Source organism: Bidens hawaiensis, unplaced genomic scaffold, assembly GCF_021521415.1.
Source record: "Bidens hawaiensis isolate Kalapana, Puna unplaced genomic scaffold, B.hawaiensis_p1.1 tig00014716_1, whole genome shotgun sequence".
NCBI lineage: Eukaryota > Viridiplantae > Streptophyta > Magnoliopsida > Asterales > Asteraceae > Bidens > Bidens hawaiensis.
In genome coordinates this window covers 585,665-657,753 of record NW_027492290.1, presented here as the reverse complement: position 1 = coordinate 657,753, position 72,089 = coordinate 585,665, and the positions used below count along the sequence as shown (strand labels likewise).

Sequence of the window (72,089 nt, the reverse complement as noted above, 5' to 3'; positions counted from 1 at the left end):
GCCTGCCATTTATATATATATTTTTAAATATATATCTAATAATTATTAATTAATATATATAATGTTAAGAAAAAATAAATAAAAATAACTAAATAATATATATTATTTTATAGATAATTATAATAGAAAAAAATATATAAAATTAATAATAATTATATAAAATAATAAATGATCAATAGTACTAATGAGCCGAGCTCGAGCTTTGAAAATAGAGCTCGAAACGAGCCGAGCTCGAGCTCGAGCTCTGTGTATGTTAAACGAGCCGAGCTCGAGCCTAGTCCAGCTCGAGCTCGGCTCGGCTCGTTTGCACCCCTATTTCTATTACGTTTATTATGGTAACTGAATTAAAAGAGAAAAACAAAATTCGTTAACCAATACGGTGCTGCCAAGTGACTCAATAGGCCACTTACGGCACCAAAGTTGTTCTTTATATATATAGTAATAGTAATATAGTATTACTTACAAGTATATATATACTAGGGGTGTGCATGGGTCGGTTTGGGGCGGTTTTGAGCAAAACTCATAACCATAACCGATATGTCGGTTAATGGATAACCATAACCATAACCGACCCATTACGGCGGTTTTGGTTAATCGGTTTTATAGGTTATAGTGAGGCGGTTATCGGTCGGTTAAGGAACCAATTACCGTCGTTGGTCTCAAAAAATATTAATCTTTTTTGAGCATTTGAATATAGATTATGTTTTGCTTGAAGATCCATCCAAAGAAAACAATCGCCCCAACCCCACATGTGCCATCTTGGAGGGTCTTGTCCTGTATAAACACAAAAGAAAATAAACTACTATAAATATAATTTAGCACACACACACGTACAGGGCATTTATAATTTCAAAGCCCAGTGTAACAAACAATAGGGTTTGAGATATGAGAGGATACTAGAGTGGTTGTAGATATGAGCCTTTGGTTGTCGGAAACGTAAGGTTTGAGGGCGGTGACAACGAACGGGCTTGGAGGCAGGGGAGAATTTTTCAGCCATACAATAGTGTTTGAGATATGAGAGGACACGGGAGTGGTTGTAGATACAAGCCTTGGTTGCTGGAAACGTAGGGTTTGAAGGCGGCGGCGGCGGTGGGCGGGCTTGGCGGCAGGGGAGAATTTTTCAGCCATTGAAGGATTTTGTGATGGGAGCGATAGATTGATGTGTATGTGCGTTTAATAGGTGTTTGTGGGAAAATGGTTTACTGATGTGTTTTTTTGTTAATGAAAGTGTGTTTATGTTCTTGGTGTTTTTGGTGTTCTTGGTAGTCTTGATGTTGTGTTTTAAATTAGGATTAAAATAGGGTGTTTTTTTAAATTTTGATTTAAAACACACTGTTATATATCTTGGTATGTTCTAAGTGATGTGTTTTAAATTTGGATTAAAAAATGATAATTATAGACTGATAATGTTTCCATATATAATATAACACACTGGACGATTATACCCATAGAGTGTTATAAAACAATTATTAAAATAAAACATACAGCCTACAAAACACTTTCTATCTAGACCACCAGATCACTAAATCCAACGCATCAGATTACTTATTACACTTTTTACACATTTCACTTCTTATTATAACTTCACCCAGTATATATATAATATTCTGTACGTTTAGTTTTAAACCTTACCAAACATTCTTTTACGAAATTAAAAGAAAATGCTGATGCCAAATCACGAGCATTTAGGTACCGAGTAATGATGATTCTGCAATTTAGGCAGATAGTTTGGGTAATGTTTCTTGAGTTTTTTTAATAGTATACAGTTAATGAGTTTGACATTCTTCTTTTTAGTTGATCAACCACCTCTTGTGTGCTGTGTTACATTTATTTATATATATTTCCAAGACATCAATGATTTGTTAGGTACGTACATCACACATCTATGTAAACCATCCAATGAATTCATTAGCATATACTTATAATTACTCTTCTCCAAATCCTAAAGAAAACAAAATCATTATTTCAATCTCGTATCATAAAGTTCTTATCCCATATATATGGCTACCAAAAATCTTGAGGCATTTAACAAGATCGAGGATCACAGAGGACTTGTTTCACGCTCCATGGAGAAGGGAGTGGTGAGAATGAAGATCTTAGTGAAGAGGGAAGAGCTTCCGCAAATTCTTTAACAAGTTGCGAACAAAATAGGTGAAAATAAACTGAGTCATGTTAGTATCCGGCCTATGTCGAGACATTCAGGATCAAAGTCGCTAGAACAGCGGTTGAAGGATATGAAGAGGATGCGGATTCTAAGTCGAAGACAAATGAAGGGAGATTGTCGGAGGCATTGGAGGCCTGCCCTTGAGAGCATTCCGGAGGCTGGAGTTTTGACTATTTGAAAAAAAGATTATTTACATGTGTTTAGTGAATATTATTTATTTTTTAATGGAAGAGATGTATCTTGTTAATTAAAACCATGCGTATGCACGTATTATAACATATGTTTTATAAACACCTAGTGGAGATTAGTTATTGTATTTTCCTTTATAATGTTCATAGTTCTGGATTTGATATTCAAATAGGACTATTGCGTCGATTTTTCTTAGTACAATCAGTGTGGAACAATGCAAGCCAACGTGGATTAAGCATGCCAGGATCGACGTCTTTAAGGGTCGTGTTGAGTTGTTGAAACAGAGGCTCGGGGAGGAGTGATCCCCAAATTAGTGTATGAAGAACAAAATCATTAACTTAACTTCGTATTTAATGGAAGTTAGTAAAATCAATGCGACATAATATAGTTATTTATCTAACTTATGGTTAATCAAAGAAAATGAGTTTAAAAGTATGGAGGTAATGTAACGTGGGGGGTTAAAGACTAAGGGTTAGACACCATCAATGCATGAAGTTAATCTGGGGAGACCTTTTTCCTTTTCTTTCGGAGGTCTCGGCCAAGTAGGTAAAGAGAAGGATGGTTGCATTGAGACACTGAGTTGGTGAGTGACCCGAAAAGAACAAGAGACGCGGGGAGAGGGTGAGATCAGGAAGCCGGCGAAGAGAGAGGCTGTGATCGATCGTGTGGCCAAAGAATAGCAGTGAGGACAAGTTGTGGCGACATATAGGGCTGTCCAAGGCTGATCGATGGGCCAACTCTAACCTTTTTAAGGATGCTACGTTATACGTAGTGGCAGAGCTTAGACGAAAACGCGTGGTGCTCAAATTTTCAGCCTAAAATGGGTTAATTTACACTAAATATAAAAATTTTCAAACGAAAACATGTAAATTACGGTTACAGTTAAAGATTTTACTTTAGAATCTAGTTTGAAGTCTGTTTGACATCTATTCTCCATTTTCACTTATAAATATGCATTTGATATTTATTATTGTCTGTTTGTAACTAAATGGCATCATTTAAAGATTTAAGATGTAAAATATTTGAAAAATAAACATCCATTGGTTATTTTTTATATTTATTATCATTCCATTATTTTGTGTACCAGGGCCGTCTCCGAGAATTTGAATACCTCGGCCGAGCCGAAATAAAAAGGCCCATAGCCTTAACGAGTAAAGAAATATACAAACTAATTTTTTTAAATGAGGCTTAATGTTATAACAATAAACATTGAAAAATATATTATTAAAAAAATACCATAATAACTAACGATTAACCAATAATTTTTGAAACTCTCCTAACATTGGAAAAAAAAATAGCTTGGTCCTTGGTGGCAAGCTTGGTCAACCGTGGAGAAGCCTGGTTGTTAACAACGAACCAACAGTGGAGGTCGGCTAGGTTGGTCGTTGTTCAACATTCGTAAAGAAGGAAGGAACCAAAAAGAAATTTCAATCGACCGCTTTTTCTTTTATTTTGCATTGGGTTTTTATATAATTTTTGTAGTTTTTAGTTTTAGTTTGGGCCCAAAAATTTTAACTTGATTAAATGGATTATGGATAAAAAGAATTTAAACTTAGTTTTTAGTTTTAGTTTGGGTCTAATAATTATAAAATGGTAAAGAACAATTCATATTTTCTAAGTTTTATATTTTTAAATGTATATATAAAAAATATAGATACAAAAAGTTTTGACCCCTAAAAATTGCGTGCCCCGGCCGGCGGTCGACCGGCACCACCCTTCAGCCTGCCATGTTGTGTACAATACAATATAGGTCGATTGGTATAATTAAGTCTTATTTTTATACATTTTCTACCTTTTGTTCTAAACTAATAATGTAACTTCGTCTTCAAATTGGAACAGATGTCATTGCCATATCATGGACATCTCTGGAATTTAGGCAGCTATTTGTGTAACGTTTTTCCGTTTTTTAATAGTTATACAGTTAATGCGTTTGACATTCTTCTTTTCAGTTGATCAACCACGTGCTGTGTTTCATTTATTTATATATTTTTGAAACATTAATAATCTGTTAGGTGCATCCCACACCTATATAAACCATGCAACTCATCAGCATATACATGCAATTACTGCTGTTCGCAATATTCAAAAGAAATCAAAATCAATATTTCAATCTCATATCATAAGGTTCTTAGTTATCCAATATGGCTACCAAAAATCTCAAGGCATTTAACAAGATCGCGGGTCGCAGAGGAGTAGTTTCGCACTCGGTGGAGAACGGAGTGGTGAGGATGAAGATCTTGGTGAAGAGGGAAGAGCTGCAGAAAGTTCTTCAACAAGTTACGAACAAAAAAGGTGAAAACAGCAGAGGGAAAAATATTATTAGCCTCAGACCTACGTCGAGACCATCAGGATCAAAGTCGTTAGAACAGCGGTTGAAGGATATGAAGAGGATGCGGATTCTAAGACAAAGACAAACGAAGGGAGATTGCCGGAGATATTGGAGGCCTGCCCTTGAGAGCATCCCAGAGGCTGGAGTTTTGAATATTTAAGGCTAAGTTTGTTTCTAGGGATTGTTATATTTGAAGAGATTATTTACAAGTGTTTAGTGGAATTCATATAATTTTTTTTCTATGAAACACTAAGTTATTGACCTGCGTACGGCACATGCGTAAACATAGAAATCGTCAAGTATATACATATACAACTTTAAACAATAAGATATTTTTGAATGTGTTTTTTGAGACGGCAACATAATTAAGAGAAGATGAGAGACCTCTTTTATAATATGCATCTTGAAACGTGATACAAACATCACCATCAACCGTATGAATATTTTCAAAGCATAAAGTGCCTTTCACCTTGTATAAAAGAAATTTTAAACAATAGGCTTCATTGAAAGAATGAGGAATAACATGAACTCTTCCAATAATTATAGAAATCAAAGGTACATTTAAGATATATATGTTGTATGTTTGATGAAATCGAAATTATGTGTCGATGTTAATGGATGAACGGAAAAGTTACATATTAAGAATTTTAATAAGTTACAGAAACTTAGAAGAAGAATAATAATACTAATGATTTAACATTTATATTTTACCTTTTTAATATAATTGAGGAGCTGTATAAATTTATAATCTATACTATTAAAGCAACACAACTCTTCCACATAGACTGCCAAGTGTATAAATTTTTATTTTTACAATTTCCACTTTATGAATAATAAAATGAAGAATATGTTGTTGGTGGGAATCAAACTCATTACGTTGCTTTTAAAATGTTTGTGGCTTACCAACTCAACTAAAATGAATTGATGGTAACCTTCTTTATTTTCTTAATTGGTAAAAATTCACAACCTTTCATTTTTATTTTCTAATACAAATACAAATTATTCTTACTAATCTATGTATTTTAGAAAATTATTTATATCTTATGAATTCATAAGGTATGTTATTATATATATTATTAAGTTTAACTTATTTGTTGTATTTTTTTAACCACCCGAGTATCACACGGGCTCTATCCTAGTATGTAATATGGTTGAAAGTTCAAAATTTTCTCTAATTAACTTGTATTATTAAATGCACACAATGAAACTATTAAAGGTTAAAAGAATCATATAGAAAGGGTCATAAATATTTATTTTATTTTATATTTATTGAATTAGAAGGAAATTATGAGAATGATTGTTATATATGGAGATGAGTATTTGAACCAATAGAAGTAGGAGAAACCATATTTCTTTAATATATATATATATATATATAGATACTAGGTTAGTAACCCATGCATACACGGGCTGACTAAAGAATATAACATCAATAATAAATATGTTTATATACAATTCAATGGTACAATATGATAACTTTAGTTTTAAAATGGTAAAGTAAATCAAGAATCAAGCTAAGTTTAACTAAATTTTTACATAAGGCAAATTTTGGGTATTTAGATGTACACACGTTCGAAAAAGAGATCTTTAATAGTTTATGCATATGCTAGTTGTTTTATACAAATCAAATGGATCTTTATAATAATAATATTTTGAAATAAATTATTTAAAAATTAGTTTTAAATACGTAATATATAAATAAACATTAAACAATTTTTTTTATTCTGGAAATCACCATTAAATGAGAGTTAATGAAAATTTAATTTGAAAATTTGAAAATAACAATAAATGTAGCATACTAAATTTAATAGATTTAAATATGGTTTAGTTTTGAAAATTACTTATGTGTCATCCTATGTGGACACTTTAAAAAAATGGCATGTGTCGACATAGTCTTGCTTTAATATATTAGTAAGATGTATATTATTAAAAGCATGTATTGTTTCATTACTATTTTTTTGGTATATAAATCGTTCATAGCTCTAGCTTTGATATATATAGATTATTAAAACTTGTAACACGAACAGTAAATGGTATATAGATTATTTGAAACTTGCAAGTGGAGAAGATCCATATTACTTCCAAAAAGAGATAATTTGCTGAGCTGACCGCTGCATTCGACAAACAAGTATGAATAAATAAACATTTAATACTTGTTTATCCTATTTTCTTATATCTATATATAGCAATGCCAAGAACCGTGAGCTTAATAATCATTGTTTTGTACTAGCAAATAATCTTTTTTCAATCATTTGTAAAATTTTGCAGTATATAAACTCAAAATTCTGTAATTTTGTTAAAGCCATCTTAGACCAACAATATGATACTAAGACGATTTGTACCCAAGCATAAACCAATGTCCAACAACTAAAAGTTCAAGCAAAAGCAGCAATTACTCATCAAATTAATGATGTAGAAGTGCGTTAATATCTCAATCAGATTTAGCATTATATTTTCAAGTTACAAATGTAACTTTTAGTTGTATTTTTAATGTACTTTTTTTATATTAATAAAAGTTGTCTTTTAAAAGAAACAAAACTATTATTTTTATTTAAAAAATAAAATTTTAACTTTATTTAAAGAAAATGGAAGGGGAGAGTGCTAGGGTGGGAGTGGGAATGACGTATCATCTGGTCAAGTGAAGAGACTAGGGCGTAGGAATGAGCAAAGTTGGTATCAAAGTTTGAGCTCCGGTATTGGTATGGTATCGGTAGTTTCCGAATTTTACCTTAAATACTGGTATCGTTTCGGTACCGAATCGATACCGAACCGAAAATTTTGGTACCGGTACCAAGAATTTGCCTTTTTCATGATCAAAATTTTCAGTACTGGTATCGGTCTCATCCCTGCTAGGGCGGGCGTATAAAAGGCATTGAAGTGTGATGTGACGTTAATGTGTCATAAAATTAATATTAGTATTAGCTAGGACTGTATACACCCTATGGTTTGGCCAGCTAGCCCCTTCTAATTTCTAAGTGCCCTTCTTAATTTCTCAAGTCTTAAAAAATATATATCCCTTGCACCGGCACGACCCCAGATCCGGTGTCAGTTGTTGTTTAAATCTTTTCACGCATTGTGACAGTTAAAACAACTTATTAGAGCATTCTCATCCAACCTCTCATTTGATGTGAGGGGTGTTTTTATAATTTAGAGAGTAATTTAGGGTATTGTGAGTGAAGAGTTTTTATATTTTAGAGAAAGTAAGCTACTGTTCACCCCCTATAATTTTTTAATATATTTTGAAAGTGGTGATGAGTGAAGGAAAGAGAACAGATAATGATAAAAGATATAAAAAGTATTATTTAATTAAAATAGAGAAAGAAAATATAACGAGTTTTAGTATAATTTTTGGTTTATGGATAGAGGGTGGAATGAGAATGCTCTTATTAGAGGTGTTCAAAAAAACCGGTTACGGAACCGGTTTGGGCGGTTAACCGGAAAACCGGTTTTTTAAAAACCGGTTTTTTTAAAAACCGGTTTGACCGGTTTACGTAACCGGTTTACGTATCGGTTATACTTTTTGGAGCCAAAACCGGTTTTATAACCGGTTATAAAAAAAACCGGTTTTTTGTAATAACCGGTTAATAAAAAACCGGTTAACCGGTTTTTAAAATAACCGGTTTATAGCCGTTATAAAAAAAACCGGTTAACCGGTTTTTTAATAACCGGTTAACCGGTTAAACCGGTTTTCGAACGTTACCAAACGGCTTTATAGCCGTTTTTTTTTTTGCCCGTTTTTTTAGCCGTTTTTTTGGTTTTTTTACCCCCACAAACATCTATATATAGTTTAGGTTGGGTATTGGTTAGATCACACTTGATTATACAACTCCAAAAGCTCTAAACGTTTATTTCATACGCGATTATAACTCCAAACGCTCTTCTTTCGTAGTCGTTTATTTCATACTCGAGTATACCACTCTTAATTCGTAGTCGATTATCATGGCCTCCCAAAGTGCTGCTTCATCGGTCAACATGGGTGCCTCGAACACGGGAGAAACCGTCGTTCGGGTCATCCCCACGAAACGAAACCAAGATATTTGGCAACATTTCGACCTATGCGAAATGTCTAACGGAACCCAAAAAGCTAGATGCAAACATTGTTTGAAGTTTTATAACAAAGAAGCAAACTCCAGTTTAAGAGCTCATGTAGAAAGGCCCTCTTGCAAGGTCTTGAAGGACGAATCCGGAAGTAGTTCGCAGCCGGAGATGACGAATCAAGGAACGGTGTTTACGTACGACCTTGAAGCGGTACGTCAACAGTTTGGCAACTTTGTGATTCAACAATCACTTCCTTTCAACCACTTCGACAACCCTCAATTCACGGAGATGATGCAAAAGTATGTTCAACCACGCTACCAACACGTAAGTCGTTCGACCCTTAGAAGAGATATGCTTAAAGCATGGAAAAACGCTAAATCCGAACTAATTTCATACTTTTCAAACTTACAAACTGGTGTGAACTTAACAACGGATGTGTGGTCGGTACCTAATGGTTCGCCCGACTCATACATTTGTGTGACGGCTCATTGGGTTGACCCCCGGTCGTGGCAAATGATGAAACGAACCGTTGCGTTTCAATTGTTTGATTACCCGCACACGGGTAGAAATATTTTTAAACTCTTGGATAAAGTCATTCGACAATACAAGATTGAAGATAAAATCTTTTCAATATCGTTTGATAACGCGTCCAACAATACGGCCGCGGTTGGCCATTTAAAATTAAAGTATAAACCTATTTGTGATGGAGCGTTTTTTCATAGCCGATGCATTGCACATATTATCAACTTGGCCGTGCAAGATGGGTTAAACGTGATCGAAACGCAAAGAAACAATTTTAAAAGAATGTTACGAGATGTTTTTAGCAACAATAAAACATTTTCAAGATACAAAAAATTTTGTGATGAAGCTAATTGTCAATGGTTGGGGCCCAATTGGGATTGTCCAACAAGATGGAACTCGACTTGTGATATGTTTGAGAAAGCCATCCAACAAAAAGAATCACTAGTTGCGTTTCATCAAATAATGTCAAGTAGGGGTAAATGTGCACCGTACGATCCTAGAAACTGGTTATTGATTGAGATCGTTACGGAGGTTCTTCAAATTTTTAAATCTTGCACAACTAGTTTATCCGGGGTTTACTATCCAACAAGCCCCATTGCTTTACCAAAAATTGCTGTCATGTGCACAAAGTTGACTGAAATTCATTGTAGGGGTGCACCTTATTTTGATATGGGTGCAAAAATGAAAGAAAAATTTATAAAATATTTTCAACAACTACCCGCTGTTTTGACCTGTGCGGCTGCGTTAAACCCTTGCATCAATGTTGGTGGTGTTGAAGCTTTAATAGAAAAAATTTGTGATGAGCTAGGGTTAAACGACGATCAAAACCCCTATTATAGCCAAACTTTAAAGAATGATTTCAACACCACATTGGCAAACATGTATGATGTTTACCTTACAAAACACGGGTCGTCTTCCCAAATTCATGACTCGTTAAGAGCTGTTGCCCAATCCCAATCCCAAACCGACCTTGAAATGGGGATGTACTACATGATTTGGGAAGACGCCGGTAAACGTCAAAGGGTAAACACCCCAAGCAGTGAACTTGGAAGGTATGGTGGTACCAACTTTGTGAAACACATGACTCCGGATGAATTTAGAAGTCTTGATTTGCTGGCTTGGTGGAGAGGTAAGGAGGATGAGTTTCCGATCCTCGCCGCCATGGCCAAAGATTTACTAACGGTCCAAGCTTCCACGGTAGCTTCGGAGTCTGCTTTTTCTGTTTCTGGCAGGGTTATATCGATTAGGAGGACTCGACTCACTCCAGCAGCTGTAGAGATGTCGATTTGCTACAAGGATTACTTGGACTCTTTAGACAGGGCACAACATCAACGCTCACTCGAGGGGGAAATGGACTATGAGGCGGCCTTGTATGAAGACGAGGTCAATCAAGGACACATTCAACCAATGACCGATGAAGAAGCCGCGTACGACGATTACCTAAGGAATAGCTCGGGATCGGGTAGCGAAGAAAATGAGTAACAAACATCAACTTGTTAATGTAATCGTGTCTAAGCATTCTTTAATGTTTGTATTTTTGAGTTACGAATATGCGATAACGATTTAATGTTTGTATTTTTAATGTAAAAGCTATAAATGAAAGTTATGTGTTTTTAATCTTCCAAGCAAAGAATGCTAACAACGAAACCCTAAACCCTAAAGCAAAAAAAAAAAAAAAAAAAAAAAAAAAAAAAAAAAAAACCGGTTAACCGGTTAGACCGGTTATTAAAAACCGGTTATAAAAAACCGGTTTAATAACCGGTTCTAACCGGTTTTTAAACCGGTCCAAACCGGTTTGGCCGGTTTGAGTTTTCAGCAATAAAAACCGGTTAATAACCGGTCCGGTTATTAACCGAACCGGTTTTTTTCTGGATAAAAAAAACCGGTCCGGTTAATAACCGAACCGGTTTTTTCAAAAAAACCGATTTGTGCACCTCTAGCTCTTATATAGCAATTACGTGTAGAAACATCATCACCTTCCACAGTTCCACTGACAAACAAATTAAACATAATCGAGATGATAAAAAGGCATGAAGAGGTACTTATTTGAAAGATATAGTTGTTAGGATATTAATCTACCTTTGGTAGAGTTTAGGTATTATTTAAGTATTCAAATCCTACCTTATGAGATCCTTTATGGGATGAAATCTCATCGATTATCCTATTTGATAATTATCTTATAATCGGGCCAATAATAAAACTGATTAGCAAAATTATATCTTAAACTTAATTTCATTTATTATATAAAGAATGGAACTAAATTTCATTCTTATATGATGTTGAAAAATAGCTTCAAAATTCTTTTCTTTTGTTTATAATTGTTTTGATATTCTTCTAAACACCCTTGCATGTGCTGGGCTTTTGTTGTTTCGAATTTAGTTGGTACAATACCTAAAACCCATTTTAATATTTGCCTCCAATAATTGTTCTTTCTACAAAACATGAGTAGTTCCACTTGAATCTAAAAATTGTTATCTTCCATCACTACAAGAAAAATGTTCTGACCGGACAGCCCTATACCGGCCACAATTGCGGTCGTTGTACTGCAGAACACCTGTACCGATCACATGTGGTTGGGATAGATTTAGCGGGAATTCTGGCACTTAGTGAAAATTTATTCCGACCACAATTGGCTATAAACTTTCTTTCACAATCAGGCCATATTTGGCTGGAAAGTTTTGAAGGAAAAAAGACCCAACTTTTTTCTCCATTCTCTTTCTTTTTTTTAAAAAAAGAACTCTAAAAATGAAAAGGAAAAAACTTTGTATCTTTTTTTTTCTAAATCCTTAAATAAAAAACTCAAGAATACGTTACAAATTACAATTACATGTTTTCCTTTCAAATAACTTAGACATCTCTCTTATAATAAATTACAATTACATGTTTTTCTTTCAATTAACTTGACATCTCTCTTATAATGACATGTAAAGTTATCTCTCTTATAATGACATGTGTCAACTACGAATAAACAAACTAAAAGGTTTGTCATCTACCAAAGGCTTTAGAGGTGCCTAGTAGGCTAAATATTTTACTTGCCTGGGTTAAAGAAGATGTCTGGTAGGGCCTGTTGGGCACATTTGGAGCCTTGACAAACGAGTCAATATTCTAGCATGTTTATTCACCTTAGGCCACCGATACAAAAAATGTCATCATATGTAGGTGCCAAGTCATTTTGAATTGAAGACCCGAGTGCTCCCTTAGTGCCTAGTGGAGCCCATAGAGATTATGTGTTGGATATACCTGAATTTATTGAAAATTTTTCTCTGTCTATTCTAAGACATTTTAAGTCAAACATACCTAATTTGATAGTTTTCTCTGCTGTTAGCCTGTTAATATGTATCTCATGTTGACTAACTTTTCATGCGGGTTGTCTATCCTTATGCTTAGCATTCAATGGCATGTTTGCCTAATGGAATGTAGGTCTTATGTCCATCCATGTTTGTCGTATCCTTGTTAACAAACATCCATTACGTAAAAGCATCAACGTGTAACGTTTTAAAAAGTACATAAAAAATTCAATTAGTTTAAACAGGCCAATTTTAAGCATAACTGGATTTGCAGTTTTCATATATTGGTTGAATCTGAGCCAGGAAACCACACAAAAGTAGCTTGAGATTATAGTTTCATTGTTCAACTTTAAACCAGCATTAAACCATCCAACTTTGGCCTTGGTTTAGGAATTTTTAAACTACACATACTCGGGTTCGGTGAAACTGATCAGGAAAAAAAACCAACAAATCGGACATAAGATTTTGGGTTATGTAACAATTTTTGTAAGTGGACTCCTAATTATTTTAAGTTATACTATGCAAATAATTGAGCTTTGCTTAATAATACATCATAGGAAGCCTTAAGTTTTAATTGCCGAAACTTTTTCGCTTTTTATTTTGATCATATTTTATCAGAAGGTCCAAAAAGCACAAATCAAGAAACTAACCCAAAGACAAATCATTAGTAACAGTTTGGTTTGACGCAATTTCAATTCAGTGCTTTTGCTTTGGTTTATAATAGTAAAAACTCATTAAAATCAGACCTACGAAAGCAATATAAGATTAACATTGAGGACTGATTTTATAATAGAGGTAAACCTAAGGGGGTAGTATGAAATGTTTAAATATAGTTTATCTAAACTAATTAACTGTTTCTTCTTCGTTCCCGCCACACTTAATGAATCTTGAAATCAATAATATTTAATTTCTAAGCTTCAAAAATGGCAGCCATATTATCACTGACTTCATCTTTCAACTTCATTAATAATAATACTCCAAGAACACGACCCAAAAGAGCTGCAGAATTTATCAATCAATACGACCCAATCAAGCAGAAACCTTTCAATTCTGTAAAAACTACTAAACTCCAATCGAACTCATCGATGCCGAAAACAAGCTTACTTCGTCGGATGGAAACTTTAATTTCGTATGTTGAAAGTGGGTCTGTTGATGATGCACTCCAACTGTTCGACGAAATGCGTAAAAGAAGCACCTTTGTTTGGAATCTTGTTATTAGGGTTTTAACAAATAATGGGTTTTTTAAACAAGCTCTCGAATTGTATTATCAAATGTCGGTTAAGGGTATTCGAGCCAATAAATTTACATTTCCGTTTGTGATCAAGGCGTGTGGCGGGTGTTTGGATTACATCGAGGGGCGAAAAGTTCATTCGAAGGTGTTTAAAGTTGGGTTCGATTTGGATTTACATGTATCTAATTCTCTTATTTTAATGTATGCAAAATTTGGACGTATTGGGTATGCAGAGAAGGTGTTTGATGAAATGCCTGTGAGAGATTTGGTTTCTTGGAACTCGATGATCAACGGGTATATTTTGGTTAAAGACGGATTAAGCTCACTGGAATGCGTTTGTACAATGCAAAAACACAAAATCAAACCCGATAGATTCACAATTGTAAGTGCTCTTCACGCCACTTCTCTCATTTGTTCTTTAACCAAAGGGAAAGAAATACACGCATTAATAATAAAAGAAAAACTAGAATCCGGTGAAATGGTACAAACGTCACTAATCGACATGTACACGAAATGTGGTGGAATTTGTTATGCCGAGAGGGTTTTAAACACGAATTCTTGCATGCATGTTGCTGCTTGGAATGCAACGATTCGCGGGTATGGTCTAAACGGTCAACCCGTTGACTCATTTTCTTGCTTGAGAAAGATGCAAGAAAACGGTCTCAAACCCGATAATGTAACACTGATAAACTTGCTTCCTTCATGTTCACAACCAGGATCCTTGTTGAGGGGTAAAACCGCCCACGCTTACGCAATCAGACTTGGGTTCCTTCCTCATATTGTACTGGACACTGCTTTAATAGATATGTATGGAAAATGTGGTGAACCCAAATTAGCAAAACTAATATTTAACCAAATGCATCAAAGAAATTTAATATCATACAATACTCTAATTTCCGCCCTTGGTCAAAACGGTCACTATAAAGATGCGTTAAATATCTTTTGTAATATATGGAAAGATGGTTATAGACCGGATGCTGTTACAGTTACCGCCATATTGTCCGTGTATTCCGAGATAGCCCACGTGCGAGAAGGAAAACAAATTCATGGGTATGTTGTTAAATCAGGTTTCTGTTCAAATACATTTGTTCTCAATTCGTTAACGTATATGTATGCAAAGTGTGGGGATCTTGTTTCAGCTAGGGTTGTTTTTGATGGGATTGTTTTGAAGGATGTTATTTCATGGAATGTGATTATTATGGCGTATGCGATTCATGGGTATGGTGAAACATCGGTTAATATGTTTTTAGAGATGAAGAAAACGGGTATAGAACTGAATTCGAGTACTTTCGTGTCGGTTTTAATGGCTTGTAGTGTCTCAGGTATGGTGGAAGAAGGTTGGAAGTATTTCACTGAAATGAAAAGTCAATACGGGATTGACCCGAGTATAGAGCATTATGGTTGTATGCTTGATATTGTTGCACGCGTTGGTGACCTTAATAGAGCAAAAGAGCTAATTACTGAAATGCCCCTGGAACCGACTTCTCGGATATGGGGATCTTTGCTTGCTGCAAGTCGACAACACAAAGATGTTGAGCTTGCTGAGTTTGCTGCTAACAAGATACTATCACTTGGAGGTGATAACACGGGACTGTACGTTTTGCTGTCGAACTTGTACGCTGAAATGGGGAGGTGGGAAGACGTTAGACGAGTCAAAGCTATTATGGAAAGTCAACACTTGACTAAAACTGTTGGGTTGACCATGCTTGATGTTAAAGGTCAAACCTTTAAGTTTAAAGATCAAGACAAATCACATGAAAACAGTTATATGATATATGATGTTTTGGATTTGATATTAAAGAACCCTTGTGGTAATTTGCTTAAATTCAAGCTGGTTGATGTTTTGAGGAGAAAGTCAAAGTCAGCAGATTGGCATAGTGTGAGACTTGCTGTTTGCTTCGGGTTGATCTCTACATCGATTGGAAAACCTGTTCTTGTTAGAAAAAACGTTAGAATATGTGAAGATTGTCATGATGCTATGAAAAAGATTTCGCTGGCGTGTTACCGAGAAATTGTTGTGGGAAATTCTAAGATTTATCACCATTTTGACCATGGTCAATGCTCGTGTCGTGATTACTGGTAAGAAAAGAAAGTTTGTATTATCATGTTACCAGTTTGTAAAGTGTAAATTGTACGTTTGTAAAGTCTTTAGGCGAGACTATGAAACTAATGAAACATGTATATAGAGTTGTTCTGTTGTATTTCTTTCTTTTCCCAATTGTACAATTTTATGATTAACTTCTACATATAGACAGATCTAAAGTAAATAAAACTTATATGTTTCACTGTCATGCACATATAACCAATATAAATAAAATAAATGCACCAACTTTATGTTAAATAATTGTAAGAAAGAGCAATCATGAATTTATGTCTTTTGAAAAAGTGTTAATGTAAAGGCATTCACTAACACATTATGCACTTGTGAAGTATTGTCCTCTATCAGCTTTTTCCGCTCTTATCCAACAGTAGTTTATTTACATCTTAATCCATGCAATAGCAAAATTAAGGGATTATCCAATTGCTTACTTAAGAATTTCAACGAGTCCATCAACGTGTAAATCGAATTATAATGGAAAGTAAGCAAGTTTGCAAATCAACAGTTTGTTCACAAATGGTAGCATAAATCTCCATTCGTTTCCGACGAACGTTCATTTGTTCATCGGTGATGGTGTTGGTGTGGGTGAATGCACACCAAGTCTAATAAAATGACACAATGGAGAAAGGTGTTGAATTTGAATGATTTGATAATAAGAACTTATTAGAGTGTTATTCATGAGTTCATTTGAATGGGAATTTGATGTTTATTTGTATGAAGTCTGGCTCATGTATGAAAGATTTATAAGGAACATGTGGGTGCATTTGAACAAGCATGCATCGATTAGTTGTATTTTACATGTGGGTGTAGTTTTTTAACCATATAGAATTGGTGTTAAGATGGTCCTGAACCTATGGATATACTAAAAGGGTTGTTGACTTCAGTTGTTAAGCAGGATGAATATTGGGATTCGACGAGCCAGAGAAGCGTGCCAAGTTCTATTACGTCCTACGGGTTAAGGTAAGTGTATCTTACACTTTATGCATGCATTAAGCGGGCACTTAAAGTATTTATTCTTGTATGGTAGTTCATGTTATTGTGTTTGAGGTGTAGTTAATGTAAGCGGTGGTACACTAAAGTATGTTAGATTGGAATTGGGGGGGGGGGGGGGGGGGGCATAGATGGCATTTCTATATGCATATGTTATTTCATGGAAATTAAATTAGTAAGAAGTTATAAATGTTAAAACAAGTTGCTACCTACGAGGTAGGTATCTGTGTTGTGTGAAGGTTTATATGGTATGCTGGTTAGAATAAAATTGACTCGTTGTTAATGTCATATTGGTAGCTTGATTAATTGCTAATTTAACCCGTTTGTGTTATTGTAAATTATACATATTTGTGATAGTAAAGCAGTTAATGTTTGAACTATTTATTGATGATAATATAAGTGGCATTAGTAAATGGTGCTTGATTTGAGATTTCGTTGATAGCATTGCTAGACGACGTTGTGACCTGCTTGTATAAACAAAGATATAATTTAGATATATGTATTTCTAATGATAAATTAAGGGGAGAATTTTTATTTATTTTATGTGTTTAACCCATCGGTTGGGGATATGTTGATTAAAAGCATGTAGGAGAAGACCGGGATCGAATGGGTAAACTTGTTTAATACTTAACAAAACCTACTTATTAAAATGTTATAATGTATAAAACTATTTTAAAAAGAAAAGTATTGTATAATTTTTATAATATTTAAAAAAAATATAAGAATATGACCCGTGTTGGGTTATATGGCCTATCAGGCTAGAATATGACCCGCATTATGTTATATGACTAACATCGCTTGGTGGCAAATGAAAGATTATAAATACGAGCCGGATTATGCATTTATGTGTTAATGATACACAAACGGTTGATGTGTATTAATCAGCTTACATAAATAAAATAATAATGTATAAAATAAGTTAAGGTTCTCTGTTATTTCAAGGATTGCAATCATATTGATTACAATCTTTTTCATAATAATTGAAAGAGTTGAATGAACAATCAAGATTTTAAAAGTTCCGGATTTTATCTTTTCCAAAAGGATTTGTGAATAGTTAAATAATAAATATTGGACATGCAAAACTTGACCATTTATTTTCTTTTCACTAAACTTAAAATAAATTAAAAAAAAATCAATAGAAATATCAAGGTGGAAAAAGGGAAGTAAACAGCATCATCTTTCTTACCGACCAGCAGGCCACGCGGCCACTGTACATTCCAAACCCATTTTAGTCAATTTCTTATTTGATGTCGTTTATTTATTTTATGGTTAGGATTTTATTAACTAAACAGCAATATATGTTATCCTCAAGTCATTAACTTGTTAGAAAATCAAATTCAAATTTCATTAGGAAGAGATAGGTTGAACGTTGTGAGGTACTAAGCATATTGTAAAAAGGTTGAAGCAGATCGTTTATTAAGTTTAAACTGTATAATTACTTGTTTGAGGTTCTTATTACCCGAAACCCAATTTCAAAGTCACCATAAACTTAATTGAAATTCTGAACAGTTAATATCATTCCCTTCCCAAACTTGCAATATTCTGAACAGGTAATCCCAAAGTTGGTTCGTATTTTTGCTTCGGATCAAATACACATTCTATTACCCATTGATCCTTTGGTATTCTTATAATTCGTCAATGTTGCGTAAGCACAGCTCTCCCATTATAAGAGTATGCCAAACCCATACAATACAATCATGCCTCCAACTTACGTACAGTGGGGGATAAAAAAAATAGATATATCGACTAAAATTATTACAACTCCTAATTTATGAGTATACGTTCATGTGTTTTATCGTAAAGCCTTTTATACTCTCCCTAGAAAATAGTACGACGGTACCAAAAATTAGTAGTAGTCTACATAATGCTAAAATAATTAAATAATAATATATTATTATAACAAATTTTATTAATTAAAGATATCCTTTTGTCTCAAATATGCACTACTAATTTCCAAGTGTTTGGATGTATTTGGTAGCTACTTTTCGTCTTACATCCAAGAAAACCACAACAACTTACGGGGGGTCGCAAGATCTGCCAAGTGTCAAAAATAAGTTGAGACCTTAACGGTCCTAAAAATTCTGTTTTCATGTTTCTCAATCATAAAAAGAAAATTCCAACTTTGATACATCGCAAGAAAACCACAACTCCGCCTAGCTTTTCCTCATTCACTTTCTTAACACTAACTAGCATTTTCAGGCCCGCGCTTCGTTACGGGACCGTTAAATCGAACAAAAACACATAAGTAAAAAATCCGTCAATGTCAAAATACAACAAATTATATAAACTATAAACTAGTTGCAAGTCGACGCGAAGTCGTATCAAGTTACAACGTCGAAACTAAATAAAAGAAATAAATCCGTTAATGCAAAAATAAAACAAATTATATCATATGTAGAACCAAAAAAACCAGCATGCTAGAACTGCGAACCAACACAAATTCGGTTAGTATCAGCGGGTACCAACACAAATTCTTAAACATAAATTAGTAAGCTGAAAAAATATTTTAAAGGCGAGGTATCAAACGTTGAAACGCGAATATAAAACCATGCGACGATGGGATTTTTAAATCATGAAAAAAGTTTCGGTTATTGTAAAAACAGACCATAAAAAATATGAAAGCAAAGTTTAAGAAAATCATTTAACCGATAAATAAAACATGTAAACAGTAAACTCGACACCCGTCCAAGTTTAATGTTTAAAAATATAGTTTGTTAAATATTTTAATTAGTTTAAACAAAAAATAAAATAAAGAAAATAAAACCATCATTTTAATTTATTTTTATTTATAAAATTATGGCATTTAATGTTATAATTAATAAAATATTAAATAGTAAAATGAATAGTAATTTTGTGAGGGAATTTGAATCCCCTTTTTAATATATATAGTAATTGTGTTGGGGACCGTTCGCCGGGGCCAGATGGTTTCAATTTTAAGTTTTTGAAGCGGTTTTGGGGTTGTTTCGAACGTGATATAGAAATTTTTTTAACAAATTTTACGATGCTGGCTCGTTCAGTAGTGGTTGCTTATCTTTGTTTCTTGCGCTTATCCCGAAAGTTAAGGATCCCTCGTGTCTTGGGGATTACCGCCCGATAAGCCTCATTGGGTGTTTAAATAAAATTATCTCCAAAAGTGTTGGCAAGTAGGCTAAAGGTAATAATAGGTAAGCTGATCTCGGAGCAGCAATCGGCTTTTCTTTCTAATAGAAGCATTTTAGATGGTCCGTTAAGCATTTTCGAAAATCTAAGAAAAGGGGTTTGATTTTTAAGGTGAATATTGAAAAGGCGTATGACTCGCTGAATTGGGATTTTCTTGACTCGGTACTTTATCAAATGAACTTTCCAAGTCGGTGGAGGATCTGGGTGTCGGCAATTCTGAAGGTCGGTACTGGTAAATGGCTCTCCTATTAGGGAGTTCCTATGTTCTCGGGGTCTTAGACACCGTTGTCACCTTTTCTTTTCATTATTGCTATGGAGGAGTTGTCGGGTTTTATGAAGAGAGAGACCTGTGTTTGGGGGCTGAACTGTAGCAATAATGGCCCCCTATTATCACATTTAATTTATGCTGATGATGTAGTGTTTATTGGTGCGTTGAATTTACGGAGAAGACTTAGATGTTTCTTTTTTGGTGTCGGGTCTTAGGGTGAATTTGGCTAAGTGCAGGCTGTTCGGCATAGGAGTTTCACTGACTGAAATGCAGCAGGTGGCTGCTTGCCTTGGGTGTCCAAATTGGCGTAGGAGTTTCATTGACTGAAATGCAGCAGGAGCCGGGGATTTTCCGTTTAAGCATCTTGGGCTCCAAATTGGCGCAAACATGAATCTTATTAGTTCTTGGGACCCGGTGGTTGAGTTGTTTAAACAAAGGTTGTCGGGATGGAAAGCAAAAATTTTGTCGTTTGGAGGAAGAGCAACAGTGATTAAGTCGGTCTTGAATGCCCTCCCGACTTATTATTTTTCTCTTTTCCGGGCACCCGATGGGGTGTTGGATAAGTTGGATATGTTGAGAAGAAAATTTTTTTGGGGTGGATCAGAAGAGAAGTCGAAGATAAACTGGGTTTCTTGGCAAAGAGTCACGGCTCCGAAAGAACACGGGGGGTTGGGTTTGGGGTCGTCGCAAGATACGAACCGGGCTTTATTAGCGAAATGGTGGTGGAGATTTAAAGGGGAACGAGATAAATTGTGGAGAAGGGTAATTTGGTCTATACATCATTCGTCTAGAGATTGGCTTAGTGTCCCCGCAAAGATGTCGATTCCGAGTCCATGGAAGCAGGTGAATCGGAATTCAAAATAACTCAATATGTTGGGATTGAATTTAGATCTGTTGGTGAAAAAGGTGGTAAAGAGTGGTAATAAGACTTTATTTTGGCTGAATTATTGGATCGGAGACGACATTCTGCGAGTAAAGTTTCCCCATTTATTCGACTTGGAAAGAAATAAAGGATGTTTTGTGAATAATAGGCTGGTAATGGTGAATGGCATTATTTGCAGTACATTGGATTGGAGGAGGCATCCAGGTTTGTTTCAGGAAGTTGGGGAGTTAAGGAAGATGCTAAAACTTTTTCAACATGTGGTTTTAGGGGCTGGTGATGATAAGGTGGAATGGGCTTTGGACACGTCCGGCGTTTTTTCGGTCTCAAGTATTAAAGACAAGTTAAGAGTTATAGGTTTGAACCAAGTGGATTATAAAATTGAGTGGAATAATTGGGTCCCCAGTAAAGTTGGAATTGGCGGAGATGGATAGGATCCCGGTTTTAACTTTGTTGGCTAAAAGAAATATTGTGGTAGCGTCTTTGGGTTGCTTGGCGTGTGGTTTGTTGGATGAAACGACTGAGCACATTTTTGTCTCGTGCGGTCTCGCTTAATCTGTGTGGCAGGCGATATCCATGTGGTGTAATGTCCCTCAGATGTTTGCTTTTAGCGTCCGAGATGTTCTTGATATGTATAGGTATACCAAGTTCTCTAAAAGAAAGGCGAAGGCGTTTCAAGCGATTTGTCTCGTTACGTTATGGTGTTTATGGAAGGCTAGAAATGAAATGGTGCATGATGGGTTGTCGGTAACTGTCGGTACGGTGGTGGATAACGTAAAGAAGACTCTAAGCTTCCTTTGGGTAAGTAATAGATCAAAGGGGCTTTCGGTTTTGTGGACGGATTGGGTCCGTTTTGTTGTATAAAGGTTGGGGTTGATGTCCATATTGGTGTATCCAGATTGAGTCTAGTAACTTACTGGGCTATTTTGGTTGTCTGTTGTAATTTCTATTATGCCTAATAATATTTTGGTTTTGTTTGCCGTTTAAAAAAAATATATATAGTAATTATCCACTTTCTAATAACTTCTACTTCCACATATATATGTAAATTGTGCATATGTTATTTACAAAATTGTGATAATACAATTTCAAGAAGAGGGGGGTGTTGGTGGGGTCATAAAGACATTTATTAGAAAATTAAACTATTGAGCTTTTCTATGACAGGGTGACACATAACCAAAACTCAGTCAAGATGACGATATTGACTATACACTCAAATTCACCAACTACTAAATTTATTTCTTTTTCGAATCAAACATTCAAGGATTGATGATCAGGTATCACACACGTCGTCCATCCAGACGTGTTGAAATTAATTAACCCGGTTACGCTTTTAATTCATTTATAAGGCACTAACTTTAACCCTATACACTTAAAAATGTGTCACCTAATCAAATATATTCAAGGTTACAAATAAGTTTACAAGTCGTGGACAAGTTAACAGGTTTAACTTATAAATTTTTTATTCAAATTTAAACCAGATTGACTAGCCGGCAAAGTTTATTTAGCCGAACACAACCTACTTAACTAAACGAGTTAGTATATGACTACTTGACCACAACTCCTTTGATTAAACAAATTATACATATAACAACTTAAAACTTGATTATGTTTGTATCTTTGGAATATTTGTTACTAAACATGATCAACATTTTGAAACTAAACAACCCTTCTTAGTAATCCATATTATTCGTTTTGTAACGAAAAATTCATGAATAAATGGTCTTTGACAGACCAATATAAATGTGTTAAATAAAAGTTTACTTTTTAATTTTTAAAATGTTTAGGATTCAAGTCTCGTGAATATCAAGAAAAAAATTAGAAGTAGAGTTCCGATAGCGTATTGCCTAGTGGAGCGCCATCCATGGTCATGTCATCACTTTCGAGACGTCAAAGGATGTTAAACATCGGTTCGTGGGTGGTACCAAGGGCGTAGGTGCTAATAGATTGACGACGTTAAAGAGGAAGAGAGGTGCAGGAGAATCAAATGAAGCCATTTGGAAACGAAGACTCATGACTTTACAACTGTCAAATATACACTTGACAAGCGTCATTCATCCTCAATCTTTTGAAAAGCAACTTTTTAGTGTACATGAAGTAATCCTAACATGAACTAATAACAAAGTAAAAGTGTATAATTTTCAATATATAAGAAATCACCATATAGATATAATATTGTATAATCTCAACCGATTAAAAACAGGTCGGTATAGATATACGAAAACGTATTTCAAAATTTAAAACCCCGACTGTATATAAAAACTATATACAAAAAACAAGAAACCTTTCAATCAAGCAAAGCTTCAAAAAAGGTCACTAAAAACCAACCTCCGGCCACCGTCTTCCATCACCACTCACCGCCGGACAAATATCCCACAAAAACAATCCTTAAACTTCCAAAAGCAACACCGATCATGAGGATCAGGCTTTGAACTCATAGGCTGAAGGTAGGCCCATGCAGCATGTTGCAACAAGGGATCTTTAATAGGAATCTCCCGCCAACTATCAATCCGTTTGAATATCGTTGGCGAATTACCGGCCGAGGAGGACGATGAAGACGTGGCCCGAAGAAGGTCTTTGAGGCTGGTGTAGGACGAAAGCGAGTCGATGGAGATCATCTCGATATCCGACTCTCGAGAAGAAAACGAGTCGCGATAACCGATAAATAAACTGTTCTTGTTGTTAAGATTCATCAGTTTAGATTCCATGATAATTGTCGTACGATGAAGTTTGTATAGGATTTGGAGAAGGGAAGTGAAGTAGGAAGGAGGATATATATAATATTACAAGAGAGTGAAGACTATAAGTAATTAATTTTGATTTTATAGTTAAGTGTTATTTTTTAAATTATACAAGTCATGGTACGTTAATTGATAGAAATATTTAAAGTTGATGTTACGTGTGAAAAACGCGTTTTATGAAAGATTTGGTTTAGGATTAACGGTTCCAAAATAATTACCAAGGTAAATTACAAATAATAATAAATTTGGATGTTGGGTTTGTAATTTAGTTTTGGCTTTTTGAAGGAAAAAGACGTTTCTGTTAGATGGAGACAAAACATGATGTACTAGGCTAAAAGATGAAGACACGTTTGAGGTTGGAGTCTTAGACATTTGGCCGGACTCAACTTGATTAGATATCATAACGAACATTAATTATGTATGTAGGCCAAATCTCAAGTCGGTCATGATTTGATATCAATCTCCAGTAAACAACATAATACGTAGATGCATAAATACATACATATACATATACATACGCAACTCTATAGGCTGGTTCATGTACGAGTTTTCTTTTCTACATCTAACAGAAATGTCTTGGGCTGGCGGAGGACCTTGGGGGGGTTGGACTTTAGCGAGTATATAACAATAAAAAATCATGAAGGGCGGTTAACCCCATGGGCTCACCATGGGTCTGCAAATGTTTTAGACGAAAATATATGGGTCTGAATGAGTACGCACCATAACTACTTAGCACATGTATATAAATACACAACATTACAATTACTATATTAATAGTTTGCAACGTATGAATCATAATTGTTTAGCATGGTTCTCTTTCAAGACATGGTCCCGGTTAGGATTTCATGAGGCCTATATTGTTAAGGTTAAGAACTTTTAGGAATGACACAAATTTGTCTTAGATACTTAAATTTACCTATACATTTTGTGGTCTTTGTGTGTTCTTTTCTTCTTGTCTCTGTGTTTTCGTATCTTTATGATATTACTGTATGCAATTATTCTACGTTTTCACAAGTTTGCTATTATTGGTAGTTCACTAATATTATATTTTTACTACATCTGATTTTTATGTTGTTTTGTATTTCATAAGAAGCACCGTATGTTCTAAATACATGTCATATGTAGCCGTGCTATTGAATGATTGGTATGAATCATTATATTTTTGTTTTAATATTACATAAAAACTATGTTATAACAACCGATTAACCTCTTATAAATGATTATTAATATTTTCCTTTTATTGATACTTGACCGAGTTAACTTAAACACAATCCACTAATGTGATTGAGTCTTGAAGATGTGTGTAATGATATCACATCCTAAACACTTCCACTTTGATTTCATGAATAGAGCTTTACTTAAGTTTATCACATGGACGAAATAACACCTACCATATATATCGTTTAATATTTCCAGATTCCCTCCACCTCATTGACTAAAACTGCAACTTGGCCCCTCTAGTTACATTCATTTGATTTTGCAAACTACACCAAGGTTTGATCATTCATACTTTGAATACTTTAGTTTTACAGTTCTTTTCCTACAAAACTTTATGCATCTATAGTTTTATAAAACATTAACCTATTATACATATTATTATTAATAAGTATATGAAATTCTTCAACATGTATTTTATATAAAAAAAAGGTACTTCTTTTTTAAGGTTTATAAAGTAATATTTTTAATATAAAACTGAAATCTAGGATGCTACAGTGAGCGCGTGGATCAAACAAAATTATTTTTACCATGAGAAGTGTAAGACGTGTAAGTAGACCCTTGATCGACGGAAGTCCCGGCCAAGGAATTTGTTGACAATTTCAAAATTAACTTTGTGTTTGGTATGAATAATAGAACAAAAAAGAAAGGAAGCGCCACGAAGGTTTCAGAATCTTCCACCGAGGATGACTAATAAAAGTTGTAGTCTTCACTTATATAACTCATCCGGCCCATCCTCTCACAAAATCATCCATATCTCCTCTACATCACACTCTCTCTTCTTAAATACACTATCAAACTCCCCTATCAAGATTCCATGGATAACAAAAGATTTAGTACCTAAGGCCTAGATTCACTACCTGATTGCGTGTTGAAGTCCTACAAGGAAGGAGTTAGTTAAGACACATTGCTTAATTAAATACAACATGGAAATTGATATATTTCTTTCGAGTGGTGAAGTGGTGTTGTCAAGGGAAATATATATACGGCTAACAAGAGTCCTCTGGTGTTGGAATAAAATGTAGCCATGCAAGTGTCAATATGCAAGCCAATAAACTTGAAAACGAAAAATCTGATGGGCACCACCGTTAGGAAACTTGGTTACACTTTACATTTATTTAATCACTCGTGATACACTATTCTTGGACCTCATATGCCCACATATTTAAGACTCCTCTTTCGCTTAATCTCGCTGTGCCACATGGAAGTAGCTTGTTGACATAAAGCACACACTGTCACACTTTCACCCCAATTTTTTCAAATAGACACCTCTATCTTTTAAAAAATAAGATAAAAAGGTGTTTTTATACGTTTCTCGTATTATTTAAATCAAATGTTCCTTTAAAAAATAAGTTCTCTATAATATGCATTATTGCCAATGTAAATATATAAGGCTATACGCTTTTATACGTCAAAACTTTTTTGTTTTCTCATGGTTAACTTGAGCGTCGTAATGTATATAAAGTCTCTATCCTTAAAACTAACATATTTTCTTATATTTCGGAGCTCAAAGATAATAATAAATCTTGATAACTTTTCAACTTCTTGTAACACCGTAAATTTACGCATTAGTAGACACATTAAGGGGAAACTTGATGAAGAAACACCAAACTAATCCCACAGGCTTAGTTTAACATCTCGACCGAGAATGGATGTGAGTATATTGTTACAAGTTTTGGCAGCCTTCACCTGCAAAACAGAATACCATGAGCTCGTTTCGAGAAGGGGAATGGGGAGGGAGGGTTCTCTTCGTAACCACCATTCGACGTGAGAATCAGTATGGTATTAATTGCCGTATTAATTGTTTATGGTAATTGGTAGAGTATTTCTTAGAGAAAAAAGATTGCAGATCCTTTTACCGTTTATCTTCTCTTAGTATTTATAGCCAAAGGGAATGAGAATGATTGGTTCAACTGTCTCTCTCAATGGAACCTTCTCTTTTCATGGCTGAGCATGTTAATGGTTTTTGATTAGACGTACAGCTGGTGTAAGGAGGTATACGTTGCTGGCAGGTATAGCGCTGGCCTTCTGTGATTGGTCTATCGTGCAATCATGGGCGTCGTGGGGATATTAGCCTATGATTAATCTCTCCCTTCTTTGTTGTGTGTTGTCCCGCCTTTTATGTATAAGATATCTTCCGCTTAACTCTTAAAGTTATTGAGAATAAATTAATTCTTCCACGAAGGTTATGCCTCCTATGCGGATGATCTTCCATCGCGGATGATTGGCTTTGCATTCTTGAGGTGTTATGCGGATGGTTTGTTACCTTACCTCCAAACTTGGTGAGATCAAAGTGGTAACAAGTTAACGATAAAAAAGTGTTAATAGTGTATGCTTCAAGCTTCATGATGGAAGTATGAAAATCGGTTCAATGTGAAGTATGTTTCGAGTGCGATTACAAATATGCATCACTAGCATAGAGTATTGATGCCTCGTGTGTCCTGTAAATTTGCACATTTTGTAATGGCAACTCGCGACTAGGTTGGATTTAAAGGAACTTTAAAATTCAAGAAACTAAAAGAATTTAGCCGACTATTTTAACTTTTTTGTTTCACTACAAAACAAATATTTAATCAGAGAAGAAAAATAAGAGCACCCACATTGGGTTGCATGTCCCAACGTTTGATATCATTTGGCACCAAGCAAACTTAAGGGGAGCTAAAATCAACCATTGTGGAGCCAAGGTTGTCTCTTCACACTTGCAGCAAACTTGGACTAGGGTCCACCCCTCTCATACACAATATATATATACACATATATACATACATATTTAATATTTTTTAATAGGGTTTGCAAAGGTTTGTTATTGTGTAAGAAAATACAGTTTTTTGAAAAGTTTGAAGTATGACGTAGTGATGATATGATGGTTTGTATGAGTTGTTGTGGATGGTGTAAGAGGGCATATGGCAAAGTGACATTGGATCACGAAATCAGGCATATTTTCCTTGTATGTGAAGAAGCTTCCAAAATTATCTCTAGTTCTCTACTTGATTGATAAATCCTTTGATTTACAAATCCTTGTATTTGATTGATAGTTTTTTCTTTCTTTGGAAAATTCCAAAAGCTTACCAAAAACTATTTGAAAATTATAATATTTATTAAATATTAAATTATTATATACACGGAGTGTTGCTAATAATCCTCTACCCAAGTAGTTGACATGAGTCACCTAATGACCTCATTAAAAATGAAAGGTTTTTAATCAAGTCTCACGTGTAATAAAAAATAAAGGATTTTTAGGTTAGGCAAGGAGGTTTTCTTATTTATTGTGGATTTCCTCTGAGGGTGATCTTCGGGTCCGAACTAATAGGGTCCCACTGATGTATGAGCTTTCATTCGAGGACGTGACAGCCTAGCACCCCACAGTTTCATACTTAGGGAATGAAGATTATTGGGTGAGCTGGTTGCCCCATCGGTGATCCAAATTACCATTCAAAACAATATGCGGGGATTGGTTAATATACAAACTGAAAACCCGTGCGGAACAAGCGAGCTAAAGAAGCTGGCAACTATAACTATATCAACTTAATTACTCAACTTATAAGATAATTACCCAAGTTATAAAATAATTACTCTAGTTATAAAATTTATTGATCTATTATAGAATAATTACTTTATAAAAAAAAGAATATAACTAATTGAACTCTAGTTATACATATAATTTCTTTACTTATATAAGTAATAAAGACATGTGGAAAGAAATAGACACCTGTCAGCAAGAAAACAAAGAAAAAACCGATGAAAAGGAAATTTGAATGACAAAAGCAAGGTACAAACAATTCCAACGCAAGGTACAAACAGGCATTGCACAACTTAGACGTAAATGTATATATGTAAATTATAATAATATTGTAAGTTAAGCAATTTTTTATCTATAAGAATACAAATGCATTGCAAGGTGAAAAGACACTTGAAAATGTCATTAAATGATTAAAATGATGATGACACACGTGAGGGACACGAATGGTGTTTGGATTCAACGGTTAATCGAATTGGTATAACAAAATTGTATATTTAAATTATTATTGGAGGGGTTGAGTTTTGTTAAACTAAATATGGTTCCTTAAACGGGTTTCCATATGATAGGTTGGTCTATTTTATATACGTACTACAACCACCCCAAATACAAGAGATAATATACTTTAACGTTGAATCATATTTGTAACAAAATAATATATATTCAATTGTTAGATCATTACTTTTGAGAAATTACAAATTTAGTCTTTGCACCAACACTAGTGTCATTAAAAATGTTTGTTTAGTTAGAATAAATTTATCATTTTACCATTATGATAGTTACATATTTACTTTCTTACAAAGATTTATGCTAATTTTTTGTCGGCAAAGAACAAAGAAAGGGTTTTCGATTAGACATGAGAACTTACAATAAATCTTTTGCTTTCAAGACCCGGAAACAATGTAACAATCTTGTAACAACACGGTTATTTAATTCTTTAATGTAAGAGAGGGCATAGTGCGTTATTCTCTAATTCATCATAAGCCACACAGATATAATGGTATGAGAACTGATAATCGAATATTAACTTCTATTAACTAATTTGTTTGTAAAAATAGGCTATAATTACAATCTTATTGTGAGATAAAGAAAGAGATAAGTAGAAACAAGTGTAAGAAGAGAGAAGCGTTTACAACAAACTATCATCTGTCTAAACTTTTGAATCATTACAAGATTATAATTATGAATTGGCAAACTAGAGGGGTGAACAAGTTTTCTTCAAAATTTTCTTTGATTAAAGAAAAAGTTACAATTTTTGTCCTTTTTAATTACCAAAATTATGGAATATGTCATTTTTTAAAATGAGTTTCATCCTTTATCCTTTATTTTCATATTTTTCTCGGTTTTAGTCCTTTACACTAACGGCCATCCATTATTTCAGTTAAGTATTGGCATGTGCTATGCACATGAGGGCATTTTAGTCTTTTTAACCTTTTAAGGGCTATTTATGTAACTAGCTTAAAGATTTGGTTCCAATTCAAAATTTATAAGGGCTGTATATGTTAAAAATAAAACCCTTCATCTTCATCAGATATTTCTTTAAGCCCTTCATCATCTTCATTCACTTGCCGGGAAACCATTAGTCATCAATTTGTAACATGAGGCTGTATCGGATTCTGTTTCGTTGGTTTAGGGTTTATGATATAAATCCTACGTTGGTGATTTGTGACATGAGGTTGTGTTGTGATTCAAAATTGGGTGGCAGGTTGGGACTTTTTTCCGGTTAGATCTAATAAGTATGGTGGATTTAATGGTGGTGGCTGGGGTTGGGAGGAAGGAGGCTTGGCTAGGGTTTCTAATCGATGGCGGCTTAAGAGTTTCTGATCGATGGCTTGGTTAGGGTTACTGTGTTGGGTCTTTTTTCATTGGTTAGGGTTTCTGATCAATGGCTTGGTTAGGGTTACTATGTTGGGTCTTTTTTCGTTGGTTAGGGTTTTTGATCGATGGCGGTGGTCGGCGTTTCTATTGATGGTGGTCGCCGACGCTTTTGTTGATGGTGGTGGCCGATAGTTTTGTTGATGGTGGTGGTCGGTGGCCCTTTAATGGTGGTGGCTGGGGTTAGGGGGATGGAGTCTTGGTTAAAATGACGAAGAAGATACATATGATATGGGTTAGTGGTGAGTCCCATCATACTTTACTATTTTATTAATTTTGGCTTTTCTAATAGTTAATATTTGGAGGTAAAATTACCGCAGTGCCCTCATGTGTCTAGCACATGTCAATACTTAACTGAAATAATGGATGACTGTTAGTGTAAAGGACAAAACCCGAGGAAAATATGCATATAAAGGATAAAGGATGAAACTCATTTTAAAAAAGGACCCATTCCATAATTTTGGTAATTCGAAAGAACAAAAATTGTAGTTTTTCCTTGATTAAAACTATTTTTTTTTAGATTTAACTCTTTCCAGAACTCAAGATGTAAGATGCGCAAGAATATAAGGAATTCAAGGGTTAGAAGAACACCACCAAATTTATAAAGATTCAAGTAGAAGATAACTAATTCACTCAACATCCTATTTCATATTCTCTAATCGAGAGTTGCTTTATTAATTGTTTCTCTTATATGGAAGAGATAACCGACACATCAATCATTTCACTAGTTCAAAGGTAGTGATCAGCTTATTCATTTCACTAATATTAAGAAGTAGCGATCACCTCTCTCACAAGTCACCAAACAAGTGCGGTGATCCCCTCATAAACTCCTCATTAAAACAATAGTAGTGATTGTCAATTGCCAAACTATTACAACAGAGAAATTGGGTTCCCCAGTTTTCGGCCCAACTTTGTTATGGGCCAATGGGCTAATGTCTAAATCTCCACTTCGTTTAATCGGTTCCTGAACATTGTTCTTGACAGATTAATAATATTCAATCTCCAGGTTTGTTCATGTGAATGTAGGGTTTTGGTTTCTAATTGGCTGTTCTGTCTTTACACAAATGCTGAATTTAAGTTTACGTTCGTTAATTCAATCTCACCATTTGCGTTATAAACTAATTGCTTGACCTAATTGCAGCATAGAGCCATTTCACCTAATTGTTTGATTTTAATTAATCAACACTTACTGGTTTATGGTTTCTGTTTATCAGCATTTACTGAACCTTTGCTCAGTTATGATGATGATTATAGACTATTATATTTGATCATTGAAGAAACGTGTATCGACTTACTTGAATTCGATCTACGTTCATCGGGTATGAGTGTGCTATATCACCGATGGTTTTCCGATATACGAGTTCTTCCACCTACAAAACGAACAACACCGTGAGCTTACCCCTCAGAAAGGGACAGAGGGGTCCTCTTTGGGGTAACCCTCCGGTGTGAGAATAAGATATTGCAGGAGAAGATAAGGATGTGAAAATGAGTAAAGGACTCAGAATATATTTCTTGCCTGACCCCAACTGTGGAGGTGGTGTGGTATTTATAGTATTAGGGTTTCCAATGATTGGGCTCAGACCCAATTAGGGCCTTTTTGGCCTCCTCCTATTGCTTCGCGCCACGTGTACTTAGGACACCTGGTGCTTTTTCATTGATTATTCTCTGACCAAGGTATTTTACCTGACCCATGTGCCATCACGTGGTGGCATATGGGTTTTGCTGAGTTGTCCACCCTTCATTGGCAGCTGTCAACATCAGCACATTCTTTATTCCTTAAAAGATACCTTCTGGAAGGTTGTCTGATGAGTACAATCATGGTTGTCCTTATCCTGATTTGGATTAGACTATTGTCTCATTCGTTGTGTTGTCCTTTATGCGCCTATCCCGGGGATGCGCAAGGTCTTCTCTTTATTCTCACGCGCAGATGTGATATGCGTGAGCATGTGATATGCGTAAGCATATGTGATATGCGCCACGCGCAGATGTGATATGCGTGAGCATATGTGATATGCGTCACGCGCAGATGTGATGCGTGAGCATATGTGATGCGTGAACATATGTGATATGCGCCACGCGCATAGGTTTTGGCTTTGTGTCTTCATGACATCCTGATTTCAAGCCTCTTGTCTATATCTTGTGGGTTGACCCGCCCCGCTCGATGTTAAGGCGGTTGCATACCCCTTCAAGCCCCCCCAGTCTAATGTGTGTCTTGTCTCGCGCGAGCGAGGTAAGATAGATATTAGACTTAATAGTTTGCTCTTTTAACAGGGTTTGTCTTTTCTTTTTCATTTCTCATATGTGCGTTGCGCGAAATTTTTATCCCTTTGGTTAAAACGAATCGTCAATGCACGTGGTTGGTTGATGCTGACATGCATCAGAGATGGAGACGTTATGTGTCAGACCTTTCACGTGCTCGAGGTGCTACAGTTGCCTTTCACGTCTCCTCATACAGTGTCAGGAACACGTGTCGCGCTTATGTTGGCCTACGCCTGCGCGTGGGGGCGCGTGAGCGTAGATCTGATTATTACTTGTTTCTCTTTCTCTCCCCTGGACCTATAAAACCAAACCTTTTGAACGGTTTTTTCTTCATCTCCATTGTCATTTTCAGAGCTTTTGCTTCTTCAATTTACATTCCGATTAAGAGCCATTATCTTTGCTTCCAGATTTCCGTGCTTAAAGTAACCATATTGTTCGATTCGCAATTGTATGTCTGATAACCCAGACACCACAATTTCCCCTAGTAAAGGCCGTGTAAAATCAGTGGTTATGTCTACTTTGAAGAAGACCGGCAAGGGTAAACGGGTTGCTGAGGCCTCGTCGGAGGAAGGAAGGAAGAACAAGGCGGTGAAAAGATAGGATGAGATTCCCTGCAAGTTGAAACAATCTGACTTTGATAATCTCGTCGCCTCTCAGGGTTTTCTCCCTGAGTATGGCTGTCTGCTCCCGGCGACCGGGCAAACGGCGGCGGATCCTCCCGCCAGCTATATTTCTTTATACTCTCATTTTTTCACCCACTGTAATCTTCGTCTTCCAACGACGAGGTTTATAGGTGCACTCCTCCAGTTTTACGGGATTCATATATCTCAGGTTCATCCATGTGGACTAGTGCGCATGACTCATTTTGAGTTCATGTGCAAAGCTCAGCGCGAGGAGCCCACCCCTCGGCGCTTTCAATATTTTTATAAGCCGAAAATCCAAGATTCTTGGTTCTCATTCACACCGCGCAGTCAGAAGGTTAAGTGCTGTACTGTTTCCTTCAAAAGCCTTCATGACTGGGCTGAAAAATTCTTTTATATCAAGGCTGGTGTGATTCCCATTCGCATGACTATGCGCGCGATTACTTCCGCGCCCGCGGATGATGATGTTCTTAAGAATCCATCTGGCGCGTGGGTTAAGAAACTATCTGCTAATCCATCCCCCGCCAGGAAAATTTGCGAGGAAGCGTTTGTGGGGGTTGGCATGAGCAAGAGGTGGATTGACAGCGGGACTGAGCCTGTCATCCATGTTGATGGCTCAGGTGGGTTGTTTGTTAATTGCATTAATTTTGCGCGAGTATAATTCGTTTTGCTGATATCACTTGTCTTGTTTTATGCAGAAAGCAAGGAATACATCCACGCCGCCTATGACGAGCATACGGAAGGTGGCTCTGTCGCGCTGAGCGCTGGGGAAGTTGCTTTCCCTGATCGCTTCAATGATATGTTCATCCTTGTCGATTTAGAATTTTGTTTTTACAGCGATGCGCTTGGTAAGCCTTTGTATTTGTGCTTAGGCCCTTAGAGTATCAAATTTGGTTTTAACATTTCTGTTGCGCGTATTGTAGATGCGCTCGCTTATTATGAGTTGGAGCTTGTGGAAGAGGAAATGGAGGAGGAAGAAGCTGAAGCGCAAAAACTCAAGCGCAAGGCTAAAGGCAAAACTGGCGCAGGGGCCAGTAAAAAACAGAAAAAAGATGATGCCTTTGTTGCCCAGAATCTTCCTTCTACTCAGGCGAAGGGACTTGAGAAAACCAAGGGTTTTACATCCAAGTTTTCCTCGTCTTCTTTGCCTCAAGGTGTGGGCAGTCCTCCCGTCCACACGAGGTATGGTGCCGCCACCTCGTCTCTGCGCGCGGCGGACAAGGGAAGCGGTGCTGTGCCTGCTGTCTCGTCTTCTCCAACAGGTATACTTTGTTTATTTTCTGTGGTTTTATGAGCGTGATTCTGATAGTCATTAATGAAGCTTTGTTCACTCAAATGTTTGTAGAGCCGGCAACGTTGGTGGCTCAACCTCAGGCGCAGCAAGGTGCCGAGGCTACGCCGAAGGTTGTTTTGAAGTCCCCTGTTTTACCCTTGAAAAGGGGGAAAATGGACTTCATGGCGATGTTTAATTCGCGGATTGCGGTGCGCCAAGGTATTTATTGCGCTTTGATTGTCTGATTTTTTCCTTTAGTTCAAGTCATGAATCATTTCTCCTTGTCTAGACCACTTGGCATCTTGGTTTTGTGTTGAATGGGAGCCTTCGCAATGCGCTCAGTGAATTTTGAATGTTTTACCAAGATGGCTGGCCTATATGGTGTGGTTATGTCCACTTGCTCTTTCGCTTGTGGGTTGTATGGTGTGTATAGATCCATATCAGCCTTGGCTCCAGGTGCTATGTTCATGTGTGCGCGAAGCTGTGAACCTCCTGCATGAGTATCTCGCGTCTTCCTCATGCTGTGCACCTCTTCCTCATCACTAATATCAGCGTGTTCGGTGTGAACAGAATGACCGTCTTCCGGCGCGCGCGCCCTTTTTATTGTTCCCTGAATGGTTTGTTTATCAAATGCGAGCCTTTGTGTTAAGTCGGCTAACTTTTTGTGTTTTACCAGCTCATTGTATTTGTCCATTAAACGCCGTTGTTCGTTTATGAGCCATTCTTTAGGGTCATTGGTTTCAACTTCCGGACCCATTGGTCCTTTTTGTTTTGCACCTGTCAGATTTTGGAACGTGAGATCGTCTGGGGGAGTTTCAGTCTGGCTATGAGGTGTTGTGTTGAAGGGATGGTTACTGGTGGTGCGCGCAGTGTCACGCGGCGCCCTCAGCACCTGATGTCCCTCATTAACATTCTCAAGCTCATTATCCTCCAGAACTTGATCATTGTTTCGAACACCGGAAACCATGGTGAAGATTTTCAGAGAGAAAACTGATGAAATAGTGGTTTAGTTGCCGTTGTAACAGGTGATGGCGCCAATGAAGAAACGTGTATCGACTTACTTGAATTCGATCTACGTTCCTCGGGTATGAGTGTGCTATATCACCGATGGTTTTCCGAGATACGAGTTCTTCCACCTACAAAACGAACAACACCGTGAGCTTACCCCTCAGAAAGGGACAGAGGGGTTCTCTTTGGGGTAACCCTCCGGTGTGAGAATAAGATATTGCAGGAGAAGATAAGAATGTTAAAATGAGTAAAGGACTCAGAATATATTTCTTGTCTGACCCCAACTGTGGAGGTGGTGTGGTATTTATAGTATTATGGTTTCCAATGATTGGGCTCAGACCCAATTAGGGCCTTTTTGGCCTCCTCCTATTGCTTCGCGCCACGTGTACTTAGGACACCTGGTGCTTTTTCATTGATTATTCTCTGACCAAGGTATTTTACCTGACCCATGTGCCATCACGTGGTGGCACATGGGTTTTGCTGAGTTGTCCACCCTTCATTGGCAGCTGTCAACATCAGCACATTCTTTATTCCTTAAAAGATACCTTCTGGAAGGTTGTCTGATGAGTACAATCATTGTTGTCCTTATCCTGATTTGGATTAGACTATTGTCTCATTCGTTGTGTTGTCCTTTATGCGCCTATCCCGGGGATGCGCAAGGTCTTCTCTTTATTCTCACGCGCAGATGTTTCATGCGCAGATGTGATATGCGTGAGCATGTGATATGCGTGAGCATATGTGATATGCGTGAGCATATGTGATATGCGCCACGCGCAGATGTGATATGCGTGAGCATATGTGATGCGTGAGCATATGTGATATGCGTGAGCATATGTGATATGCGCCACGCGCATATGTGATATGCGCCACGCGCAGATGTGATATGCGTGAGCATGTGTGATATGCGCTACGCGCATAGGTTTTGGCTTTGTGTCTTCATGACATCGTGATTTCAAGCCTCTTGTCTATATCTTGTGGGTTGACCCGCCCCGCTCGATGTTAAGGCGGGTGCATACCCCTTCAATCATCAATTATGCATAATTTATAGCAACTTCTTTATTTTTTGAAGTACTAAAAATGTAGAATTGTCATGTCTAATTAGTTTATTTGTATTTTTCTTATACGAAAAGCTTCGTGCGCTTTATGAGTGGAATTGGAACTCAGATGTTACTCTGTGCTGAGTGTGGAATTGCTGATATTCTGTTTGTTGATGGTTACTTTTCTTCTTTAGTTGGTTAGCAACACATTTTAAAGTTATTATCATGTGAATTTACATACTTTGAATCTGAATTTTGCAATGTCATAGACTTTAAGCCTTTTCGATAATATTTTTTATTTGTTTATTTCAGCAATTAAATGGCGTTATTTTCTGATCCGGTGACCAGTTTTACGGGCATAAATTTTCCTAAATCACTATCACACATTCGGAAGTTTCCTGTGAACACATCAGTAAATTACCAAAAACGCCACTTCGTTTATGAAAAGGTAAACATGTCTTCTCTTTTTTTTAACTTTTTTTCCTTCATCTGCCGCTAAGTATGGCAAATATCATGTTTTGATAAATATTTTTTATGATGATTTATTGAAGAGTTTTAAAACAAGACCTCAATATATCGTTCAAGAACGTTATGGTGCCAAATATGCTGTTTCAGCCGGAAGCAGAATTCATGACCTTAGTTTACATAATAATAACAATGGGAACGAACCCTTTTGGTTACCACCTGCAAAGGGCTTTATAAGGTAACACACACTATATTATTATATGCTTTTTTACTTCTCCCTATTCAATACAAAAAATAGGGTAAAACTTTTGACATTTAAGGTCAAATATGTGACTTCTCATATCAATATAATTGTATGTTTTGATCACATACTAATTGTGAATATTCTTGTGTAAATTTTCAGGGGTTTAAAATCTGTATTGTCCTTTCTCGCAGAGCAGCCTAGCCAGCTGAAGTACATAGAATGGCCAGGCTTTCAGAATACGGTTAGTGTTCATAATTTGCAGCTACTTATATTTCCTTCATTTAATTTTTGTTTTCGTCTTATATAACTTATTTAAGCATAAGTATATGTAAAGTTTAAAAAAGGTATTTTTAAGCGTGTATACAAGTTTTAGATTTTTTTACCCAAGTATCTATCTAATACAACCAGAGAAGAAAATATAAACTTATTATGCTAAACAGATAAAAGAAACGACTTTTGGTCTTGGATTAAACCTTTTACTGTTTTAGACTAAAATTGGTAGTTTTTTTTTCTTGTTGAGTTTACAACGAATATTGTATTTACAAATTGAAGCTATCAAAATTGCAATCTCCAATGTTGTGCTTAGGAAAAATATAAAATATTTGACTATTTGTTAAATATCCAAAATACATAAAACGATATTTAGTCGTGTGAATTTGTGTGAAAATTCCATCAATTTATTTGTAATGATGATGATAACAAAATAAGTAATTTAACTTGCAGTTTTTGTCATTACTGCGCCTTTCATGTTACGCAATATTCCTTTCGACCAGTGTGTCGGTTGTTTATATAACTCAACAGTTAAAATGGTATCAGGTCAAACAGGTCAAAATTTCCCCAGAGTGTATTTGAATGTATATTAATTGTTTTATTAATTGAAAAAAGTAGTGCCCGTACCTGTTTTGACTTGTTACCCAACCGTTCAGTTTGCTACCTCTAGAAAGCATATAATTTTTAACACTGATAAATGTATCAATGATGGAGGTGAACTATTGAGTCTAATTATTTATCTATTTATTTATTTATTTGTGCAGGTGAAGACTGCTGTACTGACTCTTGTTCTAGTGGCAATCCTTATTGTGGTGTTGTCCTCGGTTGATTCTGGTCTCTGGTATCTTCTTACCGCTATTCTAAGGAAACCTGTCTGAACGGGCATCAAAGGCAGATACGATGAAATGAAAATTTATATCGGGTAGGATCGTATTAAAACTGAATTTGCGAAATTATATAGGATAAATGATGTTTTTGTACATTAGCTTCTCCATTTGATTTGGAATATGATGGCATATCAAAATTATAAATTTGTTTGAATATGGAAATAGACATCAAGTCTTTTTAACCTTTAAAACCAACTTGAAACCGATAATCGAAATTGTGATGGTGAGTCACCATTCAGGAGTGAGGAGTGAAAGCGGTCTCGTATACCCTTGTACGGCTTAATAACATCAAAGCAATAGAGATGCTAATTGTTATTCTCCCTTTTCTTTTAGCTGTTTTCATAGAGCTTGGTTAAACATACAAACTTTGATGAGTGCATTTTACATTGAGCTTTTTGGGTTATATATTTAACTTGTTTAAATATGCATAAAGGTTGTTTTGTTTCAAGTATAGCATATCGCAAATAGGTAAGCTGGTGATTTTTATTCTTCAATTTACATAGTTTGATTGATTGTACGTTAAGCTTGTATGATTGTATACTGGGCTTGTTTGATTGTACAAAGGCTTGTGCATAAGGTCGGAGTAGTTCTGTACTTTTGTTCGTGATCTTTATGTTACTAGATTATGCGTATTTCTTTTATATTGTTATCACATATATTTTTTAAAAAAGGGATTTTAGATCTACACTTGTTTGGCCGTTCAAAAAAACGTCTTGATATCGATAGACCAAAGAGCCTTTAATTATATCATATTTTTTTAGCTTTAAAAGATAATGGGTAGCGAATATTGTTTGTAGACTTAACTACTGCCTAACGTTTCATGAAAGTAACAACATTGGATATTAACATTTAAAGGTCACTTGTTTAGGTATTCAACTTTCAATTTGTAACAAAGGTGGGTACTAAGTCTAACATCCGTTAAAAATTTAACAAAATGGGAGTCATGTGAAAAAAAACTTAGTGAAATCTTGTCATTACACCTTTAACCCATGCTAACGTATCAACTGCTTATTCTTCACTCCTTGTTTATAATACATAAAAGATACAGAGACACGATTAGGGCAAACGGCGAACAATAGGCGCGTGGGAAATCAGGACAGAATTTCAAAACTTTGAATTTGACATGGCTTTCGGTACGTAATTTTGGTAATGATATGCTATTAAACCCTTCGTTCTTGATAATAAGATGAAATTGAAAACTGTATTTTTTTATTTTCTGGTTCAGGCCTTCATCCAGAGCTTTTTTCTATCAAAATTCACCATGATAGAGAATTTTCCATCAGCAACTACCATAAAGTTTATGAAAGAGGCTATGTGGATTTGTTGAACATAGAAAGGTTCTGTATTTTTTACTTCAATGACATAATTAAAAATTCTTGTTATCTAATGAAAAGAATCATGAATGTAACGAAAGTCCTTGGTAAGTGTCGTGGTATACTAACTTTTAATATGTTATTGAAGTAAAAAACATACAGAACCTTCATGCGTCCCACAAATCTATATAATTGACCTTACCCCTTTCATTAACTTTGTGGTAGTTGTTGATTGAAAATCCTCCACCGTTGTGAATTTTGATAGAAAAAAGCTTTGGATGAAGGCCTGAACCAAAAAATACAAAAATATGGTTTCAATTTTATCTCATTATCGAGAATAGAGGGTCTAAAGAGCATATCATTACCAAAATTACGTACCGTAAGCCATGTCGAATTTAAAGTTTTGAAACTCTGTCCTGATTGCCCACGCTCCCATTGTTCTTCGTTTGCCCTAATCGTGTCCATGTGTCTTTTATGTATTATAAACATGGAGTGAAAAATAATCAGTTGATACGTTAGTATAGGTTAAAGGTGTAATGACAAGATTACCCTTAGTTTTTTCACATAACTCTTCTGTTAAGTTTTTTAACAGATGTTAGACTTAGTACTCAACTTTGTTACAAAATTGAAAGTTGAATACCTAAACAAGTGATTTTTAAAAGTTAATACCCAATGTTGTTACTTTCATGAAACGTTAGACCCCAATTGTGTAGTTAAGTCTTGTTTGTATTATATAGCAGACGCTTGGAGGCTACTGCTTTTGTCTCACGCCTAGGCTTCTAGAGTGACTCACGGCCTTTTAAAACCAAGGTAATGTGTGAAACACAATAAAAATCAAACCGAAACCATACCATTCCAAATCGTACACCCTCCGGTTTTATGCCAATAATATCAAAAAATCGGTTTTATGCCTGGTCCAAAACCAGAATTCTTTTTTGCTTTTAGCTTCAAGAAACGATGGTGTTACGAAGCATTAAAGCTTGAATCCCTAACCCGAATGAATACAAAAGAGTGACAGCTTCGACTTCTAATGTCTGTGAGCTTTTGTGGCGGGAGCGTTGCCAAACAACCATCTAAGTCAAAGTTAATGTAGCCATTGTACATAACAAGATATGTTTACAACAAATGGTCTCTAATTCAGATTGTTGCATTCTTATCAGTTTAACTTTTTGGTCTTTAGAAAAGAGATGGTAAAAGACTCATGAACAAGGAGAGGAAGCGAGTTCTCCAACATTTAATCCGCTCTCTACATGCAACTGAAATCATCATCAATGGAAATCCTGTAATTCACTGCTTGCTGTTCTGTTTTTGTCTCTCTGCAGCCTGCAAAACAGATCAAAGAGAAAATTAATTAGTAAATAAAAAGTTAAAATTAATAAGAACAAAGTGCAGGTCAAACCTTTTGAAGTTTTTGCAAGACTGAATCTTCAAACGCCTGATATCCAGCACCAGCAAGCTCTTCATTTGCCTGTGAAACAACCGGCTCACGTGCACTCGAGAAAAAATTAGCCACTGCTGGTTGAAGCGGTACAACTAGCAAACGATTTGATATATCTCCACACATAACTCCTGTCGCAGCCACCTACAAAAATACAAATAATAATAGATACAACCCAATTAAACTGTGTTCATATAAACACTTAATAATTAATAAAATTAACTTTAATTAAAAACACTTACAGCTGCTTCTTTAGTAGCCATAACGATAAGAGCCGACCCTTTTTTCTTCCTAATAACCACATCCTTAACTTCACCAAATGTCTCGAACACCTCCCTTAATCTTTGTGCATTATAATCAACACCACCCTTTTCCCACGAAACTTTTAGAATTTTCTCCTTTTCTTCTGCACTGGGACCTGCATTACCCGTGTCACTTGTTTCTCCAACTCCACTTTGTTTTTTAACGTTTTCAGTTGTAACGGGATTAGATTTATTAGCATGCATTGCACGAATTCTACTAATTTCTTCTTTAAGTTTTCTAGCAATACTCTCTTCTTCACTTGCAGCTTTTGCAGATGAATCTTGAGCTGCAAAAGCAGACCGTTCTCGTTCTTCAAGATCCGACATCATTCGCCTTCGTTTGGAATCATGTTGTGATTGGCGTTGAAGTTTTTGTTGTTTAACGCGAAGAAGATCGTGAAAAAGTTTTCTGGCTTTTTCATCTTTCAAGATTTGGTAAGATGTTTGAAGTTTTTGGAAATTGGCGGGTGCGTTAGGGTCATCGGGTCGTTTGTCGGGATGTAATTCTAAAGCCTTTAAACGGTATGCTTTGATTATTTCTTTCTCTGAAAGCTTGAATCCCTCTTCGCCAGATGGCAACCCGAGAATGACATAATGGTCAATGTCAACATCCATGTCTTGTTTCTACTTGCTATAAACAGGAAATAAAAAAGAAGAGTTAGCAGCCTAATCACAGGAAATTAAGTAACTTAAATGGTGATCATAACTTATAAGAAGTAACCAAAAATATTAGGTAAAAAAACAGTTTGATAAGATTAAGAATGCTTTAAATATTAACAGTATAAATCTTGTACAGGGTATGCTACTAACGTTCCTCGCATGATGAAATTACTCTGCAGACCTATAAATCTGTGTTCAAACCGCGATAAAAATTGGGCATTCTATCCAAGATAACAAGTGGGCCTGGGAAAACAGGCGGGGAGGTCACAGGTTATCACGAGTCGATTTAAAACAGGTCCAATTTGGTTTGGGTCAAATCAGGTTCTGACAAAAACAATATGTTCAGGTAAAAATAGGTTCTGACAAAAAAAAGGTCCGGGGAAAAGCAGGTATGCTTTCAAAATATTCAAATGACCAAAATCATCAAATATATAAACAAAATCTGTTCAAAAATCTACCAGATCATAAGACACAAATAAGCAGGTTCATTAACTCAAGCCCAAATTCAACTTTTATGATAATAATACACAGGATACACATAAGCAGGTTCATTAACAGTTCTCATTGTTAATATTTTGACTAAATTTTTGTTGACATCAAATTTCAATCAGCAGGTACATTAACAAAAGGAGAAGGTACCAAATAGAAACGTAATATAGACAAAAGTTTTAAGAATTCAAGAGCCAGATTCAAACTGATTATGTAAAACATATAGCAAACAAATGTGATTAATAATTGATCCATGGTCTACAGAAACCAGTCACATCAGATCTATGCAGTTAAGGCTGAAAAATATCAGATATCGTCAAGATCGATATTTGAGATATCGGTTATCGCGGTGGGATGCCGGTAATTTTAATATCATGCAAAATTATATATATATATATATAGCAATTTAACACTAGCAATTCAGTATAGTCTCCTACCATTAACATATTAACCTTTTGCAACTTACAAAACACCAACAATTGTAGCAAGTAGGAACTTATTAAGACTTAAAGCACTAACACTAAACACTAAAAATTGGCAATTAAGACTTAAAAAACTGGTGATATATCGGTCAAACATCCCGATATTATCGGGACTGATATTCTGCTAGAGATCCGATAACCGCTATAGCACTGCAATTGACTGCATAGAATCAGATGGTTCATACCTAACTAAAAGAAAAAAAAAATTGGATTCTTGTTACCTAAATGACAAATCCGAAGTCAAATATTTTGTTGATGAAGGCGGTCGGCTGTTGATTTAATTATGTGGTGTGGTGCAACAAACTCAACGGCGGCGATGGTGTAGCAACGCCTGAAGAAAATGACGATTAAGGGTCTAGGAATTGAAAAGTTGCTACTTTGCGGGTGGGTGTTGTAGGAAAGCTCAAGATAAGAAAACAGGTTATTGGCATCCTAATTTAACCTTTTCGATACGAATAACAGAAGCAATTGAACAAAAATAGGTGTTCCGTATGATCCTAGAACCTTTTATCTATCTGGGTTTAAGTCAACCGAAGAAAATGAAAAGGGACTTTTGTGACCTAATTTTCATATATGGATTTTAGGGCATTCTTTATGTCTTAAATCTTAATTGTGCAATATCCATCACTTCAGAACAATAATCAACAACTAGCAACAAATTCGAGGAATGATACAGAAAACAAAATCAATTCTTATCAAATATATAGAAAATAAATCAAACATGCATACCTGATGTCTGTCGAAGAGCTTAACGGTGAGGCAAAGAGGGGTGTGGGTTTGTTTCTGATTTTTGTTAAGCGAGGGTTTTAACTTTTAACTATTGCTGAATGCTGCTGATGATGATGATGGAGCCTCCGAGCTTACGTGGGTGGGTTGGCCCAGCACACAGCCCTCTTTGTTTTGCGAATGAGAGAAAAATAATAAAACTGTCGGGATTAGTATATTTAAGTTTAATTGCAAGTGAAATGAAACCACGTTAACAAAAATCGTAAAATTAAAACTATTTGACTAAAAACACAGATTTGGACGAAAACTACAGTTTGCTCTATAGAAAAAGCATTACTAACACAAGAGTTAACATAAGACAAAAATTTCTAAGGATATGATTTCGAGTAATTATGTCCGGTTTCATCTATTCTCGTACCTTAATTTTTTCTCATACCCAAAACACGCCCTGTTTCGATATTCAATCCGGACTCATGTGTTTTCACCATCTGTGATATCGGATCTATCATGGTTCCGGGTTTTGACACTCGGGGTGTTGTGAAAAAGATACTCTACTGGATCTGTGATCCAACACCTTCTTTCAAACTACATACATACACTTCATCTTCATCTTCACCATCATCTAGTATAATAATAACAACATTTTCCCTATCTTTATCTAGATCTTGCTCTTGTTCTGAATGAACTTGTTGCTGTAAATAAGTATGGATAATGACACTCACCGGTCCGTATCTTTACGAGCAAGCCGTCGTCCTGACCGTTCACACAACGTCTTTGAAATTAAAGGTAATTCATTTCCTTTCACATAGGTTGATTAATTTAGGATCCAAAACCCTATCACAACTTATATTTCAATTGCACACACTTTCTGAGGTTTTAGAGTGTACAACACCGCTGTTGATTTAATTTCAACTATTGTTAGGTGCAGCAGATAAATCATCTTCAGACTATCCCATTAAGACTCTCTGGAAAAGAGGTTTCATTCGCTTGCTTTTAGTCGGTGGTATTCTATGGATGCTGCTCATTCTACTTGTACTCTTGTTCCATATTTGGACCTGTCAGTCATCTCTTGTTTTCCTTTCAGGTATTCTCTACTTTTCTTTCATCTTTTCATAAGTGCACATCAGGTGTTCGACTAAATGCCTGATGTGCACGCCCGTCAAAGTTTATCAAAATAGCCTTTTTAAAACCATGTTTTACATACTGCAGCTATATGTAACAAAGATAGCATGGTGTTTCAGATGCTACACACAATGGGACTAGTAACGCCGCCACATCGTAAGCCTGCTACCCACTTTCTTGTTTCAAAATTTATACATACAGCGGTTAATATAGTTGAAGCGTGTCTTTAGGCTGTTCTATACCGTTAGCCAATGACCCAGAAAAGGTAGTTATTCCAGAAAAAAGATCCCCTTCAAAATTTGTTAAAGCTTAACCTGCTTTGAAGAGGATGATGCAAGCACAAACGGGTCACACCCGTTATTCGGAGGGCATCAAAGTTGGGAACAAAGAGGGGATAGTTTCAAGCTCAAATCAAGCATGAAGGTATGTTCCATTGTTAATTTGATTTCAATTTGTGATTTATCGAAGGGTACCTTAGTCTTTTTTTCGTTGTTAGGTGCATTGTGGTTTTATGAAAAACGGTGGTGCGGAAATGTTGCACAAAGACAAGGAGTATGTTAAAAAGTGTAAATTTGTGGTTGCGTCTGGAATATTTGATGGATATGATACACCTCATCAGCCATCAAATGTGAGTCCTAGATCCAAGAAACTGTTTTGTTTTCTTATGGTGGTGGATGAGATATCTTTAGATTTTATAAAGTCTAATGTTAGTGTGAGAGACGATGAATGGTCGGTATTTGGCGCCTTATCGTGCTTAAGAATCTGCCTTATGATGAGCCTAGAAGAAACGGGAAGGTTCCTAAAATATTGACTCATCGCCTTTTTCCTCACGCTTTATACAGCATTTGGATTGATGGAAAAATGGAGCTAATTGCTGATCCTTTGCTTATGTTGGAAAGGTATAGTCTCTTTTTGTTGCATATACTTTTTAAAATTTTTATAATTCTTATGGTTTAGTGCATGTGGCAGATATTTATGGCGTGGAAAGCATACATTTGCCATAGCTCAGCATAAGCATCATAAGAATATATACGAGGAGGCTGACTCTAACAAACGAAGGAAGAGATATGCTTGGCCTCTTATTGATCACCACATGAAAATATATCGTTATGAAGGATTAGAACCTTGGAACCCGTTGAAGCAAACCAAAAGCGGTAACATTCTAACATCTTATTTAAGTTGTTATATACTAATATCATACCCTTTATTTCATAAAATTTGTGATTTTGACTTTTACCGCCAACATAGTTTATGTAAATTTTCTTACAGTTACATAAATGTGTTAAGTACCCTCTAACAGCTACATACTAGGGGAACATTTGAAACTGCATCTATTTCATTAGCTCTTTGTGATGCAAAACAGATAGTTTTTAGGTTTATTATTAACAAGAAAAAAAATTCGGAGGAAACTATTGTTTAATTTGGCTTTAGTCTATACGCTGCCAAATAGAAGTGTCCATTTTCACTTTTGAAAGCCAAATAAGCTGATTTTGAGGAATATATCAATTATGCTGTAATTTCTAAGTAATACTTTAATACAAAGAGACATTGGATGTGTGTTTTGAAAATGACAAAAGTTAGTTGTATGGTTTTGTTACAACCTCTTACTTCTCCAAATTGATAGTCTTAGTGACCCTATCAAATAAAAAATAAGAATCATAATTGTCTTTAAAACTTTTAGCTTAGAAGCATATTCAAACACCTTCTAGATGTTTTTTTTTTGTGGCAACAGTTTAAAAAAATTCATAAAGTTTTGTGTCCCAGTATTTTACTGCAACAGACAACTATATGCCCTGGTCCGTGTGGTTCAATGAAAGTATTTTGACTATGTTGTGAACCAAAATAGTAAAATCACAAACATTGACTGTATAAGTCCATCATGTGCATAATAGGGTTACATAGCTATATATAGTCAGACATTGCATATAGATACCTTCTGATCATACTAATTATAGATAAGTACATAACTAGTCTGGTAAATCAATATATTTTAAAATGTTAAAATTAATACTATCATAATCTGTGTCCCATATGATTGCAATTGTACCTCATGTTTACCTGAAGTGTTGATTCGACCAAATTGTTAATATTTTGTAATCATGGATTATCTTAAATTGAAATTCTGTAAAGTAAAATGTTCTTTTCTTTTGGATTTTATTTTGTTTTAGTTGGAAAATTATTCTGAAAGCTGATGCAATATTTCTTGTAAACCAGATGTACCAGAAGGAGCTATAATCATACGCGAACATACACCGCTTAACAACTTATTTAGTTGCCTGTGGTTCAACGAGGTGAATCTATTCACACCGAGAGATCAGTTGAGTTTCGGGTTTGTTGTTTATAGATTAAAGGGGAATTTCAAGTTCTTCATGTTCCCGAATTGTGAGTATAACTCAATCTTTATATTACACCCGCACACACGTGAGCATTCCTCTAAAATCGAGTGGGTTAAATCGTTAAACGAGTTTAAAGGAAACAACAGCGGGTTAAAAGAAAGCAGGGGAGGATTAGGTTTGTGGGCTCCTTACCCTGCTGACCTTGATTCAGTTGTACTTCCACCTGTAGCACGGACATCTAAAGCTGGATGAGATTCACGAACTTACATTCGTTATTTTGGACACGTTGTTTTTATAGTTTATATTAGCAGTTAAAAGTTTTTCACTATGTCCTTAGTAAGGTTGTTTTGTCTTGAGGTTGAAGGTTAGAATCTGTTGTTTTTTTCACTTGTGATTCAACAGAAAAAAATTATGAAACTTGATATTCTTATTGGTTAATACTAATAGAAAACCGACATACTTTCTTAGTTTGTATGAATAAGTCATGCAATTTTTGTATGGTATATTAAAGCTCATTGACTTTGTGAAATTTTAAAGAAATGGTTAGCTTCTCAAACTTGTTAAAACTTTCTAAACTGGCTTTCATGTCACATCTTTAGTAAAGTGACTTTCATTGTGTAAAACTACTAGCATTAGATAAATTTGTGATGATACTATTTGATAAGCATTTGTATTTAAAGCAGTAAAGCAGTAAAATACTATTTTACATCAACAAACAAGTTCACATGAAATTTGTTTTGATAAAAAGTTCATGAGATTGTTTTGTTAAAAAAAGCTCTCCACATAGCCTCTACATATGCAATTATTATGCTTGTATACGAAGGGGGTGTTTGGCCTAGCTTTTATTTTTAGGCTTATGCTTATATTTTAAAGTAACTTATGACTTATTTTCTATTATTTGATAAGCTCTTTTTAAGTGTTTGGATTAACTTATATTATACAAGTTGATAATAAGTTGTTAAATCCACTATTCTTTAATTTGTTACAATAAGTTATCAATCCACCACCATTTGAGGGCAAATGAGTAACTTACTCCCTTACACAAATAAGTTTCATCAAATAAGCTAAAAAACCATCTTTAGATAAGCTTCTTCAAATTAGCTTATATAAGCTCATAAGCATAAGCTTAAAAAGCTAAACCAAACACAAAGCTAAGCTTATTTTGTTAAAAAAAAAACTAAAAAAGCTATAAGCTTGGTTAAATAAGATAGGCCAAACACCCCCGAAGTCTAAGTCTATAGTTGATTTCACATATACACATCAAACAGCAAACAATTGTAATATAGTAAAATTCGGAATGACTTAGCATTTGTATTAAAAGCTGTAAAAACTATAAGGTGGTAGTATTCTACAACAAAAGAGTCTGCATGACACCTATTTTGAAAAAAAGTTAATCTACATAGCCTTCACGGATGTAATGATTGTGCGAGTAACCTTGGTTTATAGTTCAGTTTACTACACATACACGAAGCTTAGCAAGGGAAAATATGTAAAAATCTTTAAAAGATTTTAAGGCCCAAGGGTATACTTTAACGGCCATGACCTCAAATTGAGTTGGCAAGGGCTAACGAGTGGCATACCACTTCCTTCATAGGTTAAGGGGCGTTAAATACAAGACGAGTTAAAATGTTAACCCTGGTTTTTAAAATCCTCTACACACACAATAATTTAAGAATCAAATTTACCTAAAAGTTACTATTATCTACCTAAAAGTTACCATTTAGGTAAAGCATACTAAGAATAAGATGCCATAAAACCTTATTTTCAAATATAAGTTTTCTAAAAAAACATCATTCAAAACACATGCTAGATAAGATGAGGTATCTTCTACGGGTTTGAAATTTGGGCCTGAGCCAACATAGCTTTTGCTTATTTTATTGGCTTACCGGTGTTTTTAAAAAGCCAATAAGTTAAAATATGTTTGACAATCATAAATATCTTTTTTTATTTTAGCTTTTTGAAATGATCAAAAAGCAGTTTTTCAAAAGCCCCAAATCCTAACTTTTTAAATAGACTTTTTAAAAAAGTCAAAAAACCAATAATCATTTTTCAAACTCAATCCCAAACATGCTTCAAGACATGTTTGTTCAATATTGAAAATTGAAAAACAATAATGAATCATGTATATGCCCCTCGTAGATTCCACAACTCTAGATTCTTATTATTGGTCTTGCAAAGATTAAAAGGCTTCGATTGCGTTTAATTGGATAAAAGGTGATTGAATCGTATAAATTAAAACGTTAACAAATGGTTTCGATAAAATTAACAAAAAAATTTATATGGGTTAAGACACATGATGTATGTGGCATATCATCTTGGTGAATGTCTTTAAATTAAGGATACAAAAGTAATATAATAAAAGTGTGTAGTTTTTATATTTATTTTATTTATTAATAGATCAAAATTCGGTTTTATATTCGACATGTATATGTTGGTGATTTTGTTATAACTATAAATCTTGAAGAGATTAAGCATTACGTGGAGCTGTTCAAAACCGAAAATGAATGGAAGACTTAGTATAACTAAATTATGCCAAAAAAAACATTTATAACTTTATTCATCAATTAAATTATATAAAAAAATGTCATTATTGGTCGATTTAATATGGATTAAGTTTACCCATTAAGCCCACCAACGGGCATTTGATGTCAGAGGTGAAACAGCAATCGATTTTCCCCAAAGAAAAGGATGGAGCAATTATGGGTCATAAAGTACATTATTATTATTTAAGTATGATATGATGGGAATATATCTTTTTAATAATACATGATACAATATTTCATTTTCAATAAATGTTAGCAACGCATAGTTCACGTCGAGTAATATAATCAAGCATATATCTTATTAGCTTTTGGCACCCTCACCCATGACATATAGTAGCAGATCTTACGTAAGTGATGACCAAAATGGATCAAGAGCGGTCAACACGATTAATATATTTAAGTAACTTCGAGTTATTAATAAAATAAACGGACTAATTTCTATACAATATGTACCATCTCTGAAGAGAAAACGTGTGATGCTAAAAATATCTAATATTTATATTTCTTTATGGTTAAAGAGATTAAGGAAATAAGTAGAGGCAAATATGAAAAGAAAATTTTTGAAATGAGGCTCAATTTTAATTTTTGAGGAAAACTCAAATTCAGATTTTTGTTTCTGTTCACATAGTTGGAGAAAGTTTTGCCTGGAATAGAGCATGAGAGGTTATGAAGATATATAAAACTTTTATTTCTTAAGGGTCTAAAACACATGATTCAATTTATGTAGGGTAGGGGCGTGTTGCATGTATAAAATATGGCCCAATTGTAAACGGGGTATACTCTCGTTAAACACAACATAGATTCACTTCTAATGATATTTGATTAGTTGAGCAAAAGAACTCAAAGCCTAAATAAGACTATTTACATGAGGCATGAACACAATCATAGTATGTTTCATTTGTGGAGTCACCATAAACTTCATAAAGATATACACTTAGCAACACCTTGTCATATCATGTTTAACTAACTGCACTTTATGAAGTCGATTGAGAATTTCTAGGTAAGAGCAATCTTAATACATCCAAGAACAGTATGACTTCTATACAAACAGAAGAAATCTAACTTTTAATATACGAAGGTAAAGAAATTATTAGATGAGATATGACATAACCTATTTCACTGAAAATTTTCATGACGCATGACGTGAAGATAACGTTTGCCAAATCCATCAAGCGACATTTTGGCAGACCTATGCACAACATCACTACCAACAACAGTTTTTGATTAATTCGTACATATGTCTGAATTTGATGTTTTGAGAAATATGGCATGTGTTTTACTATTTTTTTTCCTTGCTAAATTTTTTTATCCTGCTTGGTTTATTCATGGCAAAACTTTTAAATATATAACCTTTATATGTAATATATAGGTCTAAAAGCACAATAGTCATTAAAAACGATGAATAATGATCAAAGAGTATTTAGCAGGTATATGTTGTAGACGTTCATCTTCTTCTTTGTCTAGACTATTATAAATCGATCTTTTGGCATCTCACACATAGTGTCCCCCACCCCTCATAGACTCCGGAGTGAACCTCCAGCTTTCCCGTCTTGTCCCTAGCCCTCTTCTTCCTACATCTCTCCCTCTCTTGTTTCTTCAAATAGGGGTGGCATTCCGACACGGTGTTTAAATTGGCGCACCAAAGGCCATACAGCGACGCTTGTACGCTACCTCTTCTCACCTCGGCCCAGCCCCACATCCTTGAACGATACCATAACCATATGTCCTAATAGTAATATACAATTTGTTTATTCTGTTCTAGTCTATTTTTTTTCCTAAATAATCTTATTCCATATCATAATAATAATAATAATAATAAAATATATTGTATTATTATATCCCTTTTAATTTATTTCCTTACAATAATAATAAGGCTCAACGCTATGGGCGCGGTGGATGGGATGATGAGGGCGCGGAACACCGCCGCGGGGCGCCGTCGGTGGGGGCGCGGAAGGGGTTCCGGTGGTCGTGAAGATGGGCGCGGAAAGGGGGCTCTCTCTCTCCTCTCTCTCTCTCTCTCTCTCACACACACACACATATATATATATTGGGGCGCCCAAGGGGCATTAACCATAGCGGGACGGGCTTCGATGCCCCGTTTTTTACGAGACGATGACGTGGCACTGTGGAGGGGTTTCGATGCCCCTCACCATAACATACTGTCTAATGATTAAAACTATTATTAAATTCACTATCAATAAAACCAGTCAAAATATAAGAGGTTCATGGTATACTTGCACTTATATTCTCCATCATGTAATAACAACTATTGAAGTATTGATAGATGACTGTTCTGGCGTGAAATCTGCCATGCAAAACATTTTTTATACTACTTAAAAACATTATCAGACTTTTACAAACTTAAAAGTGCGAATATTTAAAGTTATGATAACCAATAAATTTTCTCACACTCAAAACCGGAAATGGAAATATATCTGAACTATGTGCAACTTAGTGATGGAATCGGTCATATTGCACCAGACTCAAAAATCGAAAGTTATAATTAATTTCAAAAATATTTTAATGTTTAATTTAAGTATTTATTAGAGAATTATATTTATTAGAATAAAAGCAAATAAGTTTTTAGTAGGAAAAAAGCAATAAAAAATACTTTTGATGAATGCATTTAATTTAATTGCATACATCTTTTGTAGTTCCCAAAACTTTCAAATGTTTATAAGAGAGTACGGAGCAACAATACGGGTAGGGTGTATGCCTTTCAAACTAAATGAGAAAACTGTCGCTATCCCATGTATAGGAGGCATGGCTTTATTCCATGGCAAATGTTTGCCACATAAAATGGTTTCATTTTTGACATTTATTGTACTTTGTTTTTTTTTTTTTTTGGAAAAAGGCCGAGGACCTGGCAAACTTTTATTAATGACAAGAAAGAACAACACAAGGCATCTCATCTAGCCTGGACATATCCCCAAACTAGACAAGACCCTAAAAGAAACAAACAATCCTAACAACATTGCTATCTTGATATTTATACATGTATCTAAAATCGGGCTTAGCTCCTATACGTTTTCTAATAAACAAGCGATCAAAATACAAATACACAATTTTATACAAAAAAAACCATCTCTAGAATTGGAAAGCTTAAAAAACAAACAAAAAATTGTAGTGTACTTGTGGATACGTGTTACAAATGATTTTGTGGTTTTTGGGTAGTTAAGAGTAGAAATGAGGTGTCGGTGCAGGATTGAGCGGTGCATGGATAATGCTCCCATAAGTGTCCCTTCCCCCTAACTGATTATAAGTAAAACATTATATTTTTATGATTTTAAAAATATTTTCTTAATTCTGTTTTTTACTTAAACTTGGTCTAACCACCGAACCGTATCATCGGTCCAACTGCCACTAGTCAAAAATCGGTCGGTCGAACCATCAGGTTCAACCCATGCAAACAAAACTAAATAGGTTCCAATTCTTGATCCAGTTTAGTTTTAATAGCATTGGCAATTTTTCCATCCTTTTTAACATTAAAAACTTAATTAAATTTATTAGGAGTTAATTGCATGAATAGTATATGTGATAGAAGTGATTTATAAGTTACAATTTTGATCCGCGTATTCAAAATTACACTTTTAGTCTCAACTATTTGGCCTGACATAACACACATTTGTTCATTAGAGTAACCAAACGTTAAAAATTCACACCTGGCAAAAACAGATGAAAGATACGTGGGACGCGTTACTTTATAAATACGGGTATGTTGGTGATTTTAAAAGTTAATTTAATTTTGTAACAACAAGAGTGTATGATACGTTCTAATATTATTGTTTACAAGCAATCTAGGCAAAATATTTAGATTCTGAAATTTGAAATGAAACCTTAATTAGGACAACGACTTTTCCTTTAAATAACTCTCTTATTAGTTATCTTATTATCTTATCTACGTTTGCTACTAATTTTACACTCATTCAAATACACATATAAAACTTTAAATATTTGAATTATTTGTTCTAGTGCTTAATATTTAATTGCTTACTTTTCTCTTCCAAAATGTGTTATTTGGGGGAGGCACAAATGAACGTTTCTTCCTCATTTTATAGAATATGAATGGCATGAAATGAATATATGGTCGAAATTATCAATAATAAGATATTTTAATAATAATTCAACAAAAAAAAGTCATCAAATAACAATGTAATTCATTGCGACAAGAATTTCGTCGTTGTTGAATTGGTTCATTACGACAATAATACTCGGTACAGCAATCAAAAGAGAAATTTTGGTGTGTGTGAAACTGTATCAGTTTTAGAACACATGATTCACAGGGTTGGGTTTTTAATTTATAAAAACGATAATTACTCATATACTACACAAGCGTAGGCAAATGTATCTATCGCGTATGAAATATAGTATGGCACGAACCAAGTATCATCCACATAACAAAGTTTCATAGCTCCCATCACTAAACCGTTATTAGTAGCTAGTCTATTGATTCTAATTGTGATGGTTGAATGATTGAAACAAGATAACAAATGACAATCACAAATAACACAAAGAATGAATTCGTTTGAGAGAAAGATGCATTTCTATGTACTTACTCCCCTTAACCTAATGAATGATTCTCATGATTGACTATTGATTATGATGATTGTTCTCTAAGTAGTTACGACCTTGCTAAAGCATCCTAGACGAGTAGTTCACAAAGCTCTAAGACCCGATATCTAGCTACCATATGACTTGCAACACGTAAGAATCAACCACCTTTCAGTTGAAGCACTAATGATAAAAATTAATCAATTTTATAGATATAAACCAACTCTTAGAACGAAAAAAAAAAGAAAATAAAAACACTTGAAAATAACTTTTTGTTATCATATGGCTCAAAACCTCCTACATGTACTCATGAAGCGTCACTCGCTAGAAAAATCTACACGCGACACCAATAGTGCATAGAACATCCCAGCAAACTCCAAAACCCTTTTATTCATATTTAGTTACGAGATAAGACACTTGATATATCAGTATTGATTCATAAACTATCTCACACCCGTTAGAGATGTAAAGCTAGCCTTGAGTTAAATACACAAGAATAAACTCTGTTAACTCAATAATACTGGCATATACTATATACCGACACATCCACATTGACATGTCATAAGAATGAAATTTTACTGTTTTGCTATAATAAAAAAAGTTTGACCTGTATTAAAAAAATCAATTGGCCGGTAAATAATTAGGTTAAACGCATATATTATTTATTGCAAGCACAAATTATACGATTAATTTAACGGATGACCTATATGTTATTTGTATTAGATGGATGACCTGTATGTTATTTTTATTGTACGAACAACCTATTAGTGTTACTTTTATAATATGAATCTTTTATTGTTTGATATGAACCGTTTTACCTTTGGTGTAATTTTGATATGTTGACATGATATCTTTTTGTACCCTAATGTGATGAATAGTTTTGATTTTGTGTTCCATTATATGTTTTGAGTCGTTTTTATCATTTTGCCAATCCCGGGGAATTCGAGTTTATAGTGAGTTAAGACATATAGATCGATCATAGGAAAAGAGACATTGTCTTGATTATGTTTAAGGATTGATCATAAGAAAATAATAAGTTGTCTATAGCATATGTAATATGTGTATGTATGAATGTATGTGTAGAGACGGATATATGGATCAATCCTATGAAAAGAAATATCGTCTAAGCTTCATTATTGCGCAACCTTATGAAATCATAAATGACATAATATGATTCTCTTTTTAAGTCGAGTCAAAACCTTCCCCAACAAGAATTACAGATTTTATTTCTCAGTCTTACTTCTATTTGGAACAAGATATACATACAAAATAATTCTAATTTTTTTTCTTATACAACTAATTAAGATAAAAGAGGTACTATATTCTGACCGTCGATGTATTTAATATAAGGGAGAGAAAATTAACACAAGATTTTATAATTATAAAATGTAATTGTATTTATATTCATTAGTATATTTTGTTGTAAAAGTAAAAAATTTAAAGTATTAATAAAAGCAACCAATAAAAAAGTAAAAAGTCCTCCGTCAAACTGGTTATGTTTGTGTTAACCGCAAATATGTGTGTCGTGTTTAGATTCACGTGTCACGCATTTTTTTCGTGCTCAAGTTCATGTCAAATTTTAGGTTCGTCCCATTTAACACCCTAAGACTATTTAATATATTAATTTTTTAACATCACGTATGAGATTTCTTAATCAAGTGCGTTTAAAGCTTTTGTGGTATCGAATGGTGGTCTTCATAAACGGTTAAAACTTGAAACCTATAAAGCCTTTGAACAAATAGGTTGGATTAGTAGGGGTTTGATAATTCCTAGATTCCTATTCAAAATTTGATTTTGACGGGTTAACAACTTTAAGGTTTGACAAGCCATTTAAGACTAAAACCTTCAACATAACTTCTTTTGTTTTTGCAATATGCATATCTTGTTAAAGAAACGTCTTTTATTTCAAAAAATTTCGATTCAGACTAATAACTTTGTAAATAAATATTAGAGAACAATTGAAATCGTTAAATCTGTAAAACTGAACCATTGTAAGTTTGACCTATTTGGGTGGGGGGGGGTGTAAATGGGCGAGGAACGAATTACTCAATATAGATTCCCAAAAGGTGTGAACGCGGTTAACTATGCTCAAGCGCAAACTTCATATACTACGCTTAAATAAATTCGTGATCCCAAGTAACCCATATATTGACAATCATTCCATAATATTAGATGAATGGAGCTCGAGCACGAGGTTAACAGATCATGTTTGAGAACTATATTCCTAGTATCGAATCACTTGTTTGGGATATTATTGTTCCAAAGATCGTTTTTGTATATCTTTGTTCACTTCACGTTTTGTTGGTGAGATTTTCAACATTATAATTTCTCTCTTTTAACAAAAAAAAAATGAATAAATAGAGAAATAAATAATCCGACGTATATTAAAAATGGTCTATTTGAATGGGTGGGGATCATGTGGGTGAGTGAGAGGTGTCTTGTTCTGCACTTCTACTACCTCGGCCCTTTTCCACTTTTCTTCTCTTTTCTCACTTTCACATTTCTGTTCTGCCCTTCTAGATAATAACTGAGATACTAGCCTATGGTGTTCAACGTCAGTTAGGTTCGGGTATGGAAGTCAACCTAATCATAATCATAACCGAATGGTTGGTTAATTATATGTCAGCTATGAGTCGATTTTGGTTAAGTACGGTAAATCATCAAATGTTTTTTCCCCCTCTTGTTCTAGTTGAAATTGGTTCAGTTATGGTGTTCCAAGCTCAATTATAAAATTTCTAAGTTGAAAATGACGTTTTCAAGCTTGGTTATGACATTTCAAGCTATGTTATAAAAAAATGCAACATAATTTTAAATGTTCGAAGTTGAAATTAAAGGTATAAAAGATGAAAATAGAGGTATAAATTTGGAAACATATAAACAAACAAGGTACGGTTAGGTTTTTGGTTAAAGTCGGTTAATGAAGACACATTAATCGTATAACCAAATGGTCAGTTAATCATATTCACTTAACTATAACGTCAGTTTTGTTCGGTTATAGTTAACTTTTTCAGTTAGCAGTTTGGTTTTCGGTTACGGTTAGGTTTTTGTTCACCCCTAGTTTACTGTATCAGTTTTAACGAAATCCTTGACCGAAGTCCCGAGCTATTAAATATTGATTAACTACGACAGTTTAAACAGGCCACATTGATTGAGTCGACGTAAAACAGAGCAAAATTGTTAGTATATCCCGGTTTGAAGCATATTTTATTAAAATCATTATGCTTTTGTAATAAGAATATATGTGTATCTATTATTTATTCATTTGATATTGTGAGTACTCTTGTATTTTGTTAGTGAAAAGGTAATTTTACATCTTAAATTTTTTTATATACTTTTTTGGATAATATATTCAACAAATATATTTGATCGAATTTGCCAATGACGTCGTATTGTCGTACTCCAATATTCAATTAAAAAAAATCTCCACTTTGAAAGATCATCATGTGAAGTTTAGGATATACTGGGAAGGTATTGTGTGGTGGATCCCTTTTTTGTTAGGTACGCCGGGACACACGTCCCAACTCCCCTTCTAGACTTTTTTAAGTTTTATGAGTTCTTTTTTTTTTTAATAGTTAAAAGATATTCTTTTATTTTCGTAAGTTTGGTTCGTCTGCGGTGGTCGGGTTGGTAATTCAAATTTTGTTTTCGTTTTATATGTTTATCATTTGTATTCTAGTGGTTGAGATTGTTAATTGTTTGATGGTGTAGGTAGCAGACACGATGACCGGTAGGCGGTGATGACAGGTGATAGTGTTGGATGTATGGCAGTTTGTTATAATGTTTAACTATTTAGACATGTCCTAAGTTCGCAAATCCTAAGGCTAGCTCCTTTTAACTCGGTGTGCAATTATTGCGTACTGAAATGAACTTGGTAAACAAACAAAAGTTATTTAAACCAGTCCATTAATTAAATAATGTGTCTTGTTTGTCAGGTTCAGATAGATCATTGTCTAAGCCTCTAAGGTGGTTACCGTGAGTCTTTCAAATTAAATGTGTTCACTTGGTGTGGACCAGATTCTAAAATAGAGGGAAGTTCAATAATTTCCTAGATTTGGAAATCAACAGACTAAAACTTGTTTGTAACGTTTAGCAATCGAATCTATCATTTTGTTAAGTGAAAGATTTTTAGTTGTTTTTATTTAGATGGCTTTATTTTTCATTAGTTAAGAGTTTGTAAATTGACCCGTTCAATTATGGTTGACCAACTTATACTCTGATTGATCGGTTAACTTCGTAAACCTTGAAATTGTTGGGCTCCTTTGTTTGCGCCCTGGTTTTAGTTGAAGTAAAAAAGAAAAGGAGACGATTGCATTTGTAAACATAGGCATAGTTTAGTCTCTATTTATATCATGTTATGTATTTGTAATCGTTGTCACTTAATAAAAAATATATATTTGCCATCCATTGAGGTAGATCAGTTTACACCAAACCATCTTAAATTCTCGTGTTCATTTATAACTGTGTCAACAAGGGCGAAACATAATCATGGCCTACCCCCCCCCCCCTCTTTCTTTTGCTAAGTAGCGTAAATTTATAAGTTTTCTTCTCAAATTATTTATACGTGATGTAAATTTAATCGTTTTCTTCTGAAAGTTTTGAGTCCAGCCTGGCAGCCCCCTTGTTTATGAAACTTTTTATGCGTATTAGCGTATTGAGTCTATCATTGCACCTCATAAACCTAGTCGGCAAATACATCCAATAAAGATTTAGAAAACTAAAAACATAATTAGTTTTGTAGCAAAGTGGTCGACTTTTGGACCATCCCTTTTGATAAAATATATTTAGAAAAGAGTAATATCTTACTAGAATGAGACTGTTGGCCTATAGATGAGAGGTGATTGGTTCAAATAATATGGGTGCATATATAGGACCATCCATGCATTATCATTTCGTTTCATCGTACAGTCCCTTAATTAAGATGGATCGACAGCGAAGCAATGTGGGCTATGATATCAAAATCGCTAATAATTTAGTCGCCATGAGATGATATTGACAACTTCGAGGCCATCCCAAAGTATATATGTTTATGTAAAGAATAGTGTTAACAATAGCGAGCTTAGAAATTTCTTTTAATAATGTTACCTTTTTAAAATACTTCATGCATCGGTATCATCTGAGTGCCAGATATGTATATATAACCTATGGAGAATGAGTATTAATACTTTAATATTATTAATACATCAAAATTAGTATATTTCTTAACATGGTGGGTACTTTGGAGATACATGGGCACGTCTATCTTTCAACCAACCAACATAAGTGAATGGGAGATTTTTTTATTGTATATTACATTACTCGTAAGTCGTATCTATGATATACCCATAGAAACCGTAAAGCTTTTGTATTCTTGAGACGAGTAGTTGAAAAACCATCTTCTCTTGGTGTAAGTTGTTCGTTTTGATTTCGGCTTCTTGCCAAAATCCGCTTTTTAATAATATTTGTCTTTCAAAAAAGAAGAAAATAAAATATTGGTGTAACGTCTATAACCAATTTTTCTAGTGGGAGAAGATCTCAATAATCATATTGTAATAGTGATTAGCAGCATGATTAGATTCTAATTCGGGACGTAATTAGTTGATATTCAAATCAATCTATAAATAGATTGCACAAACAAAAAGTTTGAACTTTTCATTCGAATTTTATTTGATGTTTACTTAATTTGATATCTTAATATTAAATATTAAACATTTTTTATGTATAAAATAAGGATTTTATTTTTTCCATAGGTAAAAAGCTATATGGCTTATTGGCTTGTCATGTCATGTCCTTCTCACAAGAAATTGTCAACAAATAATGACATTTTAGAATTCTGCCTAGTATATGCATGTAACATATCTGAAAAGGACTTATTAAACGTGTATAACAATTATTTCAGACATTTTTATATTGTTTTAATGTATATTGATGTTATCCATATATTTACGTTCTCTCAATGTTGTTAGGAGATGCATATTTGTTTTTCTAACATTCGATATATTAAAACTCCAGACTATCAAAATCAAGAAACTAGGAACGAGGTGAAAACAATAATCACGAAGTCAACATAGGGTTTATGATCACTCGACCCAAATGATTCTGTGTTTTTTGTTTCTACAGTTAAACAAAAAACAAACAAATAATTGACTATGCGGTCAAGGATGTTGTCTCTTTGATGATTGTTTGTGTGAAAAAAGTTCTTCATTTATAATTATAAGATTTCAAATAACCCACAAAGTCATCAACATAATAGTCTCCAATGTGTAACGCCGCATTGTCTAATAACCAATCCACAAAGTTGATTAGTCTCTTGGTGTAGAAAAATCAACAACTAAACCATTTCCCAATGAGCCTCCAAAGCCTAGTTGAAACCGAATAATAAGCAAAAACACGGCCTCCTTTGTCTATGTTGACATCGCACAAACAAATATAGTACCAAAGGAACATTAAATCCTTTTCCCACAAGATTAGCTCTAGTCGGGATCTGATCCAAAATCACACGCTGACCAAAAACATTAGCTTTCCGGTGACAAACTTATTTCAAATGGTAAACGTGGGAGATGCATATTTGTTGTAATCCGAAAGTAATGACTTTATTTCACATGAAGGGAAGAAAATGAAATTGGTCACTCTTAGTTGTACCTAAACTATCATGATTCATGAATGTCACTTGCACAAGGCCTTGACAATAACGTGAGATATTATAATTTTGAGGTGTGAGATATTACAATTTATTCAATAACGTGTATTTATAGAGCATTGCTATGTTTTATAAATTTAAAATGATTCAACTCCATTGTTTGTATATTTTGTGTACGCATAATTTGTAAATCGACCATGTTTTTAAATATTTTGGCAAATTAAAAAAAAATAATCCTATTTTTTGTGTTGGCCGATAATAATCTCACTTTTAAAAATCCCTACGAACGTTCTCACCTTTCGACTATCTTTTTCTCAAAGGACATCCATTAAAAAACACTTAACGTCGTTAATTTTTTTCCGAATTTCAAACCAATGTTTTAGGGTTTTTGATCGGAAGAAAAATACAAGGCGATTGATGTAAATCTTATATATAAACGGTGATTCAAATGGCTTGATTTTTGTTAATTGAAAATTCAAACACCCGAAACTCGGTTTGAAATTTGGGAAAACACTTAACAATGCTAAGTGTTTTTAGTTTGAGGTCCGTTGAGAGAAAAATAGTCGAAATGTTGAACCGTTAGCAAGAATTTTTAAAGATGAGATTATTATTAGCTAATACATAAAATGTGGAATTATTTATTTTTAGTTGGAAAAGTGGTTTTTAATAATCCCAACTATCACATATTGGCAAATAACAAACCCAACTTTGCACTTGGCTGGTGGCGGTCCTAACTAAAGGGGTATTTGTTTTAAACGGTTAGCGACTAACAGATGACTAACCCCGTTAGTATGTTGCTGAGTTGGCCATCCTAGCTGTTAAAACCATCTTACGTGGATCGCTTACGTGGCGCTGGACTCTTTCTAAACATTAGGTGGCATAATTTTTCATGTTTATTATCTTTTTAAGTATAAGTCGATCCAACGGACACCGTGTCACCATCCTTGTCATCTAGAAACCTGACCACCACGACGGGACACACATAATGACGCACACAGTAATCACTCACACTCCCAAGCTGTAACACCCCGACCAAAGGCGGATTATACATCGGGGCGCCACATATTGTTTCATTACTCGTGACAGTATTGGGTGTCAATATTTAATAAATACATTCATTCGCGCACGCGCAAAGTAGACATAAGATAACATAAATCATCATAAATCAATATATTATAAATCATAATATTCGAACAGCAATAACTTGTCTTGATACATTTTAATCTAGGTCCAAAATAAAGAAAACTTCCTACGTGTCCTCGAGCTCCAAAACAGCTACTGCAAACCTGAACATGTGTTAAAATAAACGTTAAACACTTGCGTGTTGGTGAGAAATCAAGTTTAATACAATACATAGATAACAATAAATCTGCGCGCAACATGTGTATGTCTGGTTTTCAACAAGGGTGTAATCCGATCGGGACCAACTCTAAGATTCATACTCATAGACTGCCAGTGCTCACGATTGAGCTCACAAACAAGAAAAGACTGTGCAAGTGTAAACAAAAGAGAAAATCATAAACGATAGTTCTCCCGTGTTCATCTAATGGTACCATGAGAACTGCGGAATAGACCGACAAGACGGTTAATGATCCACACATACAAATAAACAGCCAAGTCTACGTCCTCAACACATGGGATACTGCGCGACTAAAGTTCATAAACAGATTAAGACTCTAAGTTTGTACGAACACATGAACATCCCAAAACATTAAAATAAAAAGGGATTAGGTACGAGATTACTCACTTGATAAACGATGCGGTGTAAGATAAAGCAAGAACCAACTTTAAACAAGCACAAGTTAACCTATAAATAAGATTATTGTTTTAATGATTTGTTTTAAGTCTTGATTATAAGTTAGCATAATTAATAAGTAAATTATTATATATAATATATATATTACCGGAAAAGCAGGGCAGAACAGGATAGAAGACGAAGGCAAAGAGGGAGGAGACGGCAGAGGAAGAACAACGGCAAGGAGCAAGAGAGAACAGGAGAGTTTAAGTGCTTTGTGTGTGTAGTGTTAGGAAATTAACATTATTATTTATAGGGAAACCCTAGGGAACACAATCCCTAGAAAAGGGGAAAAGATCTCCAAAAAGTAAAAGATTCCAAAAGCAAAAGATATCAAAAGATATGGCAGCTGCAGGGGGCAAAGGAAAAGCTGACAGGTAACAGTAAACAGGCATGGGCGGGTCAGATAAAGGTACTGGTCAAGCATGGAAAAGCAGATCTCAAAAGATAATGTCAGTCACTTTTTCTGTCAACCAATGGGGTTGGTGCGCATGCTGCGCCAAAAGTGGCTTTTCAGACATAAGATAGGTTAGGTCAAAAGCACAGAGGATAAGACATCACAAAAGTAAACGGCTGGATTAAACAGAAGAAAAGACTCAAGACATAGCGCGAGAAAGCTTGAGCGCGAAGGCAGACACAGAAGGTCAAGAGTGCGCGAGCGCGAAGGCAGACAGAACCAACCTTAACGCGTCGCGGGAAGAACTACATTTCTAAGCGCGCCGCGGGAAGAACTTCAATTCTAAGCGCGTCGCGAGAAGAACTATATTCCTTAGCGCGTCGCGGGAAGAACGGTATCCATAGCGCGCCGCGGGAAGAACTAAAATCCTTAGCGCGTTGCGGGGACAGTTCGTCTCGCGTATCGCAGTAGCAGGTGGTCTTCACGCAGGCTTTCTTGTAAGGAGTCTGGCGCGTGGAGCTGCGCAGGCAACCTTAGGCGGGAAGGAACAAAGGACAGTTAGGGGTTCAAGGCTTAAGGGCGGGACGGCGACAAGAGGGAAAAGAAGGCGGAAAGAGAGAAGAAGAGGGACGGGACGGCGGAAAGAAAGAGAGAGAAAGAGGCGGGAAGGAAAATATATTATTATTATTAAAAGTAAAATATAAGTATAAATAAATATTAAATCATAAAAGAAAGAGATCGGATCAGAGAAACGGGTACCTGGGTCGGGTCGGATCGGGGCAGATGCCACACAAGCCTCTGACCTTTGGCCAACCTTCTAGAAGAAGCACCAAAGCCACGGCTACCCATAATCACCGCACTTAGCCCTAACCGTTCAACCTCCAAACACAAGCGCTCCTTCATATCATGGTCTTTGACAATATGGATTTTGTAATTGATGTTAGCGTCGATTAAGGGTTTGGCGAGGTCGTTAATTTTGGTTAAGGTGAGTGAGTCGAAGTCGTGCTGTTGGGTTTTGTCGTCGGGGCCCCAGTTGGCTCCGTAGAGGAAGGAGGTAGGGCTGACGTGGAGGAGGATGACGGAATCGTCGGGATAGAGGTAGTTCTAGACGGCCCAGCTGACGGTGTAGGCGCTCTCATCGCTCAGATCGACGGAAATGAAGAAGTCGAGGATGAGCTCAGTTCCATCAAATTTGGTGTTTTAGGGTTTTTCAGTTGTTCTATTAGGTGATTTAGGGTTATGATTTTGTGCAACGATGCCACCTAATGTTTATAAAGAGTCCAGCGCCACATAAGCAATCCACGTAGGATGGTTTTTAACAGCTAAGATGGCCAACTCAGCAACATACTAACGGGGTTAATCATCCGTTAGTCGCGGACCGTTAAAAACAAATATCCCTTTAGTTAGGACCGCCACCAGCCAAGTGCAAAGTTGGGCATGTTATTTGCCAATAGGTGATAGTTGGGATCATTTAAAACCAATTTTTCTTTTTAATTTACCTTAAATTTTTTAATTTGTACAACTGATGATTAAGATGAACTTATTCGTATTGGTATTCCTGTTTAATTATGATTGGTTGTTTGCATTAGAACAAACATGTTTTCCGTGTGAGAGCTGATATCTATACTCTTAACATTTTAATAGAAAGCTGTAGATTTTGTCGTTTGTCATTTTCTGGTTAAACCTCATCATTTTTAAATTTATTTTTAATAAATTTAAAAATACTTATCATAACCTACGGAATCAAAAGGACAAAAAAAAATGGGTATTACATTCTTATCGTTCCTAAAATTTATGCTTTAAAAATTGTAAATTTAATATATACTTCCTATTTATTCGTAAATATTTGAAATTTACAATTACCTTATTTTATATATATATTTTTATTGGAACGACCAACTAAGTAACGCCAGGTACTCCGTACGCGACCCCCAATGGTTAGATGTAGCCCAAGCCGGCCACGAGTCCGGACGGACGGAGCCCCTAACGGTCCACCTATTAAGGGATTCCCCGGATAAAACCCGACCCCCACGCCCGCCAAACAGCACGACAGCGATGAGCCGGTAAACCGGGTGAGCTCAGGACTCGAACCCTGGCAAACCAGGGTCATCCCTCATATCTCCCATATAAATTGGTGATAGTAAGTTTAATCTCCCTGCATCTCACTAGTAAAGTGAGTGCTCTACTATTGAGTCACTTCCAATTTATACCTTATTTTATATAAGAAAAATTTATTCAAGATATCACATTCTATTATTTATCCACCGCATGCAGTACGCGAGTTTCTTTTCTTTTGTAATTTAATGCAAAGCGTTATTCTATTAACACTATATTATAATTTTATTTTTCATTATATTATTTATTCAACGCTTGTAGTTAGCGAGTAGTAACACACTTAATTGTTAAAGGTTATGTATTTAATTAATATTTCCATGAATTACCTATGTAATGCAGTGGTATTAAACTAGTATTTGATATATGCTAAATTTTATAAACGTATCAGTACGATAATCTTTTGCAGTTATATACATGGTAATCTTTGGTAACCCATTCTAGTTACACAGTTGCAATTCTTCATCCATCCTAACAATTCTTCAAACACTATCTCCATGTTATTTCGGTTTCATGAAACCGAAAGGGGAGGGAGGCAGAGAGAGAGAGAGAGAGATAGGGGTTGACCAATCAAATACTTATCTTCTCTTTTATTTTATTTTTTCTAGTTTTTATTTCTTTCATCAACGAATCTTTAAGCATTCTAATAAATCTTCAAAAATCTTGGAACTTTGAGATCATAACCTCTAATTAGTTCATTTCATATTTCATTACTCCATCAATCTTCGTACACTCATAGTATTTGAAGATATTAAGGTAGCATTTGGTGTGCAGTAATGACAGGCAGAATTGAATGTACAATTAAGAGGCAATGAGAAAATGAGTGTTTGATTGATAAATGAATCCAATCAACGGTTACACAAGGAACCCCATTCGCTTTATACCAATTTATATGATTTTCATTTTTTCAATACATGACAGGAAGTAAGGGTGACAAAACAAACCCAAATGGGTTATTTTGGGTCAATTTGGATAACTTTTAAAATTGAGATAGGTTAGGATGAATCAAAAGAATTTTGTAAGAAGTTCAAGATGGGTTGAGAAGATACTAGTGACTTTTTGTTATAGGTTAGAATGAGTTTGTTTATGTTGTTAGAATGGACTAAAACAAGCTTTATTCAATTTTATTTCAAACAAAACCCACGGAACCGAATAAAAACCAAGAAATCAAAACTGAAACCATTGAAACCGAATATATACAGAAACCGACCGAAATGAAAAAAAGCAAAACCGAAGCGAAAAAAGAAAATGAAAAAACTGAACCTGAACCGAGACAAAACCGAGTTTTTTTAATGAACAAGGAAGACGGAGGAAACACTTTAGTTATTTTACTTTTTGCGTTTTCGATTTATATTTTGAGTTATTATTATTTTTTTTTGAATATTTTTTGAGGGGTTTATGAAATTCTTTGTATTTTAACCTTTATTTAGTTCAAGATGAGTTAACTTTACCATTCTTGACCCAACCCATCTTAAACCGAATAAAACAGAGAAATCAAAACCGAACAAAACCGAAAACATTGAAACCGAATAAATACCAAAACGGAAAAAAACCAAAAATGAACCGAAAAAAATCGAACTTGAGCCCAGACGAAACCGAGTTTTTTTTTTATGAACGAGGACGACGGGGGAGACATTTTAGTTATTTTAGTTTTTGCATTTTTAATTTATATTTTGAGTTATTAATTATTCATTAAATTTTTGAATACTTTTTAGGGGTTTTTAAAGCCCTTTACATTTTAACCTTTACTTGGGTCAAGATGGATTAACTTTATTGATCTTGACCCTCTATTTTAAAAATTAATCCTGACCCAAACTCATTTTAACCAATCACCCAAATCCAACCCAACCCAACCCAACCCAACCCACTCATATTGCCACCTCTAACAAGACGTATGGGTTTTTTCGATGTAGACTCAGATTAATCCTCACAAACAATACTTTAGGGGCATGAGAGGCTCAATGAAGGAAGAATGAGATATTTGTGATCTCAAGTTGGATCCATATGGTGTCCGGGTTTTACCACTAGTGGGCCTTCGGGCGGGCGAGTTTTCTCTAAAACTGGAGATAACTTAGAGGCGTTTAAGAGCTCCGTACGACTTGATTGAACCAGCTAACGGTGACCTTTTTCCATTGGGTCACTTCGTACGAAATACCTACATTGCTTTTTATTCTAAAAAAAATAATAATAAATAACATGGGACCACCTAGTAAGCCTACGTTGCCATTTGTCTTGATATCAAGTGCACGTCCTCCTGGCCAACTCATAAATACCAACATACACACACACATACAATGCATTACATTACCACCCATATCATCCACTCTCCTCACTGCCTTCAATCGCCCAATTATTCAACCACCAATTGGTTTGATTTTATCCAACTCTTTCACCTTCAAAGTTTTCCTCAGATTAATTGAATTCAAGATTCATAATAATCAACCAACAAGCTTATTATTAATCTCTCAGGGTTCACTTCAGAGAACCAATCAATGTCAATAGAGGTAATCAGACAGTGGCCACTAAAACCACAAATAGCAGCCGTTGGATCATGCTGCCTCGTGGGAGTCGTGTGTGGCGGGACCCTTTACATAGCCAATCTCGGAGATTCCCGAGTTGTTCTGGGAAAACTTATGAAAGCAACCGGCGAAACCGTTGCAGCTCAGCTTTCAACTGAACACAACGCGTGTATTGAGTCTGTTAGACAGGAGTTGCACTCTGCACATCCAGATGATTCACAAATTGTAGTTTTGAAACATAACGTGTGGCGGGTCAAAGGTCTGATACAGGTAGTTATTGACCAAATGATCTTAACACAGAGGTTGCTATATATTAACAGATAAAATGGATGAGTGTTAGACGTCTGGAGTTAATTGAAACCAAAACAAAACGAATGGACTTAAGTGCTTATTTTTGACAAACCACAATGACGAAAGGCGAAATTTACTCTTTATTATAATATTCAAGTTTTAAAACTTATGTTTTGTGTGCAGATTTCAAGATCAATAGGTGATGTATACTTAAAAAAGGCTGAATATAATCGGGCACCTTTGTATGCGCGATTCCGCCTTCGTGAACCGTTTAAAAACCCGATATTGAGCTCGGATCCGTCTGTTTCGGTGCACGAATTGCAGCCACACGATCAGTTTATTATATTTGCTTCAGATGGACTCTGGGAGCACCTTACTAACCAAGAAGCTGTTGACATTGTTCAAAATCACCCGCGTTCGGTAAGATGCTTAACTCAAAACACGCTCGTGATCATGTTTGACTTTTTAGAGGTCAAACATACTAATCTTGAAATACAAAGATGGTTAAATGTATTTATTTTTATTTAAAGTTTGTTTATGTTGATTCATTCTTTCAAACAATAATAATAATTTAACATCAATGTTGTGATCAAACGGTTCTGGTTTGACCTAAAAGTCGATTTGTTTTTCTAAGCAAATAAGACAATTTTACCCTTGCACGCGCAATTTGAATTGGAACATCACTTTTCAAACCTACTAATCTTGAAATACAAAGAAAGATAGAAAATTTATAAAAATTACTATCACTGTCTATTATATTTGCAGTACTTTTAATTCAACATCAACGTTGCGGTCAAATTGTTCGGGTTTGACCTCAAAAGTCAAAAGTCATTTTTTCTGGTAGTTCTTGATTTGAATACACTTACGTGGTCAAAGCTCTTATTACCAACTATTTTCTAACCACAAAGACGATTTTACCCTTGTACGCAGGGAAGCGCTAAGAGATTGATAAAAGTTGCATTGCAGTCGGCAGCAAAGAAGAGGGAAATGAGATACTCGGACTTGAAAAGGATCGACCGTGGGGTCCGCCGTCATTTCCATGATGACATCACCGTGGTCGTGCTATATCTCGACTCAAGCCTCCTGAGTAGGGCTAGCTCGATTAGAACCCCTAACATATCTGTGAAAGGGGCAGGAGTAAGCCTGCCTCCAAACACCCTTGCTCCCGGGCCCGCTTGATGGTATGTTCGGGCCGGGTCTCTATGTATCTACAGTCTCTAGTTTAAAAATATCTTGTACTATATATACCACCCGAGAAGAAAAGGCAACGTGTGCACCGTGTTATTATGACGGTAGTTTGCGAAGGTCGAAATTCTTTAATGTATGATGTAACATGAAATACTAATTAATATCAACACCTGACATAGACAAGCGTTATAGTTTATGCTAGGCACGGTGTGAAAGTGAAAGTCACCATATTTTAGTTTTGGGCCCTTTTCATTAAAACTTAGTAATATCTTGTACATGGAGGTAGTTATGATATTCGTCCACGAGTCAAGTACTGCAACAGCAGCTTGCTTGTTGAATGTTTATCATTGGTCAGTCAAATTAAGTTCACAGATCTAACCAATAAATGGACATGCATTAGTGACCAATCAGGTAAGTTTTTGGTTAAATCCATTTGATCACTTTTGTATTTCCTGGCACCTAGCACTTTGGTTGTAATTCTTGGTTACATCTAAAGGTAAACTACTTAGCAAAATAGAGGAATCGGTGGAACATATTTCTATTTCATGTTATGTGTCGACGATCGTTTGGAAGTTTATAAGCAATTCGTGTGGGTTACAACCATATTTGCCTTCTCAATACGAGATCCTTTGGACCTTTATAACAATTTACAAACAAATAGTTCCAAATAAAAGATTGGTCCAATCTGTGATTTTAACCGCATGTTGGATGCTGCCGAGGGCCAGGAATCAGCTTATTGTATCTAACAAGAACTTTTCGATTGCCAGGCTTCTAGCAAGTCAAATTTGTTTTCTTTAGAGTGAGATCTATGGTCTAATCTGGGTTTCAAAACATTACTTTGTAAATAGTATATCAATTTAATATCAAACACTAATGCTATAACTTACCCTCCTCAGACCCTACCATAGCATTGCTATTGGTGGGATATACTGAGTACGATGATGATGAATGCTATAACTTGCTATGCTATGTTTATGTTGTTTTTCATGTTTTGTACTTTGGGCTTTTCTTTAGTTTAATGGGCTATCAAGCCCAACGTTCTGTTCAAGCTTGTCTCTCGGCCCAGTTTGCTTCAGCCTGTCAGAGTAGAGGTGCACATTCCAGTTAACCAATAACTGGTTAATTTTCTAACCGGTTAATTATTTGGCATTTGGCGGGAAATAACCAGTTAGACAGGTTATTCGGGTCGGGCACTAACCGGTTTTGAGACAAGATACCCCTATCCGGTATAACCTGTTTCGGGTATAACCGAACCGGTGAATAACTGGAAAAAACCGTTATTTATAAAATACAAAAAAGTCGGTTAACCGATTCGGTTAACCAGTTTGTAACCGATTTCGGAAATCAATAATATAAACCGGTTTCTAATCAATGGTTAGAGCTGCGTATAAACTGGTTAGTGGTGGACCAGTTACTAACCGGGTAGAAACCGGTTAAGGGGTTAGCTTGTGCACCTCTATGTAAGAGTGTTCTCGTGGCCTGAGTTATGCTTATGCTTCATCGCCTCCGCCCTCATCACAACTTCTCGATGTCTCTTGGATCCAGTCAGTCTCTCCAACGGCTCCTTCCATAACTGATTCAACATCCCATAACTGTTGCTAATTGTTCGTCCTCCTTCAAATAAGGGAGTCCTTTGAAGCTATAAATTCCTACCTTTGATGCGGTCCAAGACATACACCAAAATTGCATAATCGATCTTATAGTTTTCGTTAATTGTATTCATCAGTAATCAATCCGATGAGAGTAGTCTACAATTCTTTGTAATGTTTCGAGTAGTTTGTAATCGTTTGTTCTTGTTTATCAATTTCAATCATTTGACTTTTTTTAATTGACTGTTTTTGAGAATAAATCAAATACCATGTTTTGTGACGAATTGTTTTTAGATTTCTCTAATACAACATGCTAGATTTGGATTTTTATAATATACTTGCAGCGATTCAAAAAGAAAATGAAAAAGGAGCCAACCTCGCTCCTCAAAGTTTTTATCCTATAGTTTAATGATTCTCAACCCGACATTAAAGGTTTTGGATTAGTGTAACTAAGGAGTTTTTTGTTTGCTACAATATATATATATATCACAGTAGGCATAGGCAGCATAGCTTAGATTTAGATGGGCTTTAAGATCATGCATAGTGAGTCCTGACCCTTTGTCTATCTCACCATTTCCACGCCCAATCAGCCCTACAACTTTTGTGTAAAAAATGGAGTGTTGCCCATGTTGTTGTGCATGGGTCCAAGGCGTTGCCGCCATTTGTTCTTTTTCCACTCTTTGAACTAGCACTTAACCCGTCCGGTGGACGGGAATATCGACGTGGGAATATGACGCTTATACCGTTATAAATAAAAGACAGTTGCATATTCCCAAACCTCCCCCATCCCCACCCCCACCCAAAAAAAAAAAAAAAAAAAAAAATCTTGTTAAATGCATATTTACCAACCCGAATAATTTATCAACTTGTGTTAGGATTAACACGCATTGTTAGTACTTAAATTTTTTTATTAGATCAAAAAATAATTTAAAAAAACCTTGTTAAATGCATATTTACCCAACCCGAATAATTCATCAACTTTAGAAATTTGTCAACTTGTGTTTAGGATCAACACGCATTGTTAGTACTTAAT

At 35.2% G+C, this 72,089-nt stretch overlaps 3 protein-coding genes and 3 pseudogenes across 4 annotated transcripts; 4 read left to right on the top strand and 2 right to left on the bottom strand.

The window, feature by feature from the left end:
- The first annotated feature begins 13,452 nt into the window (after positions 1–13,452).
- Positions 13,453–15,881, top strand: LOC143547399 (pentatricopeptide repeat-containing protein At4g35130, chloroplastic pseudogene; annotated as a pseudogene).
- A 15,586-nt stretch (positions 15,882–31,467) lies between these two features.
- Positions 31,468–38,692, top strand: LOC143547398 (uncharacterized). Its single transcript, XM_077038835.1, has 5 exons — positions 31,468–31,509; positions 37,034–37,169; positions 37,273–37,424; positions 37,590–37,671; positions 38,465–38,692. The coding sequence occupies exons 2-5, from the start codon at positions 37,041–37,043 to the stop codon at positions 38,576–38,578; spliced, it is 477 nt and encodes a 158-aa protein (XP_076894950.1). The 5' UTR covers positions 31,468–31,509; positions 37,034–37,040; the 3' UTR covers positions 38,579–38,692.
- A 2,396-nt stretch (positions 38,693–41,088) lies between these two features.
- Positions 41,089–42,463, bottom strand: LOC143547423 (uncharacterized). Its single transcript, XM_077038853.1, has 3 exons — positions 41,581–42,463; positions 41,300–41,482; positions 41,089–41,223 (listed from the first exon to the last, which is right to left on the bottom strand). The coding sequence occupies exons 1-3, from the start codon at positions 42,253–42,255 to the stop codon at positions 41,188–41,190; spliced, it is 894 nt and encodes a 297-aa protein (XP_076894968.1). The 5' UTR covers positions 42,256–42,463; the 3' UTR covers positions 41,089–41,187.
- A 2,238-nt stretch (positions 42,464–44,701) lies between these two features.
- On the top strand, positions 44,702–47,707 carry LOC143547397 (putative hexosyltransferase MUCI70; annotated as a pseudogene). The gene is made up of 7 exons (XR_013137762.1): positions 44,702–44,783; positions 44,929–45,081; positions 45,207–45,275; positions 45,350–45,542; positions 45,616–46,018; positions 46,089–46,273; positions 47,334–47,707. The product of XR_013137762.1 is annotated as a putative hexosyltransferase MUCI70 (transcript).
- Positions 47,708–62,069: 14,362 nt separating this feature from the next.
- LOC143547407 (universal stress protein PHOS32 pseudogene) lies at positions 62,070–65,968 on the bottom strand (annotated as a pseudogene).
- Positions 65,969–67,665: 1,697 nt separating this feature from the next.
- Positions 67,666–69,519, top strand: LOC143547406 (putative protein phosphatase 2C 60). The gene is made up of 4 exons (XM_077038840.1): positions 67,666–67,698; positions 67,920–68,258; positions 68,463–68,699; positions 69,210–69,519. The coding sequence occupies exons 1-4, from the start codon at positions 67,666–67,668 to the stop codon at positions 69,456–69,458; spliced, it is 858 nt and encodes a 285-aa protein (XP_076894955.1). The 3' UTR covers positions 69,459–69,519.
- The last annotated feature ends 2,570 nt before the right edge of the window (positions 69,520–72,089 follow it).

Coding starts and splice junctions, on each gene's coding strand:
- LOC143547398 (XM_077038835.1), top strand. CDS start 37,041: ATGGCGTTATTTTCTGATCCGGTGACCAGTTTTACGGGCATAAATTTT. Junction 37,170..37,272: donor GCCACTTCGTTTATGAAAAG/GTAAACATGTCT, acceptor GATTTATTGAAG/AGTTTTAAAACAAGACCTCA. Junction 37,425..37,589: donor CCTGCAAAGGGCTTTATAAG/GTAACACACACT, acceptor GTAAATTTTCAG/GGGTTTAAAATCTGTATTGT.
- LOC143547423 (XM_077038853.1), bottom strand. CDS start 42,255: ATGGATGTTGACATTGACCATTATGTCATTCTCGGGTTGCCATCTGGC. Junction 41,483..41,580: donor TGGCTACTAAAGAAGCAGCT/GTAAGTGTTTTT, acceptor GTATTTTTGTAG/GTGGCTGCGACAGGAGTTAT. Junction 41,224..41,299: donor TCTTGCAAAAACTTCAAAAG/GTTTGACCTGCA, acceptor TCTGTTTTGCAG/GCTGCAGAGAGACAAAAACA.
- LOC143547406 (XM_077038840.1), top strand. CDS start 67,666: ATGGGACCACCTAGTAAGCCTACGTTGCCATTT. Junction 67,699..67,919: donor GTAAGCCTACGTTGCCATTT/GTCTTGATATCA, acceptor TCAACCAACAAG/CTTATTATTAATCTCTCAGG. Junction 68,700..69,209: donor TTCAAAATCACCCGCGTTCG/GTAAGATGCTTA, acceptor CCTTGTACGCAG/GGAAGCGCTAAGAGATTGAT.